This window comes from Meriones unguiculatus, chromosome 1, assembly GCF_030254825.1.
Source record: "Meriones unguiculatus strain TT.TT164.6M chromosome 1, Bangor_MerUng_6.1, whole genome shotgun sequence".
In the NCBI taxonomy this organism is placed as follows: Eukaryota; Metazoa; Chordata; class Mammalia; order Rodentia; family Muridae; genus Meriones; species Meriones unguiculatus.
Window position 1 is genome coordinate 163364239 of NC_083349.1, and position 72089 is coordinate 163436327.

Sequence of the window (72089 nt, forward strand, 5' to 3'; positions counted from 1 at the left end):
TTTCTTCTGTATACTTTCTTTAGGGCCTGGGACTACAGCTGTGCACCTTTGCCTGCCTTCCTCCTGCCCCCATAGTTAGAATTGGTTTAAACTTTTGGAGGTAAACTTAATTATTTTTTGTCATTGTGTAAAACTATGTAATATACATATATGCTAAAATCCAAAGATTGAGTTTAAAACCATATGGGAAAGACCAAATGTTTATCTATGATATTTAAAGTTATTGGTGTAACCTTTACGTCTTGGTAACCTTCTGTTTTTTCTTACTGCAATAACAAAGGGAGAAATAGAATATGTATGTATGGCAAGAAAACAATTCTCCAAGATTTTTAATTATCTGGTAGAGCTTATTTAAAATATCTTGTTTTTTTAAGTATTTTTGATTTCTAGAAACCATTAAATTCAACACAGAGCTATACAGTATATTTTATTTCCTTCAATCAGCAAACTAGTTTGCTTTCTCTCAAATAAGAAATTTGATATAGAAATTGTATCTATTAACTAAAATATTCTGTAAATACAAGCCATTGTAAGAGATCAGTGCTGCTTTTTATGTAACTAGCTTGAAATCAGTGGGTACCTTTATGACCCAAGATTATTTTAGTGGGAGTCTAGGTGAAACCATACATTTGTTTATATTTTCTTTTCATTTTACAATTTTTAATTTTTTAATTTATTCCAATTTATTCACTTTGTATCCCAGTTGTAGCCCCCTCCCTTGGCCCCTCCCAATCCTGCCCTCCCTCCCTCTTCTCCTCCCATGTGCCTTCCCCAGTCCACTGATAAGGGAGGTCTTCTTCCCTTCCATCTCACCCTAGCCCATCAGGTCTCATTAGGGCTGTCTGCATTGTCTTCCTCTGTGGCCTGGCAGGGCTGCCCCCACCTCAGGGGGTAGGTGCTCAAAGATCTAGCCACTGAGTTCATGTCAGAGAACTCAGAGAACTCAGAGAACTCTTGGGAACCCACTTGGACACTGAGCTGCCATGGGCTATATCTGTGTAGGGGTTCTAGGTTATCTTATCTCCATGAATGGTCCTTGTTTGGAGTATCAATCTCAGAAAAGACCCCTGTGTCCAGATTTTTTGGTTCTTTTGCTCTCCTTGTGGAGCTCCAGTACCCTAAAGGTCTTTCTATTTTTTATGTTTTCATAATTCTAAATGTCATAATTACATCACTCATACATAGAAATAAAGTTTCCATACCCAGAGATTATTCTTCATTCTGTGACTATTTTATTTGTTCAGGAAATGAATTAGTGGGTGGTTAAGACTTTCAGAGTTAGAGACTATAGGTTGTTTTTTAAAATTCAGGGTGAGGAAAGATTCTTAGGAAATAAAAGTGTATCTCCCTTGATTAACAGTTATATTGCTAGTATATTTGGTGCCAGGTTAGCTCCAGACTTTAGGTTTTGTATTTTCTAGGATGCTTGCATGCAAATTCTGGGAAAATTTATTTGGCTACAGTAGTTACTCCATCCTTTCAGTCATTTCCGTTTTCCTCCTGTGGTTCTGATGGAGCTTTCTCAGCTGTGTCAACCTAATGTTTTATAGTGTTCTAGAGCTTTGCCTTGGAACCTCTTGATGATGATGATGGTGATGCTGATTATCATCATAATAATCATTATTATCTATAGTTTCTCTTTGGGATTAAAATTGCTTTCCAGTATTATTCATATACAGATAACTTATTTTCAGTATGAGTTAACCCTGAAATTTTTGTAGTCATATGCTTAAAGTTGTCTACTGGACACCTCTTCTCAAACTTAACATGTTAATAAAGATGTTGATTTTCGGCTTTCCCAACCCAGTTTTCGTCTTTCAGTGCATAGTGTATTCATCAAGTTGCTCAAGTCAAAGCCAATAGTTATCCTTGGTTTCTTCTTTTTAACCGATGTTGTCTAATTTATTACCATATTTCAAATCCTTAAAATTTCTCATTGCTTCCTAGTAGTAGCTTACTTTAATCTTCTTTCTTGGATTATAGCAGTAGTCTTACTCCACTTCATTTAGCAGTGAAGCTGTCTTTTTTTTTAACTTTTATTAATTACACTTTAGTCACTTTGTGTCCCCCCATTAACCACCTCTCCTCCCCTCCCTATCCCACCTTCCCTCCCCCTTTTTCAGTGAAGCTATCTTTAAATGCTAATCAGGTCACTTGCCTGTGCAAAACCCTCCAGTGGTTTGTCCTTAGGTCTAAAATAATATTCAAGTTTTTTACTTTGGATGAGCCCCACATGATCTGGTTCCTGTCTGCCTTCCTGACCTCATTTCCTACCCTTTTGTCTCTTCCGTTGTTATAGATCACATTTCTTCTCTCTTGTTCCTGAAAGTATCAGATTTATTCCTAGTTTAGGGTCCTTCCTGTTGGTCTGGAATACTCCCTACCTTTTCTTAATTCAACCCTAAAACAGTATTGATAAAAGAATAAGACATAGGTACATATGCTGATATGCTTTATGCCTTCTGTCTGGTGGGTTCCTTAAAATGGCAAAAGAAAAGGCTAGTTGCTGAAGATTTTTTAACTCTCCACGTCCTTCCTCGGCAGGTGTGTGAGCATGCATGTGACAGTTCTTGAAATTTTGCTTTTACTTTTTAATTACTTTTAAGTATAAAGTTAAGAATACTAACCTTAACCAGCTCAAATTGTTTGAAGTAGGTTGTGCAAGTGTAAACTTGTGTTTTTTCACAGGAAAATTATCCTAATGTTATGTTTTCTTCTCTATGCTCCCTAAGTTGGTACTCAGTTTTCACAGCATACCTACAGTTTATCTAATTCCACGTATGTTAAGGCATATCATCTTTAGCTACAATCTACATGTCTTTTAAGTCTGGATTCACAGAATTTGAAATGCAGCAATGTATGAAAAGATTTTAATGAAAATGTTTGTGTTTGGGATAAATTAGGATATTGACTGACAAAAGTCTGAAATTCGTAGTATACTTTCCTGAAACTTTATATGTCTACATTTTCCCCAGCATTTCTTGTAAGATTTCAGCTATACAATATAATAATATTTGTTACAAGATAAGAAAGCTTTTTATATTTTAGAGGGAAATAAAAGCTACTGAAAATACAAGAATATTACTTTGACATGCATAGGAAAGAATCTATCTTTAATTTGTTGAGTTACATGTAAGTAACTTGTATTTTTCTGTATTTTTCTGTGTTCCAATGGATCCGCTACTCCTGTTTGGACTGAATGTGCTATTACAATTTGTGGAATTCCTCACTCATTGTCTTCTATGAATTTGTTCTGTTGGAATCTGGAATACTGGAATGATGGAAATGTTTCCGTTAAATAAAAAGTAGCTGTGAGTATACTACGTAATTTATACAAAACCTTGTTTAAGTTAAGTCTGAGTTAAGTTAAATTTAACTTGTAATTAGATGAAATATGACCTTTAAGGAAATTTAAATTTGAAACAGTTTTAGCTATACTCATAATAGGCTTTCAGATACTTAGCTTTAAAATATTATATTTGGGTCAGCCTCCTAATTATGGTCAAAATTAGCTTTTAATTTAATTGGCAAGCTTGGCTTACCAACATTTTGGTTTAGAGTTTAGTTTATAATAATGGGAAAGGATGTAAGTTGTGGTGTAGCTATAAATGATAACAGTGAAGAGTGCAGACTGTTTAAATCCAGATGTATTGGAGTAATGTTTTGATTTTACAAGTTGTTTCACCATTAGAATTTAAATGTGTCAGAAATTTAGAAGATGTGTTTGCCTCTTGAGAGTATTTTGCCACTATATTTAAGTATGAGTAAGACTATTTCTAAAGTAAAATTAGCCAGTAAGTCTATATTCCCTCAGATAATGTAACAATGAACAGTAATTTTTACCAGTGGGTCAATTAAGAATCAGACTCACATTATCAATTTTAGAATTTAATTTTCAAAAACTACTCATGAAATGATGGTTCAGGTCATCAAAGAACGAAAATTCCATGCAGCTGACATAATTACAGTTTACTTTAAATCCTGGGTAACTTTCTTTACATGAAGATGGAAGTAGCAAGGTCATGGGTAACCTTGAAGTGACACAAGTGGTCCTGAGATTACAGCTTGAAAGACATGTGCCTATTGACCTTGATTATGGAAATCTTCAGGATTTATGAAAAAGAGTTGCTTCAAGCACAAATTTTAATTTTATTTCATGAGTTGTAAGATCAATTTAAGGAAACCCCTAGTGTAGAAATTAGTCAGTGTGAACAAAGGTTTTTAGTATACACTTAAGTTTCATAGTTGAAACTGGTGTTATTTTATTGCTTTATTTGGTTGGTTAGTTCTTGTTACTAATTTACTCTCAAATGAAATCTTTGCTCTGAAACAGGCTTCATTAATTCCTCATTCTTGGATTTTAATAATTAATCATTTTATTTTTAATTCCTGTTCACATTTATTCTGTACTTTCTGCAATTAATGCTTTTATTGGTGATAATGTAAACTATTTGATTTGCTATGAATAATAGTTTGTATAATTAAAAAAAAGGTTAATGAGGGGATTTGTAATGTTATAGAATATCATTGATATATGAGTTACATGATTCTTCTTACCTTCCTCAGCAACCGAAGAACCTTGAGGGCTATGTGGGATTTGCCAACCTTCCAAATCAAGTGTACAGAAAATCGGTGAAAAGAGGATTTGAATTCACACTTATGGTAGTAGGTAAGATGATTTCTTACTAATGTGGAGTTTTGGTCTTTTTAATCAACTTTGGATAAATTTAAGAAGTAATACCTTAAGTAACTTTAGTGAATTATATTGTATTTTATCTTATGTGGAAACATTTAAAAAATTAGCTTATTGTGTAGGGTTTGGATCTCCTCTGTCTCCTTTCTTTACCCTAACCCCTTTGGTAGAACCTGAAAATTGAGAAATCATGGGCAGTAGAGGTAGAGTAGAATAACAACAATGATCTTTCCAAGTGATATTGCTAAGAAAGGAAAAGCCACCAAGTGGCTACTTACTATTGGAGGATATGCTTGTTCTCTGGCTAATCACCTACAGTGAAGTTGTGTCACATGAGCCTTTAAGTTCACAAGTATTTACTTTGAATTTTGAAAAGAAAGGGGCATTAAAAGCTAATAGTGCAAATGATTACCTTTAGAATTGTGTTCATTGTAGGTGGATGTCAAGGAAATGTTATTCTCCTTGCTTTCTAACTTGGTCTGTGAACACTTTGCTCTGCTCTATAATCCATTTGAAAATACTGTTAAGGGTTATTTTGAGTATAGGTTGGTTAATGTCATCATTATATATAAAGAAACAGGCTATACTTTTACCCTGGGTAAAATTAGTAATCTTCAATGATTTTCTTATGCTTAAGTGGTTATTTTTACTGGCTACAGGCTGATTTAAAACCCTAAAATCACAAGTATAAAGGAACTTTGTTATATTTTTCTACTATTTGTTTTAAGAAGGTGAAAGCAGAATAATGGATGAACAAGTCTTGTCAAAGTTGAGTTCATGCTGGACGTATGCAGTGTATATTGTTTTGCTAATCATGTTTCTTACACAGTTTTTATTTTGATATTAAGTTAATAGAATTAACTCATACTTTTTATTGAGGTGAACAGTGTTTTCTCTCTTGGTTACATTTTTTTCCCTATTGGCTAATTTTTTTTCTTTTTGGAAGTTGCATTCATTATAACAGTTCATGTGGTTAAAACACTACAATTTTATACTCAATACTGTTGGTGTAATAAATTTGAGTGAAAATGTCCCTCATATCTGAACATTTGATTCCCATTTGGTGATATGTCACTGTTTGGGGGAGATTTTGGAGTTATGGCTTTACTGGAGGAAGAATTTGCAGGCTTTGAGAAGTTTACAGCTTTATATTACTCCCAGTTTGCTCTGTAAGCTTCATACATGTGGTTAAGGATGTGAGCTCCCAGTTTCCTGTTTTAGTTGCCCTTCCTCCCTGCCATCGTGGGTTCTTATCCCTCAGGAACTGTGAGCCCAAATAAACTCTTTATTCTGAAAGTTGCCTTGGTCATATGGTTTTAGTACAGCAACAGAACAGTAACTAAGACAGTTGGTTAATTTGATTGATTCTGGTTGGATAGAAGTGTAGACACAGCACTTGAGCATAGGTGAGCCTAGATACGTGGGTAGAGTCAAGTCTACCTTTTCTTTTGTAGGTTGGCAACCTGGTAATTAAATATGAAGAAACACTGCATCTTTTTAGAGATGTCAGTAATCTTAAATGATAAACTACAGACAATGGGGTCACTAAGTGTGGTGGCTTGAATAGGTCTGGTCTACATAGGCTCATGTGTTTGAATGCTTGGCCCATAGGGACTTGCACTATTAGGAGGTGTGGAGTCATTGTAGGAAGTATGTCACTATGGGGGTAGGCGGTGAAGTCTCCGATATCCTGTCAAGCTCTGTCCAGAGTGGAACACAGCTCTTTTCCGCTGCGTTTGCAGCACTTTCTCTAGCACCATGTTTGCCTGCATGCTGTCATGCTTCCAACCATGATAATAATGGACTGAACCCCTGAAACTATAAGCCAGCCCCAATTAAATGTTTTCCATTATGAGAATTACCATGGTCATGGTGTCTTTTCACAGCAATAAAACCTTAACTAAGACACTAACGGAACTTTTGTATTAGAATTTTAGTTTAAAGAGCTTTTGAACGTGTTCTTTATAGAATAATGTCTGGTCATTTGAATAAAATGTCCCTCAGTCTCAGGCATTTGGTCTCTACTTTGTGTTGCTGTTTGAGGAAGTCAGTTACCGGTGTGGCTCTGCTGGAGAAAGTATGTAATGGGTGGCAGGCTTTGAGAGCTTAAGGTCTCACCCTACGCCCACCCAGTTGGTTCTCAATTTCATGTTTGCAGTTCAAAATGTGAGCTCTCAGCTTGCTATTCCAGCCAAGCTTGCTGCCTTGTTTTCCCTGCTGTCATAAGACTCAGCTTGCTTTTTTTTTTTTTTTTTTTTCTTTTTTTTAAGGGTGGGGGAACAACCCAACCCAGAACTACTTTCCCAGAAGTGGCACTGTTCACGGTGGGCTGGGGCCTCCCACATCAATCATTAATCAAGAAAGTGCTCCACGGACTTGATGGCTTTTTCTCAGTTGAAGTTCCCTTTTCTCAGATGACACCACTCTGCCTCTCCATCCCACCTAACCAGCACAATATCAAGGCCATATGGTTGACATAAAATTTGTAATTTTTCCAGTTTTTTTTTTTTTTTTAATTTTGTTAGTTTGTTTCTTTTTGGTTTTTTTGTTGGGAGTTGTTTAGGAATAGGGTCTGGGGTCTGAGGAGGCTAAATCATCTGATACTGCTTATTATTTTTTTTGTTAGAGGAAATACTAATTCTGTTAATGCATCTTATTTATGAGCTTTACTGATGAATCTTTTAATGAAATGCAGCTTGTTGGGTGTTCTTGCCACAGGGTCTCTAGTATCTGAGGCTGGCCATGAACTCACTCTGTAGCTGTTCTAGTTTACTTTTTTGTTGAGATAAACACCATGGTCAACCCCCCTCCCCCAATAAAACACAAAACCCTAAACAAACAAAAACTTGGAGGAAAGGGTTTATTTCATTTAACAGCTTATCCTCGTGAAAGGAAGTCAGGGCAGGAACTGAAGCAGATAGAGGCTATGAAGGAGTACTATTGGCTTGCTCCCCATGGCTTGTTTAGATTATTTTCTTATACAGCTAAGGTCCACCTGCCAGGGTTAGTACAGTGGACCGTATCCTCCTACATCAATCATTAATGAAGAAACTGCTTCACAGACTGGCCTGTGGGACAGCCTGATGGAGACATTTTCTCAATTGAAATTCTCTCTTACCCATGACCCTAGCTTGTGTCAAGTTGACAAAAACTGATGAGGACAGTAGCAGAGTCTGGTGTTGAATTGGCCCTTCTACTTATGCCTGTTCAATCCTTGGATTAGAATTGTGCCCAGCTAAAATATGATTTTTTGTTACTCTTTATCATAAGGTCTTAACTGAGGATAAAGAAAAACAGGTTTAATATCTTGTTTTCCACTGCGCCTTGAATGTTGTTTCAATTATATTTGTATAGGTCTCTGCGTAGGGACTAAAGCTTTTTCATCTATATAGGTGCTGTGCCTAACTACCTCAAAATAAATATCTAATGCTGTTGAGGCTAACAGCCTTTTTTTTTTGTAAGTCTTAGAAACAGCATTATGTTTTTAAGTCATAGAAAGCTGAAACTCTCCTTAATTTAATAATCTCTTAAAAATTACAAGATGTTTCTAATGAGTTAGGTCCTTATTTTTGAGATCTAAAACCAGAACCATTTTACTGCTAAACAATTCTTGGATAGATATAAAATGAGAACTTTCTTTACAAAATATTTTTAGTTTTTTGGGGGAAAAAACTTGATTCAATAACCTTTTTAGAAGTGCTTTGTTCAGCCTTTCACTTGAATATCTTTATGTCACAGGCATGGCATGCATTTTGTGGTTTCTCTTTAAAAGTATATTATAATTATAATGATAAGATAATATACTAAAATATGTGCACCTAAAGAAGATAAAAAAGAGGACCTGAGGTAAGATGATCAATCCTCACTTAGAAAGACATGGGATGGACATGGGAAGTAGGAGAAAAAAAGAAACAGGACAGGAACCTACCGCAGAGGGCTTCTTGAAAGACTCTACCTAGCAGCGTATCAAAGCAGATGCTGAGACTCATAACCAAGCCTTCGGTAGAATGCAGGGAATCATATGATAAAAGGGGGAGTTAGTATGACCTGGAGAGGACAGGAGCTCCACAAGGACAAAATATATCAGGGCACGGAGGCTCTATGAGACTGTTTCTCCAACCAAGGACCATGTATGGATATAACCTAGAACCCCTGCTCTGTTGTAGCCCATGGTAGGTCAGTATCCAAGTGGGTTTTCCTAGTAAGGGGAACAGGAACTATTTCTGACATGAACTCAATGACTGGCTCCTTCACCTCCTCCCGCCCCCCAAGGGAGGAACAGCTTTGCTAGGTTACAGAGGAGGACATTACAGCCAGTCCTGAAGATACGTGATAAGCTAGGGTCAGATGGAAGGGGAGGAGGACCTCCCCTATCAGTAGACTTGGAAAGGGACAGGGAGGAGATGAGGGAGGGAGGGTAGGATTGCGAGGGAATGAAGGAGGGGGCTACGGCTGGGATACAAAGTAAATAACCTGTGATTAATATTAAAAAAAATAAAAATTAATAAAAAAATAAACCACAAAAAGATAAAATGAACATAAAAAGATACGGTGTTTCCAGGTAACAAGAGAAGTATAGTAAGGAGTATAATAAGAATCATATAGAAATTTAAAAGTTTAAAGCTACCTTTTTGGGTAAAATGTGCAGAATTTTGAGAATAGAATTGAAGTAGGGAGTGAAGGGGTAGTTCAACTGGAAAAAGCCAGTTGTAATAGTCAGAGATCTCTAGAGGAACAGACTACTGCAACAATATACATTACAAGAGGATTTACTAGATTTGCTTAGCTGGGTTGTTCAACAATAGCTTTATGCATGCTGAATAGGCAGAGAACCTGGTAATTGATCTATCTAAAAAGCTGGATGCTTCAGCAATCCTAGTCTGGTGCTGAATGCCTGCTGTTCTAGTGACAGTGAAGGATTGCAGCTACCTCATGGTAGAAGCATGATAACTAAGCATGATTACCAGCAGATAACTAAGGAGTGCAGGCAAAAGCATTTTCTCCAGACTTCTTTCTATCTGGGCTATTCCAGAGAAGTACTGCTCACCCTGGAGCACCTCATGTCTTCCACCTTGGTTAATCCTTCTGGGAATTACTCTCACTTGCCCAGAGCCCTATGTCTTCCTTGACTTCAGATCCAATCAAATTGACAATCAAGGTTAACAATCATACTACTTTTAAAAATCATTTATGTGTCAGGCACATACTTATTATGCATGTTAAGTCACAATTTTTTAGTAACCACAGGAATTCGTTTCACAGAGGAAATTGAGGTATTATATTAACTTACTGCTCATGCTTGCAAATTTAGTCTGCTTCTGTTATTAACATCCATACAGAGGCTCTTGTAAGAGTAATGAGTATATGTTAATACTCAGTTGAGTACATTGAAACCAGTAAGTATACCTAGAGAATTTTTTTTTCTTCAGAAATAAAAGGTTTATTTTCTCTCAGGTTTCAAAAATTTTAATCAGTCTTGCTCAGAAAAGCATGGGGAACATTTGGTATAAAATTGTCTTTGTAGCACTAGATAGTAAGCACAGAGCTAGACTAATATCAAATGTCAGGTAAACCCTTAAAAGAAATGACATAATTCATTTGGTCAGGTCATGCTGCCCTTTTTTTCTTTTTTCTTTTTTATTCACTTTGCATCCTTGTTGTAGCCCCATCCCCATCCTCCCTTTCCAACCCCACCCTTGCTCCCTCCCTCTTCCCCTTTTCCTCAGAAAAGGGAAACTTCCTTTCCTGTCCACCCTAGCTCATCAAGTTGCATCAGGACTGAGCATGTCTTCTTCCCCTGTGGCCTGGCAAAGCAGTTCTACCAGGGGAAAGTGAACAAAGAGCTGGCAAGTGAGTCCATGTTCATTATAGTTCTTTCTTCCCTTACTAGAAGACCCACATGAGGCCTAACCTACCTATCTGCTACATCTTTGTAGGGGCCCTAGGTTTAGTTCCTACATGGTCCTTGGTTGCTGCTTCAGTCTCAGCAAACTCTTCTGGACCCTGGTTATTTGTCTCTGTAGGTCTTCTTGTAGAGCTCCTGTTACTTCTAGGTCCTTTTCTTGTTCTTCCTACTTTTCTACAAGAGTCCCTACTCATAGCCCAGTGTTTGGCTCTGAGTCTTATCATTTGTTTTGAGGCGCTGCTGGATAGCACCTCTCAGAGGACAACTCTGTCAGGCTCCTGTTTGCAAGTTTAGCAGAGCATCAGGGGTTGGTACTCTGCGATAGGGTGGGTCTTTTTGGTTGGGCATTTCAGTCTCTGCTTTATGTGCTCTACTAGAGAATTCTTGATTGTAAATCTTTGCTTAAAAATTAATATCAGGTTGGATGTGGTGATGCAGCTGGGAGGAAAAGGCAGGCAGATTTCTGAGTTTGAGGCTAGCCCAGGCTACACAGTGAGTTACTGTAACAAATAAGCAAAGCAAAAGCAAAACACCACCACTAACAAGAACCAATGTCAGGTTAGTCACATAATGAAGCGATGTGTTTGGTGAGAAGTGCCTCATTCTTGATGGCTGTGGGGTCAAACAAGGTGCTGGGTGTTAAGGCTTCCACTATGCTGAGTTCTTTGCCTCACTAAATCATGGTCCCCTGAACAAGGTGCTGGGTGTTAAGGCTTCCACTATGCTGAGTTCTTTGCCTCACTAAATCATGGTGAATCGCATATCTGGTTGCCTCCTAAAAAAGGTCCTGAAAATAAATATATATCTCACCTGTTTATCAGATACATTCCTTGTGTAATACCTATGTATTATGAAATATATGTATATATATTATTACATATATATGTTATGTAAAGAATGTATCTGATAAAGCTATTAATTGCATGTCAGTCTTAAGTCTTTTTTATTAGTATATTTTCATGACTTAGTTTTAAGATCCAGAACTAGGGATGAAAAAGAAGGGAAGGGAAGAAAAATATCAGGGATGATAGAGAATGATAGGGCAACTAATAGGTTAAATGATTAATTAATCTTTAGTTTGGACCTTAGTTGAATTTCTTTAAATATAGACATTGGGGAAATGCATATTATACCCCTGTTCTGCACTGAAGTATAGATTTCTGGGCAGAGTCGGTCAGATTTAGTTAATTTGAAAGATGGTTCATTATTTGCTCAGAAACAGAATTTAGCTATCTAACTTGAGTTAACTAGTAGTTTTGATGTCTTCATTAGGATCCATTCCCATTGGCTATTTTCACATGTTGGCATAATCTGACATAGTGTCTACTATATACTAGAATTTCTTTTTAAAAAATTATATTGTGTGTATGCAAATGGTGTGTGTATAGAGATAGGAGGACAACTCTGTAGAATCAGTTCTGTCCACCTTTGCATGGGTTCTGGAGATTGAATTCAAATCGCTTAATTGTTCTTAAGAAAAAAAACTTTATAGTATACAAGAACCTATTTTGTTAAATTGTCATATGTTTTCATTATTATAAATAACCAAAGTAACAAAAAAGCTACTCAAAACAGATGAAATTATAGAGAAAAATTAATTTTCTGTTATCTAAAACCTGAAGGATCTGTCATTTTTTTCCTCTGTGATATTTAAACACTTTCACCATAAACAAAAGTCCCAAGATCACAGTAACTCAAAATGGTCCTACATAGCTGAAGAATTCATAAGCACTATAAAGTTTATTTTTAAAGAAATCACAGAACTGTCCTCCAAAGTGACTATACTTTTATGTATTCCCACAAGCAATGAATAACAGTTTCTATCAGTTCCTATTACTCTATATATTTTTCAGCATTTGATTTTGTCTGTGTTCTTAATTTGAAACATATAATAGTCGAGCTGTATCTTAATGTTTTCATTTCCATTTCCTTAATGACAAATAAAATAGTCTGCCTTAATATGCTTCCTTGCTACTTGCATGTCTTATTTGGTAATGAATCTGTTAAAGTATTAGATCCATTTTAAAATCATCCCCCCACTCATTTTTAAAATGTCTTTATATATTTCTGGATAATAATGTTTCAGTCCTTTATCAGGTAGGAGTTCGTGTGTGTGTGTGTGTGTGTGTGTGTGTGTGTGTGTGTGTTGTTTTTCATTCTGTTGACATTGTATTTCACAGAACTGAAATGTTTGACTTTAACAAATTCTACCTTATCAGTGATTTCTTTTCACAAGCTCTACCTTTCATATTCTATTTAAGAAGTCTTTGCTGTATCTGAAATATCTATGTTTACTCCTAAATTTTCTCCTTATGAGTTTCTAGTTTTCAAATAGGACTATGATCCATTTGCAGTTAATGTCTTTTCATGAAAGCTGTGATACATGTGGAGATTCACTTTTTACATCGTGAATAGTCAGATGTAATACATGCAGTTATTTTAGTACCATTTGTGGAAATAACTTTTTTTTACTTTGAAATATGCCTTTATTCCTATGTAAGATTGCCTGACTGTCTTAGTCTTTCTGGGTTCTCTGTTCTGCATTAATCTGTTTTACCTGTGTATGAGCATATGTGCACATAGATATAAGGTATGTACATAAAAATACATAATTGAACACATTGTTCCTACTATTTTGAGCAAAATATTGATCTGTTAGGTCTATTAGTAATAAGGAAAAAAATAAGGATAAGAAAACTAAAACTAACTAAAGATAACTAAAACTAAAAGTTGCTGGGCATAATGGTGCATTTAGGAGTTTGAGACTAGCCTGTTCTACAGAGTGAGTTCCTGAACAGCAAAAGCTATATAATGATACCTTATCTCAAAAACAAACAAACAGCCCCCAAAAAACAAATAACAAAAAGAAAAACTAAAGTTCATTTGTTTATTTTTTCTTTAGCTTCTCCTTTTATGTTCATATTCCAAGTTTCTGATCTGCCTCATACAGTGTAATATTTTCCAGCTCCATGTAATTTCATTTCATAGGCATTTGTAGTTTTAAGAGGATTAAACTAGAATGCACATGTCCTTCAGGAGTGGGCATGTTGTCACAATTGAGGTATTACTTCTCTCTTAAGGCTGAACATTATTTCACTTTGTATGTGCCACGGTTTCTTTAAATATATGCTGATTGGCTGTTGTGAATAATGCTCCAGTGAACACGAGAGTACAGATACCTCTTCTGATGTTGGGTTACTGGTTACGTAGTCATTTTAATTTTAATTTTCTTTTTTGCATCTGTGTATGTGTCTGATGGTTTTCTTGTATGTGTGGTTTCATGCTCTGCCTCAGGGCCACTGGTGCCACCTGGTTCTTCTCTTTGGTCTGTTGAGTATCCTACTTTTCATAATTGGTTGGCAAGTAATTTATTCACTGAGCCATTTCTCCAACGCCTTATTTTTAAATTTTTAAGGAGTTCTTTACTTTTTTTTTAAACAATGTCTATACCACTTTATACTCACATCAATGCAGAATAGTTTCCTTTTTCCAATTCCTGGCCAACACTTGTTACCTCTTATCTTTTTGAGTAACAGGTATGATTTGATTGTGCTTTTAATTTGTGTTTCCCTGTTGGTTAGTGAGACTGAGTGTGTTAGTCAGGGCTTTCTAGAGGAATAGAACTATATAGATTGGCCTACACAGTATTGTCTGGGTAGCCTAACAATGGTTGTGTCCACACCAGAGAGGCTGAGAACTTGCCTTCTGCTCAGTTTATGAGACAGAAATGTTGAAGGCTTGTAGGATTACTGGAGAACCACTTGTCTGCAAGGTCTTGGAATCTCCCAAGAAGCTGGGTTCTTTTATTAGTTAAGAAATGTAGCAGCAGTAGGCTAGATGTACTTGCCAACAGGGTAAATGAACTCACCAATGAGATCTGTAGGGAGTGAAGCATGAAACATTTTCTCTTGTCCTTTTATCTATCACAGAAAAATCCTACCCACATTTATAGTGTGTCTGCCAACTTTAATTAGCCTGATCAAGAAGATCATTTGTATGTGTGTGAGAGAGTGCTTTATCTAGTCACCGAATCCAAGCCCAGGGCAAATTGAAAACTAAGATTAGCCATCACACTGAGCACTCCTCACATATGTCACATATGTGGCCATTTGTAAGTCTTATGTTTTAAGACAGGGCTCCACCATGTAACCCAGGATGGCCCGGAACTCTGTTTAGTTCAGGATGGTCTTGAACTTATCATCCTGCTTGTGCTTCCTGAGTGCTGAGAGTACAAGTGTCCGTGTGGATTGTATTTTTTTCTTTGAGAAATTTTTGTTATATCCTTCGCCCAATTTTAATTGCTGGTTGTTATTTTGTTGTTGAGTGTTGAGAGTCCCTCACCTGTTCTGCATGGCAACCCCCTTGCACATGGTTTCCACATATTTTGTCCTATTTTGATCCCCCATGCAATGTTGCTCTCCTTGTGGGGTTCCTGTCCTCTCCTGCTTTTACTATTTCCCACTTCTTTCATAAGATTCGATGCACTCTGCCCAACAGTTGGCCATAAGTCTCAGCGCCTACTTTGATAGTCTGCAGGGCAGAGCTTTTCAGAGGCCCTCTGTGGCAGGTTCCTAGGTTGTTTCCTGTTTTCTTCTTCTGATGTCCATCCTCTTTGCCTTTCAGGATTGGGATTGAGTGTTTTAATCAGGGTCCTCTCTCTTGATTAGTTTCTTTAGATGTACAGATTTTAGTAGGTTTATCCTATGTTGTATGTCTATATGAGTGAGTATATACCATGTGTGTCTTTCTGCTTCTGGGACAACTCACTCAGAATGATCCTTTCTACGTCCCACCATTTACCTGCAAATTTCATGATTTCCTATTTTTCATTGCAGAGTAATACTCCATTGCGTAGATGTACCACAATTTCTGCATCCATTCTTCAGTTGAGGGGCATCTGGGTTGTTTCCAGCTTCTGGCTATTACGAATAAAGCTGCTACAAACATGGTTGAGCAAATGTCCTTATTGTGTACTTGAGCCTCTTTTGGATATATGCCTAGGAGTGGTATGGCTGGATCTTGAGGAATTGCTATTCCTAGTTGTGTGAGAAAGCCAGATTGCTTTCCAGAGTGGTTGTACAAGTTTACATTCCCATTATTCTTACAGTTTCCCGTTTGACTTTTGGTTGCATGAGAATATGTTGATTAATTTCTAAATATGTGTCAATTTTTTGGTTCATTTTTAGTTTATGTGTTTGTTCATGTGTTCGTGTGTGTATGCATGTGGAGGCCAGAAGTTGATACTAGGTGTCTTCCTCAGTGGGTTTGCCTCCTTGTTATTTTAGACAGGATCTCACTGAACCTAGAGCTCACTAATAGAGCTAGAGCTCACCTAGAGCTAGACTGACTGGTGAGCCCCAGGGATTCTCATGTCTCTGCCTACCCAGTGTTAGGGTTACAGGTTAGGACAGATACATCCTGCTTTTAAATGAATACTGGAGTTTGATCCCAGTATTGCAAAGCGCTTTACTCACTGAGCTGTCTCTATGCACTAGTTTTATTTCATTATGATTTTTTTAAATTATTTATTAATTATGTAAACAGTGTTCTGCCTGCCAGAAGAGGGCACCAGATCTTATAATAGATTGTTGTGAGTCACCACGTGGTTGCTCAGGAACTCTGGAAGAGCAGCCAGTGCTCTTAACCTCTGAGCCATCTCTCTAGCCTGAGAAAATTTGTTTTTATTTCAGCCTTTTTTTTTTTAATGTCTGAGATTTATTATTACTCTTGAAGACTTATTTTTGACTGGACTTAGACTTAAAAGTAGAAGCTCTCAATGAGGACAGCTTACATCTTTTGGCATTCTGTTCCTGGAGTTTTTCTTTGGCTTCCTTCAGTCTGTTGGTCAAAAGTTTATCATATTCTGCAGCTTCCTTGTTTTTATTAGTGTGTTTATTCAGAGCAGTTTGCTGACATTTATGTTGCCTTCTCTAGAGGGATTGGGTTTTCAGATCCTGCTAGCCTTTTTAGTCCCCAACTGATGCGGAACAGTAGTATCTGTCAGGCTAGGGATATGCCTCTTTCTCTCTCTCTTAACAACAACCAAGCTAAGAACTCTTAGATTGGAAAACTTAAATTGGAGTCCATAAAGCATTTACAAACAGACTTGTGCTTCCTCTTTTAGTTCTCCTTGGTCTATAACAAGAATGCCCCTTACTCATCAGCAGGTGCACTCTGCTGTGGATCAAGATGCCTTCATTCATGAGAAAACTTGTTTCCACCACTGATTCAGACCAACATAACCCTTCCACTCTTCACCTAGAGCATCAGTAGCTACTTCTGTACATGTGCTTCTCATAGAATATATGGAGCTTGCATTCATAAAGACATATGAAGATTTTTAGTCATTCCTGGAAAATATTTTACTTTATGCTTGAGATGAATGTGTTATTATTCTACAGAGTTCAGTGTATTATCTACATTGTTAGGTCTACTTTGTTCATGATACAGTTCAGATCTTAATGTTTCCTTAGTGGTATCTGTTTATTTATAAGTGTTATATCTTTGTAAATTGATACTTTTATCAGCATACAAAATTCTTTTTTATTGTCCTGACAGTTTTTGACTTAATAGCATGACTATTCTACCTCTTTTGGGTGGAGTGTGTTTCAACCTGTTTGTAGTCTTAGGTCTAAAGTGACCCCTTTTATAGGTACCATGCAATTAATTGTACAATGCTCTTTATCCACTTGACTCTAGAAAATTCACATGTAAGTATTAGTGAAGAACTTGCGCCATTCTGCTATTTTTCTTCTCTGGATATCTTATAATTCTAAAGATCTTAGCTCTTTTTTGAGCTATTATGAACAGAACCCAGCCTACTTATATAAATGTTATTTATTTAAAACTTGCCTGTTATTTTATATTAAGTAGTAAAAGTAAATGCATTAATTGATATATTAATCATCATGTTTCGTAATCTATTTTAACCTTGTATGATGCTTAACTTAAAGGTGTTTATGTTATGGTAAAAATGAACTGTATGTTTGGTACTATGTATTAGACGTAAATAACTTGAAGAATATGTGACCATAGTAGAAATCATGCCATAGTGTCTCTCTGTTTTTGGGCATGTGCATGGAAGTATAGGTGCCCATTGAGGCTAGAGGCATTGGATCCCCAGGAGCAGGAGATATAGGCAGTTGTGAGCTGCCAAATTAGGTGCAGGGAACCTAATTTGGCTCCTTTGCAAAAGCAATATGTGTTCTTAACCATTATCATTCATTATTGTCCATAATAAGAATTAGGGGTTTTACTTTTTATTTCACTGAAGTGGTAATATGTAAGGTGGCTGATATATTGATATAATTTTTTTCCCATAATGTGACTGCCTTTGGCCACTAAAATACGTTTCTGTTAAAATTGTCAGTTACGATATTAAATATGGTACTTTTATTTTTGGTTGTGAGTCTAGCCTTTAATGGCTGAGCCCCAGATATATTCCTTTTAAAGAAGATGGGTGGTAAATTATTACACATTTATCTTAAAGCCTTTTGACAGTGTGCATCTTATTTGGTCAGAATCTTACTTTTCCTGAGTCTGTGAAGATAAAAACAACATAAGAAGGGTTCGTTTTGGTTCATAACCTTTTGTAGCAGGGAAGGGCTGGTATCAGAAGCTTGAGGCAGCTGGTCACATTGCACCCAGTTCAAAAAGCTGAGAAAGTTGATTTCTTGCTCTCAGCTAGCTTGTTTTTATATAATCCTCGGGAGTAATGTCTTTCTTCTCCCCCTATTCAGACCATTTGAGGTGGTTGTTTCCATCTCTGTTACCCAAATCAAAATAATTTCTTACATGCATGCCCAGCGGCTAACCTAATCTAAAGAAGCTGCAAGTTTGTCTAGGTAATTCCAGATTCTATCAAGCTGAATGCCCTAGTCATCACTCAGTATAAAACTGAGAACAAAAATATTTTTTCTGAGGCCTGCTTTTTTCTGAAGAGAAATGGGGGAGCAGTAGATCTGGGAGAGAGGGGAGACAGGGAACTTGGAGTAGTGGAGGGAAGGGAGGCTGTGATTGGGATGTACTATATGAGAGAAGAATAAATAAAAGGAAAAGAATTAAAAGAGTTTTTCCTAATAAGGAGTCTTAATGTTTTTAATTGTGAACTTGTCCTTTGACTCTTGGACCTTTTCTTTACCCATAATGTGGAGTCTTTATAGTATATTTTCAAATGTCACTAACTAGTGAAGTACCACATTATTATATTCATTATATAAAACAGCTAAGTTTGACCTTTTTTTTTTTTTCTTTCTTCTTCTTCTATCTCTTTTAGGTGAATCTGGACTGGGAAAGTCAACATTAATCAATTCATTGTTCCTCACAGACTTGTATTCTCCAGAGTATCCAGGGCCTTCTCATAGAATCAAAAAGACTGTACAGGTATATATGTTACTGTTAATTAATAATAAACTAGAATTATATTGGCATACAACAGTTTGGGTATAATTGCTATTTGGTGTCTAGAAATAGATTCATATTTGACTATAAGTGGAAAGTGGTGAGCATGACTTCATTAAAATAATATATCTGATCAGGGGAATTATCTTGACTAGATCCTTCCATAATCCCTTTTGACCCTCCTAGAAATTTCATTATGATGTAGTAGTAGCCTTAGAGTTGTGTTGTCTGTCATGATACTCACTTTGCACATATGGCCAAGCTTGAACCAGTAAAACTAAATTAAACTTAGAAAGCAATTTCTCAGTTCCATCAGACACATCACAAGTGCTTCATTGTCACAAGTGCTGTTTCCTACAGTCATACAACATTTCCACTATTGCAGTGAGTTAATACTGTATGCTAACTAAATGGCAGTAGTAATTATATAAGACTACCAAGATATGTGTGGTTCAATTTGTCTCCTCTTAATAGGTGTGTGGATGAGCTGAGATCTTAATAAATATAGTTTGTGGTAGTACTGGTTTCTGCATTTCTAACAGGATCCCAAGAGGTAGAACACTTACTTTATAAACAAAGCCTAGACCCTCCAATCCTTTAATACAGTTCCTCATCTTGTGGTTACCCCAACCATAAAATTATTTCATTGCTACTTCATAACTGTAATTTTGCTACTGGTATGAATTGTCATATAAATAACTGATATGTAGGCTATCTGATATGGGATTCCCAAAGGGGTCACAACTCATAGTTTGAGAATGTCTGCTCTATACTAGATCTGTCCTATGCAACACAATAACCTGTAGCTACATGTCGTTCCTGAACTTTTGCAATATATGTAGTCTAAATTGAAATATTTGCAAGTGTAAAATGTGCTCAATATTTCAAACAGTCAGCATGGAAAAAGAATGTAACTGTTGTCATTGTTTTTCTATCAACTGTATTTAAAGTGGCTACTTTAAATTAAAGTGCTCATGTGGATCACTGTATTTTTGTGTGGTAGCACTACTTCAGTTATTAGTTGAAATCTTATTGGTGGGCTAATGACGTAATTACATAGCACATTGCTGAGGCATGTGGACTTAGAGCTAGATTTGAAATAGTAGTGATTATACCAGTGTATCACACTGCCAGATGTAGTTTAGTCATTTGATTAAGGAGTGGTTTTGTGAAGAAAATATTTTATTTCTCGTTTAACTTTGTTTGATTTAGAGAGGGAATAAAATGTAACCTTAACATTACCTGCAGAAAGGTGTTTCTAAGACTGTGAGTTTACATAGCTTATTGGGATTAATATTGAAGATTTTAATCTTAATAAAGAAAGCTTGTCTCTTTTAATGTAGATCTTAATGTTCAAGATCATCAAACTTGGAAATTTTTAACAAACTCTACAGAATAGACCCCTAAATCCAGATGTATTTGGTGTAAAATAGTCTGCTAGATAGTTTCATGGACCTATAAAAACTATTTTTGGTTAGGTAGTTTTGAGTTCTCATTATTGTCTTAACCTAGAGGTAACTAATTTCCGACCTCCACTAGTAATAAAATCTAACACTTACTGAGTCACTCACTGTTACTGCCTTCCAGATACTACTATAAATGCTGTGAATGTTTATTAATTTACTTGATTCTTAGTCTTATAACTTTATGTGGCAGATGGTAGAAATATCTTATTTTACAGATTTGATATTTGAGACAGAGGCTGTGCTGTGCCCTGAGATTATTTAATAAGTAAATGGAAGAATCAAGTTTCAAATCCAAATTGGTCAAATTACACCTCCTATACACACGTGTACACAAACACTCATGCTGTAGGACCAATACAGGTATACTGTCTGAAGTTTTGAAAGACAAATGTCCATGACTTTTGTGACCTGAAGGGTTTTTGGAACATTTCCAGTTGTCAGAAAACGAAAGAAAAGAAAAATATTCTCCTTTATTACGGCCGGAGTGAAACATTAATAAATAGTACCACAATATTATAGTCTCTTTCCTGAATGTTGTTATTTATAGGAGACTTGTGTTTTCAGGGAGAGATTTGTTGACATAGTCTTGGGTGATTACTAAGTATTTAAACTTAGAAAGCTGATTGTGAGATTACTGTTTCTCAGTGGTTCTAAGTGAAGGTCTCACTTGAGCACCAAGATTAATTCTTAACCTCCTGGCCTAAGGATTGCTGTTGAGCATTTCCAGATGTGAGCAGATACCAGACATGGTTTTCCCTATATTAGTGGTTCTCAACGTGAGTGTGCTTCATATGGAGACAAGGCCCAATTAATTTGCATCTCTTGTAAATTCTCAGGTTACTGTAGTCACAAAGTTAATATATTTAGTTTTGCCTTGTGATGTTCCTGGACTGTTGTAAACTGCTTTCATCTTATCTCAGTGAGAAAGTAGGAGAGGGAAGTGTTTCTCCTTACCTCTTTGAACAATATTTCAAATTGATTGCAATGGTGCTATATTACTTTTGTCTTGGTTTATGTATTTTTTCCAAATAGATTACTAAAAATTAAATGATGGGGAAAGTAGACAGTTTGTTCTTCATGTTCTTATTTCAAATATAGATCCCAAGATTGGAGAAAATTTTAACAAATCATATACAATAGTATATGTATGCAATAATTACCCTGTCTGGCTGTCTGCCTGTCTATCTATCTACTATCTATCTGTCTGTCTGTCTGTCTGTCTGTCTGTCTGTCTGTCTGTCTATGTATCTATCTATGTGTCTATCTATCTATGTGTGTGTCTGTCTGTCTATCTAGACCTTTACTTGAATCAGAACCACTGAGGAATAGTGATCTCAGAATCAACTCTCTGTTAGTTTAAACACACACACACACACACACACACACACACACACATATTTGTATGTGCACACATAAATTGGTTTTTTGAGACAGGGTTTCTCTATGTAATAGCCCTGGCTGTCCTGTACTTGCTTTGTAGACCAGGCTGACCTCAGACTCACAGAGATTCACCTGCCTCTGCCTCTCAAGTGCTGGGATTAAAGGTGTGTGCTACCAGGCCTGGAAATTTTAAGTTCTTGATTGGCAATTTATCTTGATTTACTGTAAAATGTTTTCTTGGTGTGTGAAGTAAGTCACTTTAGTAGCATTTTATAGTGATACAGATTAGGTAGCTTGAAGTTTCAATGGGTTATACTCTTAGACTAAAATGTTTCATATTTAGTGAAAACTTTTCATACAGCTAAATGTTTCTATAGATAATCTTTTTTTTTAATTTTTGAACCAGTCAATTGTATAAACATTTGAGTGCTTTACATACTAGATTTGAGTCTTCAGTAATGATGGGCACAACATTTTCAAGGGTCTGTAGTGGAAACACAGAAAATATGACATAACAAAGATGTGCTGTAAGTAAGGTGCTCTTGAGATAGATTTTAGGATTTAGTGAAGTGGTATGATGGCAAGAGGCAGTAAGGTTGAGTGGTAAATCAGGCCCTGAAGATCAGTGATAGCTATGCAGGAAAAGACAAGAGTAAATACTATTATGGGACTATAAAGGAAGCATTTATTCCCAAGAGACCCATGCTTGCTTGTAATGTACCTCCTGGGTGCTCAGATTACAGGGTTATGCCATCATGCCACCACTCTTTCACTCTTTACATTTTCCAAAGAAACCTTCGAGGTATTAGGAGTGTTTTCTGTCTTTGAGTCAGGTAAATGTATGAGGTTCTCCTCAGAGTTTTGGCGTTCCTGCCACTTCTTGAGGAAGTATGGGTGAAGGTGTAAACCCTTGACAGAAAATTTTAACCGCTTTTTCAATATTTTATGCACTTAACTAATAACACATTTTGTTTATTTTAACAAATACCTTGTAAACATTAGGTTAAAAAGTTTAATGTACTCAGTACTTCTTTTGGTTATAAAGCTGAATAACAGTCATGGAAGACTTGATGTGCCCTTAGTCTAAAAAGCAACAATATTAAAATAGAAGAATCTTTGATTTGTTGGATGTAGGGAGTCAAGATACCTTAATAAGTAAACAATATGAGATTTAGTTTTACTTGGTTTCTAGAGAAAAACAGAGTAGAAAATGTTCTTTTTTCATTCCTTTGTATCACTTCATTCCTTTGGCATTAAGTTACGCATTTAATCCTAGAGAACTTTGGGTGATGCTTTAAAAATATGCGTATGTGACCTGAATAAGAAGAGTGCATGGGAAAGGGACCTTTTGGAGCAGATTGTAAGAAAAGTTTGAGATTCTTGGGCTTAAATTAATTTGTTTTCCATGGTTCCCATGAGGGTACTTGCAAAACCAGATAATATGATAGATTTGGATCCTGTGAATGGCACTAATTTACAAGTGGTTTTTGGATTTTTCCTGTTTGTTACTGATTTCTTTGTATTTGATCATGTATGGATACTCAGATTTTCATAAGCCAGAGATGGAAAATATGTGTATAAACAGTTTCATCAAAGTACACAAATACTTTCTTATCAAGTCAATAAATAAGTTGAACTTTTTTTTTAATGATATTGCAGGTTGAACTTGGAGCCTTGAAAGTGCTAAATAATCACTTTGCCACTTACAGCCCCGGTGCCTAATCTTTTTTAATACCAAAAATGTCTTAAAATTTAAGCTGTCATATTAAGCTTTGTGGTTAATATATACTATTGTTAAAGGAGAAAGGAGAAATAGAATTTGTTAATAAGAAAAGCAGACACTGTTTGAAGTAGATTTATTTTATTACATCTATGTGATGCATATGTATACCATGTGCATGTTCAGAGGTTTAGAAGAGGGTACCAGGTGTCCTGGACCTGGAGTACAGTTAGTTGTAAAGCCACCATGTGGCTGCTAGTAACCAAACCTGGTTTCTTGTCAACACGTACTCTTAATTGCTGAGCCATCCATTGCTCCAGTCTCTCCTTGTTTCTTTTTAGTGACACAAACCTTTAATGCTTATGAAAGAACGGGGAATGAAGTCAAGATAATTACAGTCATAGATTTGACCAGATTATCCTTTGACCAAAGAACCACAAGAAAATTAAAGTTTGAGCTTCTTAGGTTTTTTTTGATAATATAACAATGATGAATAGTTATTGATATTGATAACCTCTTTATTGATATTTAGTTTTTAATCTATGTAGAGTTTATACTTACTAATATTTAATTGATACTTTCAAATATTCAGAGTACCAGTAGATTGATGTTCATAATTGGGATACTAAAATTTCACTGATAACATAAGTCAAGATCAAAGCAGTTTGAGGAATATTGATCTAAAGATAAGTCCCAGGCTTATCTAAAACATAGGAAACCTTCCTTTCATAGACATTATTTCTAAATTGCTGGCTTTCTTTTCCCCAATTTCAACAACTTCCTGATAATAAACTACTTTTATCAAAAACCTATTGCTTGCAGTAAACATACAGTGTTCAGTTTGGTAGCTCCATGTGAGCTATTTTAAGTTTATCCACATGAAATAAAACTAACTATTCAGTTCCTCCATTGCAGCCATTAATATTCCAAGAGTTAAGTAACCACAAAACCAAGAATTGCTCTATTGGACAGTACAGGTGAAAACCAATTTTGTCATCTCAGAAGAGCTATTAGATGTTGTTGCAAATGATTCTCTTGCCCAAACACCTTAGCTTCAGTGTCATAGTCTCTTTATTTATTAGCAAATATCTGTTAAAAAATGTCACAGGGAAGTGGAAAGGATCCTCATTTTCATAATTTTTGAAAGTATATCAAACTTTCTCTACCCAGTGATTATTCAACACAAATTGCTAAAGCTGCTTTTCATATGCCTGTGATCACATTTTCTCCTTAAATCTGTTAGTCTTAATGCCATTTTAGGCATTTGATGCTCAAAGGTTGAGTACAAGTCTTGACTTCCTTAAGTTACCTTACCAATACATCTAGTGCCTCTGCCCTTGAAACAGTGTTTGCTTTCTCTCAGACTCCTGAAAGGTAGTTATTATAAAATATGCTCTGGACAGATGATATATGCCTTTGGCCACACAGCTGGTGCCTGCAGAAAACCTATAAATTTTTCCAGATCTAGAGCTATAGTTTTTCCTACTTTAGTGCTTCTAAAGACACTTAAAAGGATGAGTTTGTCAAGAATTTGGCATACCATTTACATGTGTGGTGTTTTTTGTTTTTTGGTTTTTTTTTCAAATAATGACCACATTATTTTCCAGAAAGTGTTAGTATTGTGCTATTCTTTTTGTATACTATATGAAGGTGTCTCTGTATTATTCAGTTGTTAATTCTGTACCAGCTGAGTACTGTTTGGATTTTGTTATTGTTATTCTTATGGCTCATTATCTGCCTCAGTATTTTATAAACATAGATGTTCCTCACTCACTGATGTTTATTTAAAACATCTGATGACCAGAAGCTAGGCAGGAGAGGAAAGGTGGAACTTCTGGGCTGAGAGAGGGTCTCTAGAGTCAATGATGCAGGGACTCACCAGGGTGACATGAGAGGAACAGGTGCAGGGACTGAATGAGAGAAGTAATGGGCCACTTGGTGGGTTGTATATTAGAGTAGTTGGGTTAATTAAGTTAGTTGAGCTAGCTTGTAGGTAGCCCAAGCTAAGGCCTAGCTATTTTAAAAATTATTAAATTTCTGTGTCTTTATTCTAACCACTGGCAAGTTGAGAAAGTACAGCTATATGTTAGAGGATAGAAAGATGGCTCAGTTGTTAAAAGTGCTTTCAGTGCTAGCATGAGAACTGGAGTTGTGATCTGGATCCAAAATCTTTGTAAAGACCTAGTGGATATGACAGAGACAGGATGCACTGAGCAAAATGACTAGCCAGACTAGTGATGTCAGTGAGCTCTAGGTTCAATTGAGAGACCGTACCTCAGTGCATAAGATAGTGATGGAAGGACTCCCAGATCAACCTTGGGCCTCCATAACCATTCACACACAGGTGCAACTGCACACATGTGAACATTTATGCATACACCGTGCACATTTGACTCTACACACACAAAACATGTAGGTGGTTAGATTTAATTTGCAAACAGCTTCTGGATTGGTCTTGAGAAACTTGAGTGTCCTTGCCTCTTGTTATAGGAAATGACTCACGTAGTACATAGTTAACATATATACCAATGAATCTTACAGGTGGAGCAATCCAAAGTTTTAATCAAAGAAGGTGGTGTTCAGTTGCTGCTGACGATAGTTGATACCCCAGGATTTGGAGATGCAGTGGATAATAGTAATTGGTAAGAAATGTTTGTCCCCATTGTTTTCTAGTATATTTAGGCCTTTACCTTTTCACATCTTAAAAATTAGCCAGGCATGGTGGCACATGTCTTCAATCAATCACTTGGAAGGCAGAGGTGGATAGATAACTGAGATCAAGGGTAGCCTGGCCTATATAGCAAGTTCCAGGCTAGTCAGAACTACACAGTGAGACCATGTATTATAAAAAAAAAACAAAACAAAAAAAACAAAAATAGAGAACAACAAAAAACCTTAACAGTGAGAATCATTAAGTTTTAAGTGATTCAGACTTGGTTCATATACCAACTTTGCTGTATCTCTTACTTGAAGATATTGCTTCTTAGAGTTTCTGTGTCTTTTTGGTGTTTTGAGACATGATCTCTTTTGGTTCCAAGATAGTTTAGAATGTAAATCCTCCGGCCTCAGCCTCTGATTTCTCCTTCTGTACACTAGAATAATAACTCTTATACACACATATACACAATATATATAAACACCTCTATACTAATACATAATTATAATAAATTTAAGCCCTTTTACTGTAGTTGTGTTTGTTATATAAGTTCTGTCACATCCTAACTTACCTAATTTTTGAGACTTTCAGTTTTTCAGTAGATTATAGATGAAGTAAACACTCATGAAACTACAAATTGGTTGTGTATTAGCATTTAGTATTTATTAGTTTCACTTTGAAGTTGAATTGTTTTCTCGACTCTTAAAATACCCAGTAAATTAATTATGATGTTTTTGTATTGTTTAATCTTTGTTGAAAACTTAAAACTGTCTGATTGCTTTCATATTATAAAGTATTTAGCATTGGAATGTTATTAATGTAATCTAGTAATTATCAATGCTTTGTTTTGACACAGAATAATTAATATTTTAAATTTGAGAGTTAAAATTAATGAGTCAGGGGATACTTTGTAGTTTTTATTTTTTTCTTTCTGTGTGTTTTCATGATGTTAATGTATTATATGATGCATATACATTGAAATGTAGAGTTTGTAGGTATAGGGTAGTGTCTCCTTGCTGCTCTCCAGATCTCCACTATTGATTGATTGATTGATTGAGACCGGGTTTCTCTGTATAACTGCCTAGAATTTGCTTTGTAGAGCAGACCTCCCAACTAAAAAAATCTGCCTGCCTCTGCTTCTCAAGTGCTGGGATTAATTAAAGGTGCCACCATGTGCAGCTCCAACTTCAATTTTTGAGACAGGGTAATGCTATTCAGTTTAGCTAGACTGGCTGGTCAGTGAGATTCAGGGATCCATCTGTCTCTAACCCACACTCCTTCAAGCTTGGGGTTACAGGCATGTGCCAGTATGCCTGGCTTTTTACACGGGTTCTAAGAATTGGAATACAGGTCCTATTGCTTTACTGGTTGAGCCATCTTCCCACCCCTAATTTATACCTACTTTTGAATCAGTATATAGAAAAGTTTGAGATGTTTTCTACTGCTAAGTTTTTTTTTTTAATCAAAACTATCCTTTAATTGTCAAACAGGTCGTTTCTTTGTAGTATTACAACTTAATTGTTCTTGTTTATCTGCATTATACAGCTGGCAGCCTGTTATCGACTACATTGATAGTAAATTTGAGGATTACTTAAATGCGGAATCTCGAGTGAACAGACGTCAGATGCCCGATAACAGGGTGCAGTGTTGTTTATACTTCATTGCTCCTTCAGGACATGGGTCAGTACCTTGATTCTTTGCTACGCCATTCTTTTAGTTGTGTATAATTATTCATTTGTGTGCATATTTTAGAATAATTGCTTCTGTGGAGTACATGAAACTAGATTGTTTATGGAAGAACCCACTCACATGTAAAAGTGGCTTGTAACAACTTGTTTAAGTTCTAGGTAATCGTTTTACTCTGTAATTCCTCACACATAGACATTTCATCTGCTTCACAAAAAGAAGTATTTCCAGTCTTAAAACATTTTTGAAGTTTTTGTTTTAACCACACTTTTGTGACAGAATTACTAAATTAAAAAGACAGCCATAGCATTTGAGTTTATAAAGAGTCTAAGAAATCCCAAGGTAACAAGCTATAAACAAAGTAACTTGCCATGAATCTAATAGAAAAGGTGATAATAAAAATAATAAAAAGGAAGCTTAAGTTCCAATGCTTTCTTGTATTATTTCTTTCTTTAGTAAATGGTTTCTTACATCTTAACTGTGAAGACTACCTTATTTAGGTCAGCTTTACCCTCAGTTTTATTAAGACTAAAGACATTCATCTGATACTTTCTACTTGACAGTAGCTAACCTGTTCTTTAAAAACAGAACAGAACTCTGTACTCTTCTGCTATTTTGATATGTTGTCACTAGCTATTAATATTTTCATCAGCCTTTATTTATTTATTTATTTATTTGGTGAGAGGACAGGAAAGCTAAATCCAGCTCAATTTAACTATCTAAATTTTGTAATTCTATTTTCTCTGCCAAAAGGAACTAAATTATTATATTAATCAAAATTTAGTAGTATTGCCAACCAGTATTCAAATTAGAGTAGTATAAATTCATTCTGTTTTGGGTTTCTCTTTCTTTGTCCTACTGTGATGCCCGTGTTCACTCTAGTAGAACAGGGAATCCTAGTTATCTAATTACTGTCTTCTTTGTTCTTTTAGATGGGAAGATTATAGAGGTTTCTTTTATTAATATTGTGTAATGGTCTTAGAAGTTCACGTACTTATATCGCTAAACCAGGACATCTACTTACAAGACTCAAATTTTTTTGTTTTGTTTTAGAAATGAGACATTCCAGTAGGCTCTGATGGCACATACCTGTAATCCCAATACTCAGAAAGCTGAAACTAGAGATTACAAATTCAAGACTAGCCTAGGCTGTCTTTTTTTGATAGCAAGACCCTATCAAAAGAAAAATAATATTATAAGCAAATAAAAAACCATGGGCTGGTATGTAGCTCAGTTCAGGCCCTGTAGTCATTCCCCAGGACAGCTAATTCTTCGCCCCTGTCCACTTTTTAGAAGCCAAAACAAACCCCCAAACTGTCACACACTTACTATATGTACAACTTCTTATCAGCACTTAGGTAGCTCTTTAATTTATGCTTACTTAAAAAAAAAAATCTGATTTAACCTTTTTTTTTTATTTTTTCTTTTTTTTTTTTATTTTTTCGAGACAGGGTTTCTATGTGTATCTCTGGCTGTCCTGGAACTCACTCTGTAGACCAGCCTGGCCTTGAACTTCTCTGCTTTCTAAGTGCTAGAATTAAAGATGTGCACGACCACCTCCTAGCTTTAGTTTAGCTGTTTATTTGCACAATTTCTAGAAGTCAGCCCAGTAAGATCATCCACAGTTAATGGAGATTAGTGAGGTTTTATAGCAAATCTTTAGGACGTCTTTCCAAATGTTAGTGATTCTCATGAAATTACATTCTTGTCTTTCTTTGTTTTGTTTTGTTTTTTTTTTAATTAATTTTTTTTTTGTTTTTTTACTAATTACTGTTTATTCACTTTGTATCCCAGCTGTAGCCGTCTCCCTCCTCCCCTCCCAATCCCATCCTCAGTCTTTCTTTTCCCATGTCCCAGGGGCATTTTTTTATGTCTTAAAATTACATGGGAAATAAGAATTGTTTGTTTTTTTAAAGAAAAGAAATTGAATCAAATGATATGTATGGCTTTAATCCATTTCTTGATTTTTCCCAAGGGAAAATTTTTATTCCTGGGTTTATTCCTAGTTGCTTAGCTTAACTTTTAGAGCTGGAGCAAAAATTTTCCTATTGATTTATGATACTAACTGAAACAATATGACAGTGAATTTGATATCAGATTACAAATGACTTGCTCTCTGTAGTCTGAAATTGTATACAGTATGGCAAATGAAGAAAGGCTTTTCTGTACTATATAGTCTCAGTTCCTTCTAAAATCAACTACTAGTCTCATTACTAGCTGTTGGCAACTTAAATCTCAGCTTTTATTGCTTCATTTGTCATGTTCACTGTTTAGTAAATGCTATTATTAAAAGCCAGCTTTAAGAGATTAAAATGTTATATTTTTTAGTATTTATTGCTACTTTAAACAAAAATCAGTTTTTTTAAATAGAAATATATGTAATTAATATTTGTTCTTTGGCCTGCAATCATGATACAGGCTTTGATGTAAAATAACCTTTTCCTGTAATGTGGGCTTATTTTCTAATATATATATAGGTATTTTGTTGTTTAAAAACTAGTTTGTGCAGCTGAACATCTCAGTGCATGCATGTAATCCCACCTTCAGGGTTGGCTACATAGTTCAAAATTAGCATGGCCTATATAAGACCTTAACTTAGTAAAAGAAAACAGCCTTTCCCCACTAAATGTAAACTTAGAAAACTAGATAGGTAGAGGGAAAATTTCAACCACCATATAATCAATATCTTGAATTAATGTTTTTTGCTATTAATTGCTTTGAAAACATTTGATTATTTGAATTAAAAATGTAAAAGAGTTTTATTGACGTTTTTACCTCTTTCTTTTAATTTAATTTTTACTGATTTCAGTGGTCTTTGTTTCTGGTTTTATTTATTATTTATCATACTTCAACTGTAGAAACCAGTCTGTCCTGGAGCTCCCACTTTCCTCTGTCTCTCTCGTGCTCCTGATATTGGCACATACTCTCATCGCTGTTGGAGCTCTGAGTTTATACTTAAGACATTGACTTTCCTGAGCCATACCATAGCTATTATAAGTACCTTCCTTTTTAAAAGTTGGGATACTATGCTAAAAATGTAGTTTTGGGTAATAGAATTAAAGCAGAACTTGTGTGTTGCTTTTAAATATAAAATCCTTGTGTAAGTAAAAAAATTGATGACATTTTGTACTGTTTACTAATAAGAGTCACTGAAGTTTTTAGCTGAATTTTGCCTTTATCACTGTTTAAATAGGAGTATTTGTTTACAAATGTGGGATGCTTAATGAAGTGATCATTTATATTTTTTCATGAGCATAAACTGGAAAATGGGCCATAAATATTTGTTTATTCGAGATTGAATAGACCACCTCTGTTGTAGATAATGATTGGTGAGAAGCAAACTCAATTTTGATAGTTTGTGCTGACTGTGGTGAGGCAGGTACAGATAGCGTAGATGGCGGAGGTTGTTCTTTTTTTTTTTTCTATTGTGCTTTATGTTCTTTGAATGCCAGAAAATTCCATAGTTTAAGATAAAGAGAATCAAAGTAGGAAGTAAACCCCAATTCTCTGCATCTGTTTCCTTACCTCATGCTTCACCTGTGCTGGAGGTATTAAGTTGGCCTTACTACCATAGAAGAGAATACTTACTGCACTGAGCCTCATACCTCTTGATTTTAATAATTTTTTAAAGTACTACTTACTAAGTTTGTACCAGCCAATAAAATTATAACAAAATTCAGCCTTCCATTTTTCTCATTGTTTTTTTATACAGTTAAGAAATGTTCCTTAGAATTACATTTCCGTTATCTTGACATATTACTGTAGAACATTAATTTTAGTTCCTGGAACATTGTAGGTATGCAGACTCAGTCTCCATTCTGGTTTCTAAAGGACATGAGAAAATAATATTTTACTTCTTTGGTCAACAAATATTTGGGAATCTTTAGCACCTTTGCTAGGTGCTAAAACACACACATACACACAGGTGACTGAGAGAAAAGCACTCATTTAAAAGGACTTTTTAGTGTTAGAATGGAAAAACAAACGCAGGGCAGATGTTTTCTAACACAGCACCTAAAGTGCTGTGACTACTTAGATGAGGACCCTCTTTATCTAGAAAAGGATCTTCAGGGATATTGGAGTGTCAGTCATGTCCAAAAGTACTAGGTAAGAAATACTAGTACTAGGTAAGAAAAATAGCCAAGTAGACACTGAAGGGTATTCCAGGCAGGGATGGCTACCTATGACACTTTTCAAGTAAAGCATTTTTAAGGAATTGTGAGAAGTTAAAAACATCCTCGCGCACTGGAAGTAGAAGGTAGTTAAGCAGAGAATGTTTGTCTTTACAATCTTAGTGAGCCACAGCAACTAAAGAATATGGCTTTTAGTAAGACTGTCAGTCAGAAAATGAATGATTCTGTGGGTGTGGATGGTGTGATGGGAAACCATAAAGGCTTATGTGGAGGTCCTGGTGGTCTGAGCTGAAGTGTTGAAAATGGTTATCCGTGTCTGTGTTAGTGTAAATGTGTCTTTCATAGAGATCTTAGTAAATCTCAGGAAGTGAAAGGTAGAAGAACAAGCAATCCTGGGTTTTTAAAAATTAAGTGTTTGGGTATATTGCACTACCATGCACTGAGAAAGAAAACACAGAAGAGAAGAGAAAAATGGAGATTCAGATTGAGATCTTGATTCTGAGGAACATGGCATATACCAGGAACATAACTACTGGGTTAGACACTGTCTTGAACATCTGAGAGAAGTTTTGACTGGGTATAGATTTGGGAATTGTTGGCCCTAAATGATTGTATTAATGTTAGTAATACAGAACGTAGGGTTAACAAATGAAGATAACTTAGCAGAGTTCTGAGGCGTGTACATTTTAAAATTCTGGCTTACAGTGGGAATCCTAAGGATCCTAGAAGAGTTGTGAGGGAATAATAATGTTAGATGCTGCATACTGAACAAATTAGTGATGGTAAGTTCCACAGTGGAAGTATTGGGTCTTAAAAGTATAAGTTCCAAAGAATAGCAGCTAGATTATAATAGGCAGAGAGGCATGTTGAAAGTTGACTTTAGCATTTTGTCTGAGAAAGATAATTATTAGCAAGAATTGCATATTACCAAAAGAGGAGTACATTTTTTTAATGGAAACAAAATCCACCCATCTTGTAACCTTAGTAAATATAAAGCTGATTCTAGGAAATTCTATTAGGAGCCTTTCTGGTTTTTCCAATTCCTCTTTAGGGCCAAACCCCAATGACCAGGGTGTTTCAAAGGCAGGAGTCAAAAAGCCTTCTTAACCACTTCATTCTTCTTAAAGTCCTGTTCTGCCTGTTGGCTGACCCAGTACATCTTCAGAGTATTTCTGATAAGTAAGTAAAGTAGCTTATTGTATTTAATTAATTGTGGAAGATGTGCAGAATCTGTTCTTTCGAACAGAAGGATTCACTCATATTAAATACTATATATTTCAGACTTAAACCATTGGATATTGAGTTTATGAAACGTTTGCATGAAAAAGTGAATATCATCCCATTAATTGCCAAAGCAGACACACTCACACCAGAGGAATGCCAACAGTTTAAAAAGCAGGTAAGCAAGAATGAATTAACTTTTGTATTTTCCAACTATTCTTGTAAGTAATAGGTTTTATCTTTTAGTATGGTTTATTTATCTTTTAGCTTTAGTTTGCTTATCCTCGCAAGCATATGCCTTTTCTATTTTATCTTGAATCTTAATTTTGTTTGTATTACTTAATGGATAAAAATATTTAGAAGATAATACATATTGATGTACATATATACACATACATATATGCATTTAAGCTTCCTCCCCTAAATTCATGTCCTGTTCTTTTAATAATGTTCTTAGTGATACATTTTTCTCCTTTATTGTATTTGTTTTGTTACATATGGCATTAATGAAATCTAAAGTAAATTTCTGAAAGTGTTTATTCTAATAGTATTTTTTATTTTAGACCAATATTTTAAAAACAACAGCAATTTTGTATTATATTCAAAATAGACTCTAGGGTTTTGTTCTCAGTAAGCCTTCTTTATAACAAAATACCTTTTAAAAATGAATTTTAGAATACATTGAAATTTGTTACATAAAGAAAAAACCTTTGCCCTGAAGTGGTGTTAAATTCGTACAAATTGTGCCATCTTAAACATAGTTTTTTGCTACTAATATTTTCATTACATGAGTATTTTCTCGATTCTTTTTGCCTCTTCCATTCTTTTTCCTCCTTCCCTTTTCCTTCTTTGAACCCTCTTCCTTTTCCTCCTTTCCTCATTTTCTTTTTGCCCCTTCTCTTCCTCCTTTTTCTCTTATTTTTTATTGTTGTTATTTAAGATTGATGCTGTTTAACCTGTACTGGACTCAGCATCATGACAGTCCACCTATCTTTGCCTCTTATGTTTCTACCTTGAAGAGTCTGTATCTCTGTATAGATTTATTCTGAGAAGTTAGAGGTGAAAGGATGGATTAGTAATGATGTCTACTTTCAGATTGGCTACATGCCTACTGGTTTACTTCCTTCCTCTTTTCTTTGTCCTCACATTGAACCCAAGGCCTTTGGTGCATATACTTTACCTTTGTGTTGTTTTTCTAGGCTCAAAAATTATTGTTTTGTATGCTTAGAGCCATGTTTCTTACCCAAGGAATCATTTGGAGGTTTTTCAAAATAATTGCTGGGCATTATCTGTACTAATTAGTTGTGTGAGGAAGGTGGAGCCTTAGCATTTATTTTGAAAATGCTCCCTACATAATTTGAGTGTGTAACCTCTGACCAAGGATCACTGCTGTTAAAGCTAGGCTGCCTTATTTGTTTCTTGTAAGGCAGGGTCTCTCTATGTAGTTCTGACTGTATAGACCAGACTCTATGGAACTTGCTTTGTAGATCAGGCTGCCCTCCAACTAACAAAGATTTGCCAACCTCTGCTGGCTGAGTGCTGGGATTAAAAGCATGACCTGTTATGCCAGGCATCATTTATTTTCATTCTTTTTTCTGAGACAGGCTCTCACTGTGTAAATCTGGTTGTCCAGGAACTCACTATTTAGAACAGGATGGCCTCAAACTCACAGAGCTCCATTAGCCTTCTGAGTTCTGAGATTAATGGCATGTGTCACCCAGCCATTGTTTAGTTTTTTTAAGTGGATATATGTCTAGTGGTGAAGGCATGGTCCTATTGATGGCCATTGATAATTTAACTTATTTATTTTTGAGATGGGCTCTTTCTCTACAGCCTAGACTAGCAAGGAACTCTTAGTCCTTTTGTTTCAGCTTCCCAGGTCCTAGTATAAGCAGGACTTACTTCTGTTTCTGTTCAGTAGACTAATCATATAACTCATTTTGTTTAAAGCTCCTTTAATGTTAGGGGCTCTTGCTGTGAGAGCAGCAGTGTAATAAAAAGTAGAGCCAGGGATGGTTATTCTAGGACTGTTAGGAGTTTGAATTGTATGGGTAGATGACAGTTACTTAGATGTTTGAATTCCTTTCACTTTGAAATCCTCTTGGATAAGATAATTAAATTTGATTAGGTAATTTCTAATATTATTAAGTCTTCAGACTCTTCATTTCTAGTGTGTTTTCTCTATACTTGCTTATCTAGCCTTTGATTTATGTATGTGCACTTGTTCATATAATGACTCTTTCTGTTAAAGAGGAAACCTTTTTCCTGAGACTGTTGTGTTTTTTACTTGCTCTTAAGAGCTACACTTTTTAGGTGACTTTATGCTCTGTTGCTTCAGCTCTTACAATAAGTTATATCAAGAGAAATCATCTCATTCACTTAAAATAAATGATTAAAAGCCATTATAGTAGAGACCAGATGAATATTGTCATTATTAGAATTTATTTTATGATAATTAATCATATGATTGACACTTCTGAAATAATTTAATTAAAAATAATTTAAATTTCATTTTGATACTTACTGTGTTTAAGGTAGGGAGGAAGGTGCACATGTCTTGAAATACTTGTGGAAGTTGGAGGATAATTTTGTGGGGTTGTTTCTCTATTTCTGCTTTTCTCCTACCTTTATAAATCTCCTAGGCTTGCATGGCAACCACCTTTACTTTCTGTCCCTGTTCTCTAGCAGTGGGTTTTGGTATTTAAATATGAACAAGAAAGCAGCAGTAACTGAGGTGTCATAAAAATCCAAGAAATATTTAGTAAAAATACTGCTAATGTCGTAAGTATATGTGTTGCTCTTTTTCTCCTTCTGTTTTAGATAATGAAAGAAATCCAAGAACATAAAATTAAGATATATGAATTTCCAGAAACAGATGATGAAGAAGAGAATAAGTTGGTTAAAAAGATAAAGGTAGGTCATTTCTCTGTACAGTAAAGTGTTTAAGCCTCCAGTTATCCTCTGAAACGTCACCAAAAAATATCACTTCTAAAATAGTTGGCTTACAAAAACAAATGTGGCTACTACTTAATGTTTATCAATTTTATACTTACTGTCTGTTAGCAACACATAGAACAGGGCATTCCATGGAGTACGGGGTTGAATACCATCCCAAATAGTTTTTAATTCATTGGTATCATATTTAAATAATTTTTTTTTCCTTAAGAAACAAACATGAGCAGGAAGGATATTAATTTTTGTGTGTTTTGATCTTTTAAGAGCCTGATAAAACTTGCTTATTTAATCTTTTTATAAAAGTCAACAAGAACTCCACATCATTTTAATTTTTTGAGGCTTTTTGTATATTTGTTTTGTTTTGTTGTTTTTCTTCTCGAGATAGGATTTCTTTGTGTAGCATGGCCGTCTTGGAACTTGCTTTGTAGACCAAGATGGCTTCAAAACTCAGCAATTCACCTGCTTCTACACCACCACACCTGGCTATTAATATGTGTTTTAATTTATAATTGTTCTGAGTATCTAGAGCTAAAGTGGTTTAGTGAATACTGGTCTTATATACATGCATAATTAACTACTGTACAATTGATAGAGTATTTATGTATGACCAATGAAGAATTTTAGACGTTTTATAAAATAGCTTTTTCTATATTTTTGGGAGCTACAAAAAAAATATTGAGAAGTTATACTTTGCACTAAAATAATGAATACATATTTTACAAGTGAATATGAGGTTCTGAAGTTAGAGTTTACAAAATAGAATATTTTCTGTATCTCATATTGTTAAGGTTAATAATCAGATAAATTCATGGTCTTTTTGTTTTTGTTTTCTTTTCTAAATATCAGTGTATTTTTTATTCTGTATCTTCTCATGGGATGATTTTCAGAGTAATTTTTGGCAAATAATTTGACCAATACTATATTTTTATTAAATTTTCAACAAAAAGGCAGTTTTATTAATGATTTGCTTTGCTAATACCATTTGAATGGCAGTTTCCTGAATAATTATTGCTTGGCTGATAAGAGTGAATTTAGATAAGAGTGAATTTAGTAAATATTCAAGTAATTTTTTGTTAATATGTTGAATATTACAAATTATTTGTTATTGAATCATGTACTATAGAGATGTGTTTACAGTAACACTTTGTTTTATAGGACCGTTTACCTCTTGCTGTGGTAGGTAGCAATACTATCATTGAAGTTAATGGCAAAAGAGTCAGAGGAAGGCAGTATCCTTGGGGTGTGGCTGAAGGTAAGGTTCTTTTCAGTGGATAACTTAATGTAAGGTCTCATAGAGGTACTAAAGTGCTGAAAATCACTTAAAGTAAGTAATATAAAATACACAGTGCTAAAAGTACTAAAAATTACTTTAATATGAAATACACGATGTGTGATACATTCTAGGCTTTCAAGGATAGTTTAACACTGTTTCATTTTTTTTAAAGTAATTTATTTAATTTTATTTTATGTTTGAAGGTGTCAGATCCCTTGGAATTGGTGGTATAGACAGTTGTGAGCTGCCATGTGGGTACTGGGAATTGAATCCAGGTTTTTTTTGAAGAGCAGACAGTGCTCATAACCACTGAGTCATCTCTCCAGCCCCTTGTTTCATTTTTTGTAGTGTTTGTTTTTCTGAAGTATAATTCTGTTTCTCAGATGTATTAGGTAAGTCAGGGAAGTAGATATGAAATCTTCAAGTTGTAATACTTCTCCGTTAGTTGTCATTGCCCCACTCATTTGTGCCTGTACAACCATCAAACCATTTTCTTTGTCTTGTTTGAAAGCATGCTTTGTAGTTGAGTGGTTTTTTCCATTGGTCTAAGGTTATTTCCTAGGATCTAATAAATCTTTGGAAATGGAGCAGTTTGGAGAGAGCCAGCCACAATCATGACCTTTTCTTTCCTTAAGGAAAATGTCACCTGTTTTCAGTATCTTTACTAGTGTTGGCATTCAATGACAGTAAACTCTGAGTGATGACATGAAACCTCAGAAATCCTATTAGCAATAGAAATATTTTCGTAATTGTGTATTTATTAATTTACTAAATATTCAGTGTTTTATTGTACTAAGTTGGAGTCACTGTTTGATATATGTGTTGATGTTTTAAATAATTGTGTAATTTTTATAAAATCATGCCAAGTTACTGTCCTTATTTGTGATTTTTGCTCAAAGACCCTCAACTTTGTTCCTGCAATTACTGACTTAATACGTTAGAACTTTTATGTCCCTTAGAAGTATGCTCTGAAACGATTGCTTTATTTATGTAATTATTTTTTCCTATTCCATTACTATCTCCTGACACTAACATTTTGTGTTCCTTTTGACGATACCGTTTTTTTAAAAATAAAGAATATTAAAGCTCTTGACTAGCTTTTTCATTTTGATTATGTCAAGGAGGTTATTGTATTTTTTCCCTCAACCACAACACTAAGGTTTTTTAATATATCACATAATAAATATATTTTATACTGATAAGGAGAAAGTGCATGTTTCTTTCAAATTGTCACTGTTTGTTTTCAGAGAGCTCATTTATTACATGTCTATCACTGAGGATTAACCTACACCAAGAACGGCCAAGGATAAAAATGCTTGTTGTGAAAGTATGAGGACAGCAGTTCTGATGAGAAAGTTTGAAAGGCATGACATTCCACCTGTATGTAATCTTAGTACTCTGCTGGTGGAGACATAGGATCCCCAAGGAAGCCAGCTATCTGAATGAACACGCTGCAGGTTCATCAACAGACCCTCTGTAAATAAAGTTGAGAGTGATGGAGGAAACAGTTGATATCAGCCTTTCCTTTACAGATACATGCACTTTTGCCTACAGGCACACACATGCGCACAAAGAAAAAATGGAATAGAAAAGTAATGTTTTTAACATGTTAGTTTAATAATAGGGTACATTTGCCTATTGTTTCTTGAAGTTCTGTTTTAGTATTAACCCTTAATAAAAATTGGATCTAGGCATTTTACATATTCTCTCCTTGGTTTTATTTCCATATTCCTGTGAAAAGATAAGCATTACCAAAATTAACATCGGTGGTGTATTTTCTTTTATTTCTTTTTTTACAGTTGAAAATGGTGAACATTGTGATTTTACGATTCTAAGAAATATGTTGATAAGGTAAGTATGAACAATAAGGAAAACAGCAAAAGGTTTTTAGCATCCTAAAAAAAGTTAGTTTGGAAGACTTACTTTGTGCTTCTGTAATTGAAGCTACTTTATATTGGCATCATCACTCTCCTATTGAAGTTTAAATAATGCATGAGAATAATTTTGATTGTTTATATAAGATTTTAGTCATTAGAAAGAAAAAACAGGAAATAAGGTGAGGCATACAAAGGAAAATCAGTTTTATACTTTAATCACTATACTCTGTGTTGAGGTTTAATTTCTGGAATAGCTTTCGGAAATAGGATAGAAAAGACAAAAGCTGGCCTTCAGTGTTGAGGGTATACAAGTTAGTTGCTGGTAAATGGAACATTTTAACGTGCTGGAACATTGTAAGCAGCCACTCTTCCAACCATCTTCTTAAACTACATTTCCAGATACTGAAGGAGAAGCAACCTTGTGAGAGTAGGACATTGAGAATATTTTGATTATAGAAATCCAAGGACTTAAATTAAAAAAAATAACACTAGAGAAGAAACTGAAAAATTGTAGTGGAGCTAGAGAAAATAGGAATAGAGGCCATCAAAATGACCTGGAGTGTTTCCATGTTGATCTATATTATGTTCCTTTCTTTTCCTTCTGTTCCTATTTTTCCTTTTTCATTTTGTTTTCCTCAGAACCTTGCCATATACCTTCTTCAAGTCTTGGTTTGGGATGTATATCTTAAGTTGATACATTTATTTTCACACTACTGTTCACTTTCTCAGTACACTGGAATTTCATTTTATCTGTAGAATTTGGAATACATATTTTATAATTGGAATTATCATGGAATATCAAAGTCATTCTCATAATGAAGGGGATGATTTACAAAACTCAAACTGTACTCTCAGAAGGTATACAATCAATGAAAGTTTGACATCAATTCAGCATCTTTTTCAAGGGAACAGGAAGTAGATGATAAAATGGAGATAATGAGTGGGGTTACTAGGTTTCACATTAAGAACATAATCAAGTGTGTGAAAGGGAACTTTCTAACAGTTTGAGAATAGGTGCTTTAGGTTCTATTAAAACAATTGTTCTCATTCATTTGGTTCTTATGGAACAACTTAAAAAAATGCCTCAGTAGGGCATGGTAGTATACACCTTTAATCTCAGTGCTGGCTAGGCAGAGGCACATAGACATCAGTGAGTTAGAGGACAGCCTAGTATACATATTGAGTTTCAAACCATCCAAGGCTACATATTGAGATCCTGTCTCAAAACTAGCAGACAAACACAATGTCTCATGACAGCCTTTTTGTGAGGACTGTTTAGTTAAATAAATCATTGTATTCCATCTGTGTTGTGGTAAATATTAAAGGTATGGCCTAATAAATAATTATTATTAAGCTATATTAAGCTATTATTAAGTACTATCTAACTCACTATCAGTCAAATAAAGACATAGACATCTCTTGTATTTTATAAAATAGCCTTTATCAGGGGCATTGCAGATATTAACCCTTTAACTATTTCCCAGGCCTACCTCCCATCCTTGGTCCCAAAATATTTACTAGTGTTCTCCATCTCCTCCATCCACGTTGATACCGGCCATGTGCTCCTTTCCCATATTAACCCATGGCGCTGGTTTGTTTACTTCTCCTCCAATCCTGTCTTTTTTCTTCTTCCTCGTGGTTCCTCCTAGCCTGTTAACCCCAAAATCTAACCCCCTTTTTTCTGCCCAACCAGTCAGCTTTAAATTAGGTGGAACAGTGTTTACACAATAAGGACAGGTGTACATGAGAATGTGCTCATCTGGGCAGGGACAAGATCTTGGGGGCCATAATTAACATTAAAATACATAGCACCAGGCCAACCCACAACACATCTGGATTTAAAATCTACAGTGTTTGATACCATTGTATTAAATCACTTTTTCTTGTGTATTGCAAAGTATGTAATCAGTAGCTACCTACATATCTAAAACAGTGTAGAGGGGCCTAGAAGCTACTCGAATGTGCATAGCTCAGAGGTGGTAGGCAAGGACAACTCCCTAGTGTAAGTATTGCAAAACAAAGTGACCATGCTTGCAAGATTTAATAAGCACATCAGCAAGACATTTTATCTGTATATGAAAATATAAATACTACTATTAAGCAGGAGAAATGGCTCAATGATTAAGATCACTGGCTGTTTTTGCAAAGGACCTGAGTTCATTTCCTATCCACATGGTAACTCACAACTCCCTAACTCCTGCGAATCCAATGCACTCTTCAGCTGTCATAGTAAAAGGCACACAAGTGGTGCATAGACATACATGTGGACAAAACACCATACACATAAAAATTGTTATTACCGGTTGCCTGTTTCTATAAATCTGTCTTAAGTAATTGAAATCTTAGAGGCTAAAATTAACAATCATAATTGCTTCTAAGAGAGAAGTGTTATTTTGCTAAGTAAGAACTGGCTGCTATAGGCAAACCAAGGAAAGCAGTTCAAAAAGAAAGATGAAACACTGTTTTGAGGATGAAGGCATAGATGGCGCAGAAATCACACAGAGAATGTACATAAGGAGCTAAGAGAACATTGATACCCACAATGGAAACTTAGAAATACAAATTTCCTGAAACTAGAGAAAACTTTTACTGGTTATCCAGGTGAAGAAGTGGATTGAAAAAAAAAAATTAAACACAAACAGATGAAAATGTTTTTTATATTCATCCTCTAAATGTCAGAATTAGACAGTGACAGACAATATTTTAGTGACAAAGATAACTATGCTAAATGACACTAATACAAGGAGTTCAATAATATCTTATTTTTATTTATAAATTTATTTTGTTTCTTAATGATATAATGATTAAATGGGATTTAAATTACAAAAAATGCTGCATTGGTTTTGTTTTTCTTTTCTTTTTAATTTTAATGAATGCAGTTTTAGATAATGTCACATGCTGCCCAGCCTGGCCTTGAAATTCGTATGTAGCTAAGGTGGCCTTGTATAACCAGTCCTGCTGTCTCAGCTTCCCAAAGGTTCGGGTTACAGCTGTGCACTAACACACCCTGCTAAAAATATTGTTTCATGTTAGCATCATAAAATTATCCTTATTTTCCATCTGGAGAATGGAGAAACTCACACAGTGACATGTTACTGTTTCTTATGTTACATTTTTTAAAAGTTCCTACTCTATATTTATCTGTAGCAAGAATACAAAAGAAATATATCTTTATGTTAAAGAAGGGCTCACAATATAGTTAAAGACACAATTTGGTATCATTATGACTGATGCCAGTCCACAAGATTTAACAAATTAGCATGAGCTGTTCCATTTCACCTGTCAGGTGCTCTAGGAATTGGGAACTGCCCATCTGACTACAATAGAAGCACTAGAGGCTTAGGTGTAACTACATAGTGCACTGATAGACAGAATTTAAAAGGTTTCCAGTAAACAGGACTGGAAAACCAAACAATAATAGGACAAGTAAATTTTGAGAACTGCATGGGAATGTCAGGTAGCAGAAGATGAACCAGATAATTGAGTTTATGATGTGGAATAAGGTACTGCATATTAAATGGGATTTGGATATAAGGAAGGAAAAAACACTACATCTTTATTTTTGTCTACCAAAGGCAATTGTGGTAAAATGGTAGATACAAGAAATTCAAAGTGTAATGGGGAATGAGAAAATGGAGGATTATTACTCAGTCTTTATTCTTTCAGATCATTAAAGAATCATGTCATTATTTCCTATAAATTGTCTGCTTTATCGCCTATATCACAGCGTATTCACTGGACAGCTTTGATAAACAGAAAGTTAACTCTAAATTAGGATTCCATAGTTGGTGAACAACCTGATCCGTTATTTTAAGGGTCTATAAACTAAGCCGGTGAAACTCAGTATTACCTTGGTAATGTTGCATCAAGGAAAACAGTTTCTGTTAGATTATGAGCTTCATTTTGTAATCCCCTGTTCCTTCTTAATTAAAATTAAACTACCAGAAACAACTATTTCTTTGGTAGAAAGTTTATTATTCATTAGTTTCTTTGAGTGATTCATGCTCTTGAAAGCTCATTTGGAATCTAAATTTCTGTTTTGATCTGCTTTGTATGTAAATGATGACATCTTAAGATAAATGAATGTTCCTTAGTATTTTAAGGCTGAAATTGTGTCTTGGTGAAATTTTTATGTGTCAAAGCCTTTAACATAAGCAAACTCTTGCTGTTTGTGACAGAACACACATGCAGGACTTGAAAGATGTTACCAATAATGTACACTATGAGAACTACAGAAGCAGAAAACTAGCAGCAGTTACTTACAATGGAGTGGATAACAACAAGAATAAAGGGCAGCTTACTAAGTATGTATAAAATGATGTTTACATAGTAAATAATTCATTTCCTTCTTGAAATTCTTGTTGCTCATTAGAATATTTGGACAGTATTGTTATTTATTATAGCAGAAAATTGTGCTGCTAAGTTTTGTCTTGGTAATTTTATCATGTCTTACCATTAATTGTTGGAATGATTATTATTTGTAAAGAACTGTATGTTTTTTGTCATATTTTTGTCGTGTGTTTATGTGTTTATAAACATACAGCATGAAACCAAACAGATAAATAAATAGTTTTGAAGAGAAAATATGAGCAATTTCTTAGGCTGACAAGATAGCTCACCTGGGAGTGCATTTTGGTCTGGTGAAGTTTTTGTTATTATAGCTCAGAGGGTTCATAGTTGGGTTTGATTGCTGACTTTTCTCCTGGTAGGCATATCACTGTAGTAGGGATTCAAGTTTCCAGATGAATACCAGCTAGCTTTTCCTTGTTGGGAATTACGCTGTTTTAGTGAAGTGGTTGTAATTTCTTTTCTAAGGTTCATGACTTCACGAACCCTGGGTTGTTTGCTAGATTTCCACTACTAGGCATGGTTTTTCTATTTGCTAAGTAGGTGGTACATTCAGTAAGCTAGCTGCTGATTACCACCAAGGCATGCATGCCACTACAACACTCTTAGGATTATCATGTTATGTTGGTTGTTGTTTTGATTCATAGGCTTCATAGCTGGGTGAACTGTTGGTTGCTTTGCTTTTTGAAAGCTTGTATAGCACCTGATACTATAAAAGCTTGTCCTCAGGGAGTAGGCATTCAGGTCAATTCTAGCTCAGGAACCTCTGGCTTCTGTACCTTAAATATGTCTTTAACAATAGAGACTTGGCTTCCACCTCTGCAGGGCCACCAAGAGCAAGAGCAATAGGTTTTGTCAACATGAAAAACTTAAAAGAGATTTGAGTTATGCAGCTGACATTTGAATCCATTTAGGGTCCATAGAATGAACTAGTTTTTTATTTAATTGTTTAATGTCTAGCATTTCAGAAATATTTCATGTTTAATTCACTGAACATGTTTAAACTTAAGACACTAAAATATTTAAGTGAGTGGATTTTCATCAGCATTAAAGCATTTATAAAGAGCCTAGAAGTAGTCTGCCTAACCTAAGTGGTCTTTTAGGAAAGGGATGTTAGTTATATTCAGTATTTCAATTGAGTTATGTAAATAAATGTAGTTGTGACACCAGTAGTTATCTTAGAGGAGTTTATAATATTTGAAATTTTAGTAAAACTAATATGTTCTCTATATACTGATTTTATTAGCTACATTTTTTTTTCCTGGTTGAAAATTTTTCTCTAAAGAAAATAAATCACATGACTTGTCTTTTTCTATGAATAGTTCTTTTTGGTTTTTCTTCTCCAGTTTCTTTCAAATGTAACATTGTCTTAGCTCAGGTTTCTATTGCTGTGATAAAACACCACGAGCAAAAGCAACTTGGGGGACAACAGGGTTTATGCTTTCATATTATAGTTCATCATTGAAGAAAATCAGGGTAGGCACTTAAATAGGATGGGAACCGTGAGGTAAGAGCTAATGCAGAGGCAAGGGAGGGGTGCTGCTTACTGGCTTGCTTCTTATGGTTTGCTCAACTTGCTGTCTGACAGAACCCAGGACCACCAGTCCAGGGGGGTCACTGCCCTCTGGGCTGAGCTTCCCCATAAAACAGTAATTAAGAAAATGACCTACAGGCTTGCCTACAGCATGCTCTTATGAAGGCATTTTCTCAATTAAGGTTTCTTCCTCACAAGCTACCTCTAGCTTGTGTCAAGTCACATAAAAACTAGCCAAAAGAATCCTTTCGAACTGAGGTACACAAGATTTAGAGAAACAACTTGCTAACAGCTTTATTTTTAGGCTTTGTTTTATAGTAATCATTTGTACAGATTGAGAATTAGATAAAATACTAATAGAGAAGATGTAAACTTCTGTGGTTATGAGCATGGTTATACATTTTACAATTTCCGAAGGATTCTTTACCTATATTATATAAGACCTGTAATTTGTGTTTAAAATGATGTAAATATTTTTATGCTTCCAAATGATAATGACCTCTATATCATCTCATTGTTTTCATCAGCTCATTCAGAGTTTAGTATTGCAGTTTTGATTTATGGACCTTAATGGTTATTCTTCAATGTTGGTGGCAGGAGCCCTCTGGCACAGATGGAAGAAGAACGAAGGGAACATGTAGCCAAGATGAAGAAGATGGAGATGGAGATGGAACAGGTGTTTGAGATGAAGGTCAAAGAGAAAGTTCAAAAACTGAAGGACTCTGAAGCAGAGGTAATCAGTTTAAGTAGCAGCTTTGTCAGTATTCCTTTTAATAGTATTTTCACTACATTTTAAATTATATCTTTATACATTTCCAGAAATAATTTAATATAGTAATATAAAATAAGGAATAAAAGTAACCCCCTCCCCCCCAAGATAGATTTTCTGTGTGTAGCCTTAGCTGTCCTGGACTCACCTTGTAGACCAGGCTAGCCTAGAACTCACAGAGATCCACCTGTCTCTGCCTCCCCTAGTGCTGGGATTACAGATGTGTGCCTCCACACCTGGCTGTAACCATTTTTCTTACAAAAATATATTTCGGTTTGTACTGGCTTCTAAGTGGGAAGACAAAATACAAAATAGTCAAAATGCCCAAAATTAATTATTAGTTATAATGAACAATGAAATACAAAATTAGAAGTCACTTGCCAGTAAATGCCAATAGTAGTACCTTCTGAGGGACTTGTGAAGAAATCTGGGCCAAGTTCCCTTTCCACAAATGCCTGCCTGTTTATTAAATTTGTCCATTCCTGTTACTTCATAGAACCCTACTCCAGTATGCTTAAAACATCCCTGGGATAAAGTCTGTGCATCTTTATATTTGTACATGTAAATATATTTTAATATATGCAAGTAAATTATATAAGTATAATTTATTCTTGAATCCATTTTGCTGGAAATACTTGGTATGTAACTGCTAATACTTAGCAGTATAGTATGTCATGAGCAGTACAGAGTTTCTGATGTACTTTATCACTTAGTCCATGCTATGGACATATAAGATAGGTATTACTGCCTGTCTTCACTACAGATAACAGGAAGGATAAAATATGTTATCACTGAAGATGCATGAGCCAGCATAAAGATTGTGTGTGTGTGTGTGTGTGTGTGTGTGTGTGTGTTTTGATTATTGTTGCTACCCTCGATAACTCAGGAGGTGTATTTTAAACAATTTATATTCTTTTGTAAGATTTTCTTATTATTTGTGTGGGGTAAAACACGTGTCATGTCATGGAAGGTAACTTGTGGGAGCTAGTTCTCTCCTACCACGTATGTCCTGGGTATTAAACTTGGCATGATTAGGCCTGGTAGGCAGCCACCTTTACCAGCTGAGCGTCTATCTGTCTTTCAGGCCTGTTCCTTTTTTAATACTTGAAAATTTTTCAACTTCCTAATTTATCAGAATCAAAGATTCTTGGAAATAACTGATTGTGACCTATACTTTTACTTAGGAAATCATTTGTTTGTAAATTATGAATGTTACTTACTTGTAAAGAATATACAGCTGTGAGCCTGCTTCATAGCATGAAAAAAATTAACTATGAATTCATTTCATTTCTATGTGTTCTTTCCTTTATATGACATCTTTCCCAGAGGAAATTTCTGTTCTGAATTGTGTGTTTGTGATTGCTTTGTATTCGTTTATGCCAATTCTTTGCTACAAAATTTGCATTCTCTTATGTTCCATTTTTCCTAGTAAATTGCTGTCATGAAGGTTTCACCTCAGATTTGACTTACCTTGGAAGTGATTTCCTTTTATAGGAATTAAATGAAATCTTTGCAATAGAAATAAACTTTTTTGTGGGTGTACTAAAGAACATTTTATGAAAAATCATACTAAGATTTAAGCCCCAAGTATTAATTTGCCAATAAATCTTTAATGCGTATAATTCCTGGGTAACTGAATTATTTCGACTAAGTCATTGAGCATTTAGTATAGTGCGACTTAATGTGGCTTGTTTGGTTTTTTTTAATTGTTGATTGTTTTTTTCAGAAACAGATTGGCTAGTGCTGCAATGAAGTTATTTTTCTGAGCATCTATTGATGTAAGCTTTTTGATTCTGTAGTTAACCAGCTGTCAGCCAGCAGTTTTTTTACAGCATTAGTTCTCAGCCTTGGAAGGACCACCAGCATTAGAATAACTGGGATCTACCTGTTGAAAATCCGATTTCTACATATAGTACTTGAAGGTTCTATCCACTGTATCTAGAGTAAGGTTGAGGAATTTGTATAAAGAGTAATGTTGAAGAATCACTTTTTTACAGGAATTGGAGGACGTTATCCACTACCAGGATCCATTTGGACATAGGTCCTTCACTACTTTCTGTAGCCGCTGGCTCAGGTTTCTGAACCTGGAATTAGGAGACTTGGGATTAAGTTTTTTATATTGTCACCCTTTCGTCTGTAATTCACAGCCGTTTTTGTTTTTGTTTTAAGTAAAGGAATAATGTTTTTTCTCTTCAACCTCCATCATACTTGTGAACAGCTGTCTATTATAAAATATAGACAAATATAAGTTTGTTATTTATAAACATGCTTATTTTATGTATTTTTAAGGTAATTTCTTTGAAGTCATTGGCTTTTAGGGTGGCAGTTTCCCCAGTTGGAGTAATCTCAAGCAGTGCTTTTCAGGTGGCACACTGGCATTATGACATAGGCACACATTCTTGACACTAGAGTATCTACCCTAAAAAGTTTTTTATCTATGATTCTGATTTAGCTTCAGCGGCGCCATGAGCAAATGAAAAAGAATTTAGAAGCACAGCACAAAGAATTAGAGGAAAAACGTCGTCAGTTTGAAGAAGAGAAGGCAAACTGGGAAGCTCAACAACGTATTTTAGAGCAACAGAACTCTTCAAGGTAACTAATATCAGGATGCCCAAGAAATACATCTATTGACATTTTAAAGCACTTACCCAAAAAAATTTAAAATCTGTAGTCTATTAGGTATTTTTATATTAGTTTCTTTTCTATTGCTGTAATAGGACATCATGACCAACTTTTGGAAGAATTTATTTAGGACTTAAATTTTTGAGGACTCCTTAGAGTTTGTCCATGACCATTGTGGCAGGAGCATGATGGCAGCAGGCAGACTTGGCACTAGAGCAGCAGCTGAGAGCTTACGTCATGATCCACAAACAAGAGCTAGAGAGACCTAACTGGGAATGACATGAACCTTTGAAACTTCAAAGCCTGTGACATACCTCTTTTTAATAAGGCCACATCACCTAATCCTTCCCAAATAGTTAGACCAACTGGTGCTAAGTATTCAAATAAGAATATGGGGCGGAGGCATTTTCATTAAAACCATCACAGTCCCCAAGCACAGCTGTTTTCATGGGTAAATGTTTTTATATGAATAGATGCATTTGGTGTACTGTCATAGTGTTTTTCTCAGTCCAGATGTTTTCCATGCTGAATTTTTAAAATTGTGATTTAGCAGCATCATAACAGTCTCTGCAGTTAACCTATAGGAATTGATTTCTTACCTCCTCACCTCAGGTGTTGGATATAATGATGGTTTGGGGGTGCTTGGATTGAACCTGAGGCACAAAGTAGGCACAACTCCTGCCTTGCACAAACTAGGCAGGAGCTATGCTCCGCAGCCCTTAGGAGGTTCTTTAATTATATCTTTAGAATAAATACCCTACTGATAAATAAGAGATCTCTGGTTTGTAATACAGTTAATCATTTCCCCCTCTTCATTTACGTAAAACTCAGTAGTGTTTGTACATTGGTTTTCTTTTTTTGATAATTAGTGCGTTTAAAATGGAAATGGAATATCCCTTGGAGGAGTCTCTTTAACACGTTCTCCTACCGAGGCACTCACACATAGCTGTTTCTGCAGTACCTTATCTTCCTCTGAGCTTTCTGCCTAAAGAAGAAACTACATTTGTCAAAGATAGATCTAACAATGCAATGGCAGGAGAAAGGGCACTAGAGTGACCTTTTACATTTTCTATAATTTAATTTTAGGGGGAAAATGTCTAGTAAATGAAAATGAATAAAATGGAGCGTCACTGTGTCCTTTACTGCTTGTTTTGGAATTTTGTCAGACGATACTTGATTGTCTTAAGAATATACTTTTATAGATAAATATTGGTTCACTGTTTACTTCTAAATAATTTAGTTTTTTTCTTTTCAATGAAAATATATTGTTTAATATTACAGTATAGTTGTATTTGGGTAAGCTATTGCTTTCATTTGTTTTTAACATTTACAGTGTCACTCACCTTCATTATTTTCTTTTAATCATATAGAACCTTGGAAAAGAACAAGAAGAAAGGCAAGATCTTTTAAACTCTTGACCACCAGTTATGTATTAGTTGCCAATATGCCAGCTTGGACATCAGTGTTTGTTGGATCCGTTTGACCAATTTGCACCAATTTTATCCATAATGATGGATTTAACAGCATGACAAAAATTATTTTTTTGTTGTTCTCGAAGGAGATTAAGATGCCTTGAATTGTCTAGGATATTATGTACTTAGAAATTAACAGCTCTAAGTACCTTTCCACATTTTTTCTTTTTTCTTTTTTTTAAATTAAAAAGATGTCTTCAGTTTAATGCAAGAAAACATTTTACTGTTGTACAATCATGTTCTGGTGGTTTGATTGTTTACAGAATATTCTAAAATAAAAGGACTCTGGAAGGTTTTCATTGAGGATAAATTGCCATAATATGATGCAAACTATGCTTCTCTATGATAATTATAATACAGAGGTTCCATTCGATGCAGCCTATACAATAATGTATTTAGTCTAACACAGTGGACCCTATTTTTGACACTTCCATTGTTTAAAAGTACACATGGAAAAAAACCTATATGCTTACAGTGCACCTAGAGCTTTTTATAACAGCCTTTTTTGTTGTTGTTGTTTGTTTTTGGATTCTTTAAATATATATATATATATATTATTCTCATTTAGTGCCCCTTTAGCCAGAATCTCATTACTGCTTCGTGTTTTTTTTTTTGTAATAACATTTAATTTAGATATTTTCCACATATTGGCCCTGCTAAAATAGAATATAGCATCTTTCGTATGATAGGAAGCAATGAGGAAACTTTCCTTTAACTCCCTTTTTACACTCTGGTAAGTAGCAGGAGGAGAAATGCATTTGTAGATCATTTCTAGGCAAATTGTGAAGCTAACAACCAACCTGTTTCTACTATACTCAGTCTTTTGTTTGACTAGAAATGGGGAATCATGGCCTCTTGAAGAAAAAAAAGTCACCATTCTTCATTTAGCTGTATCCATATATTGCATACCTGTATTTTTTTGTTTGTATTGTAAAAAAAAAATCACATAATAAACAATGTTGTGACGTAACAAAGTGTAGTGTCTTGCATATTTGTAGTAGATTGACAGGTTGGGAAGAAGCTTGAATGTCCTCTGAAGATCTGCTGAATGTCCATCTTGGTAAGCAGGTGCATGTGCCAGTTCTTAGAGGGCTGCACCTTCAGCTATTACTAGTGCTCATTAATAAGTTACCTCTTTTTTATGTTATATTTTTTCAGTTTTTTAAAAAGTTTATTATCATTTATTACAATTTATATATCTTGGCTGTGGTCCCTTCCCTGGTCTCCTCCTAATCCCACCCTTCCTCCTCTTCTCCCCTTATGCCCCTCCCCTAGTCCACCTGTAGGGGAGGTCCTTCTCCCCTTCTATTTGACCCTAGCCTATCAGGTCTCATCAGGACTGGCTGCATTGTCTTCCTCTGTGGCCTGGGAAGGCTGTACCCCACCAGTGGAAGGTGATCAGAGAGCCTGTCACTGAGTTCATGACAGAGAAACCCCTGTTCCCTTTATTGGGGACCCCACTTAGATACTGAGTCTATAGGCTACATCTGAGCCTCAGTTTTATGTCCTTGGTAGGGTCTCTGCAGGGCCCCAAGGGCTCAGGGTTTTTTGTTTGTTTGTTTGTTTTGTTTTGTTTTGTTTTGGCTCTGTTGGTCTCCTTTTGGAGCTCCTGTTCCCTTCTGGTCTTTTTATCTCCCTCTTCCCTTATAAGACTCCCTGCACTCTGTCCAAAGTTTGGCAATGAGAGTTACATCTAAAAATGTTTTCCACTCATTCTTGGATTATGTGTACCTTGGAAACTTCCTGAAACTGTTGGTTTGGTTTTTTTTGTTTGTTTGTTTTCAAAAGTGTAGTGCAGTTTTTTTTTTTTTTTTTTACTAAAGTCAAAATACTTGATTGTGCTTAGCTTTTTAAATTAATGACTAAAGCAGAAGTAAATGGTCTAATTAGAAGAAGGTCTAATTAGCTAGTAGTTTTTGTTTGTTTAATTTAGAACCTGAAAGACTCAAGTCAGAGCCCTTGAAAGATGTTTATTGCTTTCAGAAATATTTATTTCTGGATTTTAAAACATTAATTAGAAATACTATTCATATTGCAGAATCATTATCTAAAAAATCACACCAAGGTGGCTATTTTAAAAGTAGAAATTGCAAGATATTCAAACATCATTCTAAAAACCCAATAAACATGTACCCTTAAGTGGCCATCGTTAATTTGCAGTTACCTTATGTATTTTGTTTAATATTGAAATACCATCACTTTTGGAAAACATAACATTCTGTGTGTGGCTTTTTGAAAATAAGTGATATGACCAGATAGTGATGTCTGCTCATGGTGGTGCATACCCATATTCCCAGCTTTGAGGAAGCAGAGGCAGAATGACTCCTTCAAGTGTGAGGCTGGCCTGGATTATATGAGTTCCAGGCCAGCCTGGGCTAAATAGTGAGTTTTTGTGTGTCCAAAATAAGTGAATTTAAAAAATTGAAGCGTGTGCTAAGGTAGAATAATTATAAGGGTTTTTGTTGGTAATATGTTTTGTTTGTTTTTTCCTAGTGGGAAATAAACAGTCTTTAGGCCCCCTGCCTCAAGCAGGGGCTGTTGCTTCTGCATGTGGTTGTCATATGTTCTGCGTGTTAGGAAGGTATGGAAGAAGACCCCTTCACTCACCATCTAATAAAAGAACCCCAGAAGTTTTTTTAATCTTGATCATTAACTTTTGAGTTTGATTGCTGTTTGCTGTGTGTGTGTGTGTGTGTGTGTGAGAGAGAGAGAGAGAGAGAGAGAGAGAGAGAGAGAGAGAGATTTTCTTTCTGCTATCAGATAAGGTTGATCAGGCAAGTGCACTTGTAGTACCTGAACATCTGGGAGTAGAATTTTGCTGCCACCTAGTGGAGGTGGGTCTAATTGTTTCTAGTTTCACAGTTAACATGACACGTGGGCATATAACTTCTATAGCTCAGATTACAATTCTGAAAGCTAAAGAGGGGTCGGGGCTTTGCCTCTCAGGCTCATTGGCTAGGTGTCACCCCCTCATCTGTGCACTCAGATTCTGATCCAGGAGTGGAAGTCAGGTTGGAGAAAGGAAAAACAGTACAAAATTACTGTGAACACAGAAGTAAATGAAACATAAGTTTAGCGCTCAGTATGCCACTTGGGAGCCATTGATTTGAGTTGTGTTGATAGTATTTGAGAACACAGTCTTCCTGTTTATTTGAAGTGAAAACGTTTGGCACTCTAAAAGCCTTGCTAAATAAGCAGAAGTGCCTGTACTTCCTCAGTATTTCTTTTGTGGTTGTTTATGAACTGTTTCAGAAAGTAAGCTCAGTTTGTCTGCACAATGTTTGATGGATACTAGAATTGTTTGCAGATCTAAAAACAGTTTGGGAGGTTTTACCTACCTAATAGGTAGTACCTAATGGTGCTGACACTCGTTTGAAAGCAGGACCTATGTGCATGGGTTTCATGATATCACTTGGCCTCACTTGGTCAGGCTTGGTGTCCTCAGTTCTTAGCACAAACTAATGTCACTGGTGCTCTGCAGCTTCAAAACTTAGCTCTGTGGACTTGATACCATTAGTCTTAAAAGGTACTGTTTCTCCTCAGTACAGGAGGTGGTTCTTTTTTCAGTGTTGATGTTTCTATAAACATCTATACCTGCTTGTTTGCACACAGAAGGTAGCTTTTTGATTGTCTTGTATATATTTTGTTTTGCTTTATGTGTGTGTGTCTATGTGTATGCTCCATGTATTTGGGTGCCCTTGGAGGCCAAAAGAGGGCATCAGACCCTCTCAAGTTTGCAGGCAAGAGTCCTTGGCAGTTGTGAGCCACCTGATGTGTGCTGAGAACTAAAATTGGTCCTTGATGAACTGTAGCAAGAACTCTTAACTGCTGATCCATCTGTCCGGCCCAGGAGAGAGAATTTTGTAGTTAATGAATGAAACAGTAGGGTACTATGTAAACATAAGGTAACTATCCCAGAGAGGAAAGATGTTAAGGAGTCAGAAAATGTCATTTTGTGTAATTGGCTAGATGGTTTACTAGCCATCTCTGGCAGGATGCTAACAGTGTTCAGTTTTGCGTGAACAGTTTTCACCAAAAGTGTGGGCTAAGAATTTACTGTGTTCCTTAGACTTGGGGTGCTTCATGGGAGGAATGAGGAATGTTATTGGCCTGAGCAAAGAAGGGTTGTGTTTACTTTGTTTGGCTTGCAGGGTTAGCAGTAAAGTCTGTTGGCCATGCAGAACCATTGGTTTGGTATAGCTCACAGACCTCCTGAAATTTAATACTGCCTGGGCTTTCTGAATGGTGAGAGTAAGGTAGTTGGGACTTCTGTGCACAGGTATGTGAGCATGTTCTGTAAAATTGGGAGTATGATTAGTGAGGACTTCGCTATTGCTAACAGATCTCTCCTTCCAGAATGGGTCCCATTGAGGACCCAGGTGTGACAAAGGCCAGTTTTCATATTTACAAGTAAACGCAACACTGAATTTCTGGAATTGAGGGGTTAACTTAGCTAACTTGAACTTCACCTGTTTCATATGGAGATGAAGTGAAAGCACAAGAAAGTTTCTGTGTGTCTTAATGCCAGTATGAGCAGTTTGGCCAATGTTGAATCATTTGATGAGTACTCTGGTATTCATGTAAGCTTTTGATCTTGCTTTTCCAGAGGTAGGGATTATGGCATTTGAGGTAAGAATAGGAGAAATGACCAAATGATCTTTTGGAAAATGATATTTTCCCAAGGATCAGTGAGGTCAAGCAAATGATGCACAGCTACAGCTCTCGTTCTAAGAGGGAGAAGATGGTTTATTCTGAGTTGGGTATAAACAGCTGTGGTTTGATTCATGAATTCTGACTGCCCCAAATAGCATGCTCCTCTCTGGAATGTCTTCATGAGTTTTGAGACCCATAAGCCAGTATTACATTTACCAAACATCTCTGGGAACATGAAGTAGGTGGCCTACAGGTAAATGGAAGTCGGCTACAGGTTTTCGATTATCTCTAGGACACTCCTAGCCTTTGTGTTGGTAGAAACTAATGAATGGTCGGGTAAGAGTACATTCCAAAGGTTTTGTTGGTCGGAAGTCTGATGCAGAGGTAGATGGTAAGTGGCCAAGAAGAGGCCTAAATATGGCACAAGGTAATTTTGGCTCTTGACCTACAACATCCCAGCCCTTATAATCAAGCTTCAGTTAGTCGGTTTATAGATGTACGATTTTTTTTTAAATATATGTGGGAATAGGGGGTGCGTATGCCACAGCCCACATGTGAAAGCCAGATTTATTGCAGGAGTTGTTTTTGTCCTTCCACCATGTAGTTTCTGAAACTCATCAGTGAGCTTGGTGACAAGTGCTTTAACCCTTTGAACCATCAGTCACTTCAGTAGACCCTTTAACAGAGGTGTGGCTTTTTCAGGGAACTTCAGTCTATGGTTCTTTGTTAGCCAAGCATCGTATTTTGTGTAAGCAGAAGCAGTATATTTTATGTTACATGGTGCTAGGAAGGCACATCCTTAAGTTCTGATAAAATGAGGCCAACTAGGTAGGAGAGTCTTCTTGAGAAAAATTGTTAAAGAATAGTATGAAAGAAGAGGTTCCTAGGTCATGTGATCTGGCTCTGAACTCTACCCTCTCTTATGTAACATTTATATGCAACACAAAACAGTTATATCTGAAGTTAGAAATCCCAAGAGCTCAGTATATCTTAAAGAGATAAATGTATCCAGTGAGGAAAACAGCATCCTCACCAACCAGAAATCTACAGCCCATGTCATCTAGCCGGAGTGACTGTATCTACAGGAAATTTAGTTGGATTTCCACTTGGAGTATTTCAAATTATTCATTAGTCTTCCCATGTTTTTCTTCTAGCTAGTTTGATTCCATCACTACACTCTAGAGTGATTAATTCTAAGAAAGATTGCTCTTCAGTATTTAAACTATCCTGATAATCTGCTTTGACTTGTCATTTTAAAGTTTCATTAGATTGCAGTTTGGAGAATAAATGGTTATTACACTACTTTGCCAAAATAATTATTATACTCTTCAATGCCAAGTATTAGTGGCAGGGATAGAGAGACAAGAGACTTGGCCTATGAGAAATTAGGGTTCCATACATTTTGTGGGTATAACCGAATTGTATTTCTTGTTTTACAGCTAGAAAGGGAAATGGTTTGCAACAGGAGTCATTTCATAATGTCTTCCATTTCTTATTGGCAGAATCTCAGTGTTAGGTGGTGTTTGTTTGTTTTTGTTTTTGTATTTTTTTTTTCAATCCTGTGCTGACTGATGCAAAATACCTTGAAGATCCAGTAAGGGAACTTGGGTCTTAAGGTAATTCCTTAGGTCAGAAGTTTATTTTTATAATAGAATTTGGTTTGTTTTAAAAAGTTTCTGTTTACTTTTTCTAAAATAACTTCTCTCCAATGTCCTATTTATGAAAACAAGCCTTTTCTGTTTGTTTCTCTTTTTTAATTAATTTATCTATTTTACATTATAATGGTAGCTTCCTTCCTCCTCCGGGTCCCATCCTCACTCCCTCTTCTCCTTATTCCCTCTCCCGTCATCCTCAGAAAAGGGGAGCCCCTCCCCCTAACACACTCCAGCACAGCGAGTTACATTAGGACTGAGGGCATCCTCTTCCACTGTTTTGAGACAGGGTTTCTTCTCTGTAGCCCTGGCTGCCCTAGAACTCAATCTGTAGACCAGGCTGTGCTGGACCTCACAGAGATTCACCTGCCTCTGCCTGCCAAGTGCTGGGATTAAAGGTGTGTGCCTTTTCTAAGGAATATTTTTCTTTGTTTTCAGTGAGTTCATCCTGCTCTGTGGTGTTTGTAGAAAGTGCCCTTGGCTCCAGCATTTGACACATTTGAATAAGCTCAAGTCACCATAATGCTGATGCCATTGGAAACTCCCCCCATGCCCTTCCTTTTTTTCAATTTGGATAAAACAACCCCGATTCTTTGGGTATCCTCAGTGAGCCTTAGGAGGGTAGAGATTCCTTTCCAGTAGGCTAAAGTATGCCAGAGAGTGCCTTAGGGCCTGCAGGCCTGATAGTATTTACATCTGAAATTTTGAGCCCACCAAATCTCTTCAAAATGGGATTCATGTTGGTGGCTAGGGTGAGGACTTATACTATGGTACAACTCATATGTACAGGATTGTCGTAATAGGTCACACCAGCAAATTACACAGTGACAGTAGATGGCTCATTTCTAGGAATTCATATGTATCAATATTCCCTATGTCAATTGCAACACAGTATAAATGCCTGGACCCAGTTAGTGTTTTTATTTGCTAGTGGATGGAAGTTCTAATGTTTCGACTCTAGAGGTTTTGGATTTAAAATATTTGTCCCGGAAATATAGTTTCTCCTGGAAGATTTAAAATAGGCCTCTGCCTGTCTAAATTCTAATATTAATCTAGTACTGAAAATTTATTTTCAGAGACAGTGAGTTTTTTAAATATTCTAGCAAAAAAGAGGTTTGGGTAAACCAAAAGTCAAAACAAAAACATTAATGAGGATACATATCCTCACTTGTAGTTTCACTAGCATTATCAAGGTCAGCATTATTCTTCCATTTAAGAACATGTGGGCTTAGTGAAGGGATTCACTACTGAGTCTGAGGACTGAGTTTAATCCTGAGATCCTGCTAGAAGGAAAGAGATGACTCTCAAGTTGACCTCTGAGCTCCACACTGCAGTGTGGCACCCACCACACACAAAAAAATAATAAAAATTACATCAAGACAAATTATAGACACCTCAAGACAGTTTTTTAAAGCTCTCAGTGTAAAATGTAGATGTTTGACATAAGAGCGAGTAGGAATGTTCTCAGTAGGATGTTAAGGTTCATTACTTGGGGATCTCAGTTGAGAGTGAAGAGGGCCATCTCTATTTATTGAGTCTACATCGACTCGCCCTTGCTTGCATATATCATGCATTCAGTCCACAGTTCACTCCCCAAAGCTGCCTCATGGGCATTGGTAAAGAAGTACCTGAAGGCATCCTTTTCTCTTAACACTGACTGGAGACTGCTGGGTCATTTCCCAAGAAACGAAATTACCCAAGTTTAGCTTTTATTCATTCAGTTCATCTCTTATGAACTCGGAGGACTAACCGATTCTGAAGTTTTAATTATTTTTTAAATCCTCTAACAATAGTGTTCACACTATCCTGTCTCATAGGATGCCCAATAGTTACAAGAGGATAAATGCTTTTTCAAAACGGGTAGATAGATCTTAAATTTAGAAGAATGTTTTGAAGGAAGGAAGCCAGAAACTTGGGTAGCTTTTGCCAACTGCTGGTTTTAGAGTGGCATTTGTTTATACAGCCAATCTAGACTGTTAAAACCAGAAGGCACAAGGTCAGTTTTACAAGTAATTTTAAATACTTATCTGTCAAATGAGTCCCATGGTCACTGTTAAGCTCCCCATTCAGGAGCTCTTGTTTCTCACAGGTGACTTCTGACGAGAGATAAGCCAATGGTAAAGCATACAGATTAGCATAAGATGTTTATATCTTGGAGCTGGAGGCATTTGGATAAAACTTAATTATCCAATTCAAATAGCTCATTTTGTGAAGGGCTAAAACAAAATACTTGTTTTAAATGCTATTTTTTTGAAACTGTAAAAACCTCTATAACAGAGAATCTTGTTTCAGTTTGATACTCGTGTGTTGCATTTTGGCCTAAGGCAGTTTTGAGAAGCTGTAATTGTGGTGAACTTAATCATATGTTTCTGTTCTTAGTGTCATGTTTCACAAGGCTTCTTGTCACACACCTTAACCGCTGAGTCTTTCTCATTTATACTTCTCCTCTGGAACAGTCTTTACTTGTAGGACAAACTATCACCCCAAGTCCTTTCTCATCCAAAAGCATTTTCTTTTAACCTTTTTTCACAATGTCCCCCTTTAAACCTATAACTTCTCATAGATGGTTTTACAAGATGACAGGCAGCAATACTGAAAAGCTGGACGCTAATGAGAAGAAACATGGAGCCAAGAAGACTAGTGCCATAAGACTGTTTTAAAAGGGTAACTGGAGCCCTCCCTTGGTTAAGGAATTGACAAACATACCTAAAAAGCTACATATTCTAGGCCCTGTGTATGAGAAAGTACTTTGCAGCCAAATTCAAAGTTGGAAAGGTTCTTGTTACTGTCACAAAGTCAGGAGGGTGTTACAGGGGGCTTAAGCTCAGAGTACCTGTAGATATGCCTGCAGAAGCCGCTGTGTCACAGCAGAGGTCTTCAGTTGGCATGTGAGAAAGTGGCATGCTATTGTCACTCCCAGGACCATGTCAATGAGCCCTGCATTGGGCATGAGCACTGTCAACTTGAGCTTGTGTTTTGGAGAGTACTGTGAAGCAGATGCTAATGACCGTATCTAGGAAAATGGAGCTGGGTTGCTCTGAGTGATATATTCTACCCTGGAAGTGGTCGCAGGAACTTACAGCCATAGAGCAGGATGTTATACACTAGCGCAGGAACTGGGGAGATGGCTTAGTGAATAGTGCACTAGCCAAGCAAGCTTGTTGGCTTGAGCCTTAGAGTGCACACAAAGAGCTGGATGTGCTAGCATGCACCTGTCATTCCAGCGTTTCTTCGGTGAGGTGGAAGGCAGAGATGAGAGAATGCCTTGAAGCTTTTGGGTCAGCTAGCCGAGCACCAACAGAAGAGAGGCCTTGCTTCAGGAAGACAGAAGGCAAGAATTGACTCCCAAAAGATTGTCCTCTGACTTCCACATGTATGCTGGAACATAAATGCACCCCCCACACACACACACATGCACACAAGTAATAAGTAATTTTTTAAACTAATGCAAATGCCAAATGCATTGGTGAGGATGTCAGACAGGCAAGTTTTACAGGATTTACTGGTATCTGATGACATTTTAGCTTTCGCTCTGCTAAGAATACATTCCAAAAGTTTTACCTACTAGTTAAAGGATGTTAAGCCAGAGAAAGGGGAAATAGATGGCCATTGCAAATATTAAAGATATCGTAAGGTAATTTTGGCTTTTGTTCTGTAACATTTCAACTCTACAATCAGATGTTCTAATCAGTCTGTAGACTCTTAACATTAAGTGTGGCTTTTGGGGGAACTTCAGCTCACATAGTCAGTAGCTCTACTTCACTCTTGGCACCAAAATGAGTTTCTTTACTTTGGAGTTGCTGGATGAGAATTAGAATCTGCATCTCTCCACCTGAACCCCACATATCTTTAGTGCTGGATTAGATCATCCTACACAGTCATGTTCCTGGAACTGAAAATTCTCCCGCTGTGTTCTGGCCAGATGGGCCTGATCATCTACTTTATGTCCTGCATAAGACATGGTACTACTTTTCAACTACTGTAAAAACTATCAGACCCATGGGGCAGTTGGGGCAGTGCTAGCACATGTCTTTAATCCCAGAACTTAGGCAGAGACAGGTAGATCTCTGTGTGTTCAAAGCCAGCCTGGTCTATAGAGTGAGTTGAGTGAGTTCCAAGACACCCTGGGCTACACATAGAAACCCTGTCCTAAAACAAAACAAAACAACTAATCAGACCCTCCCCACAAATGTGGACGTTTTAGGTAATACTGGGAGAATACCTATTTACCAAGAAAAAAAGCTTAAAAATGTGAAGAGGAGACTCAGTAATACAGCAATGAGAGTGGAGTGCCTTTCAAATACCATATTCACACTTCTCAGAATCCATGAAAACTCTAGCATAGCCATTCAACCGTTTTGTACACAAAGCCTACTAGTGTTGTGTTGTGTGTCCATGTGGTACTCAGTGTCACTGGTGATAGAAGCCCTTCAACTCTAGCAACAGAACTGTAGCTACAGTAGCACCCTAGTGTGCAGGGCAGGGGACTAATGGGTTGACTAGCTGCTTCTAGCTATGGACTGCTATGAAGTTGTCCACTAAGGCCTCTGGTCAGCTAAGGGCTTGAACGAAGCTGCAGGACTACATGTCATTGGCAAGCTGGTGTCTAGCTGATGTCCTTTGCCACATGAACCTCTCCATAGGATTGCTTTGAATGTCTTGGACATGGCTGTGTATATTCTCTCAGGCAAGTGTTCCAAGGAAGAGCAAGGCACCAGGCACAATGTCTCTTGAACCAGCCTGGGAAGTCATAACAGGCTGTGCAGGAGCTGAACACTAGAGGGCTGCTGCCTCTGTGTCCTATTCATCAGCTGCTTAATAGTTTCTCCTTTATGAATGCTGCTACAGTGAACATCTCCACCAGTCCTTCCCAAACAGACAGGAGTTACTATGGAGGGGTGATATTGGGGGCAAGGGGTAGGTTTCCAGGGTGCACACAGGGCAAGGAATAACATAAGGGCTGAACGGGGATCTGATCCCATACTCTGATTTTCATACTTCAGAACCAATTGTTTAAGAGAGAGATTTTAAAGGCTGGGCGACAGTGGCCTATACCTTTAATCCTAGCACTTGGGAGGCAGAGGCAGGAAGTTTTCTGAGTTCAAGGCCAGCCTGGTCTACAGAGCAAGTTCCAGACAGCCAAGGCTACACAGAGAAACCCTGTCCCAAAACAAAAAAACACACACAAGGAAGAAAGGAAAAAGGGAAGAAAGTGAAATGAAAGAGAGAAGAAAGAACATATAAGCCATCCTGCCAGCAATATGTGCTGGGGCAATGGCTCAGAGATTGTGGGAGTCTAACTTGAGGCCCAAGCCACAGGGAGCTCTTGTCCCTCATGACACTGCCTGCATGGTGAGGATCTGGATGGCTCGGAGTCTTAGGGTAGAACCAAACACAATGTCCATGCCTTCCCACCAAGTCAGTGAAATGATTTCTAATGATATTCTCCTATACTCATAGATTAGTGCCTAGTATAATTGCAGAGAGGCTTCCTCCAGCACCTGATGGGAGCAGATACAGAAAACCACAGCCAGAGCTGTGAGAGAGCTCGGGAACCCTGCCAAAGAGGGAGAGAGGAAGGCTTGCAGGAACCAGAGGGGCAGAGGGCACCAGGAGAACATGGCCCACAGGATCAATTAAGCAGGGTTCATAGGGGCTCACAGAGACTGAAGTGGTAATCATGGATTCTGCATAGGTCTGCCTCGGCCCTCTGCATATGATCCATGGTTCTTTCTCTTGGGTATTTTGTTGGACTCCTAACAAGGGAGAGTGGGGTGTCTCTGATTCTTTCGCCTGCTCATAGAACCCTTTTCCTCTTACTAGGTTGTCTTGTCTAGTCTTTATATGAGGGTTTGTGCCTAGTCTTAATGAATTTTGTTTTCCATGTTTAGTTGATATCACTGGGAGGCCTGCTCTTTTCTAAAGGGAAACAAGAGCAGTAGTGTTGGGGAGAGAAGGTGGGGTGAGGCAGGGGCTGGGAGGAAGAGAGGTTTTGGTCAGGATGTATTGTATGAGAGAAGAATAAAAAACCAGAGGGAAAAAAAAAAGAAATTTTAAAGTGTTACAGAAGAAACAGGCTGGAAACAGAGCATTATGAACAAGTATATAGAATAGTGACTACCTCAAGAGGTTAAATAGAGTACCTTATGAGCCAGTGTTTCTGATATCCTATGTGCATTCCCCGGAGTAGAAACCTGGGGTTTTGGAGCAGGAACTGTGAACATGGTTGACATAGGACCAGTCAGTGGAATGATGTGGTACAAGTGCCCCTCAAAGATGGAACAGCTGAGAAAAATATATTCAGACTTTAAGAAGACTGAGGTTCGTGCAAGCTAAAACATGGGCGAATCTTGAAAAGTTAGTTTTCCTCTAGCTTCGCACTCTTGTGAGACAAAACCAGGAAGGAGTCTGCAGCCTGTACTAGAGGTTTTCTGCAGAGAGGGTGCAAGGACTAGACTGCCCAGTGGAAATGACCAGGTCACACTGGGCCAGGTAGACGTTGGAGACATTGACATGAGGGCAGCAGATAGGTTACTCTGTGTATCACATTTAAAGCTGTAGTCAAAGACAAGGGTCATGGGCACCAGTTCCTCAGTGACTTTGAAGGAGAATCACTGGCTGGGCTTAGAAGTTGAATGCCGGAATTAAGACTCCTGAGATATTGGCTGGGCAATCTTGGTGCACGCCTTTAATCCCAGCATTTATGGGCAGATGCAGGCGGATTTCTTGGAGTTCCAGGTCAGCCTGGGCTACAGAGTGAGTTCCAGGACAGCCAGAGCTACACACGAAAACCCTGTCTCAAAAAATTGAGAGAGAGAGAGAAAGAGAAAGATCTGAGATTTGGGAGAGCACTGCTGCAGAGGATAAAAAGATGTCACTACTGCATAGGGCCAACCTGCTCGCCCTGCCGGAAGGAGGAGAGCTCAGGCCTGCGGTGCTGCACGCAGGCTGTAAACACAATGGTTGTGCCCTGTGAGCCTTGCGGTGGCTGACGCTGTAGACAGGGAGGTGTGTGGTAGCCTGTAGCTTCCACAGAAGCAGCTCATTCCTGAACAGGACTGACCCTTTGCGCACAGGCTGGCACCCGATATAAAGCGGCAGCTGGCAAGAAGGGAGTGCAGCACCGCCCTCAAGTGGCAAGCACAGCAGTCATGCCCTGTGAGCCTTGGGGTGGCTGGCACTGAGGTCAGGGAGGTGGGCAGTGGCCTGGAGCTTGCTCGGATCCTGCCCTCTGGTTGCCCTGCCTAGCAGAAAGATCACCCTGACTCTGGGTATCAGCAGAATGTCAGAAAGGACTCTTGGCAATGATACAGTATTTATGATGCTTCAAAACCAGAAATCTTGAACCAGACCAAGGATTTCTTGCAATTTGTATTTGCATATAAAGCTGTTCGGGCAATCTATAAAAATAGGTGTGTATACATATTCTGTATATATATAATACAGTATATATATGTGTGTATATATATGTATATATGCTGTGACACACTGCAGTTCACAGTGCCACTTTGACAATAGAGAGAGGTGGCACTAGAGATGCAGCAGGGGTGACAGGTGTGAGGAAAGACTGTGGGGGACAGGGGGATAGGGGAGCATGTCATTGCGGTACCTGAAGATTGTGCAGCCTCTGCCCCCAAAATGCTATCCAGAGACATGGTTGCCCTGGCCCTGAGCTACAACAGAGTGGCCCAGATGGAGAATGGTTCATTTTCTGGATTGGAACTCCTCAAAAGCCCCCTAGGGTCCATGCTGCCCTGGTGCTACAGCTGGGGACATGCTGGTGTCTGTGGCCCATGCTGCTTCTCCAGGCCATGTTGACGTCTGTGGTCCATGTTGCCGGCAGGGGCCATGCTCATGTTCCTAGCCCACGCTGCCACTGAGGGCCATGTTAGTATCTGTGGTCCTGCTGCAGCCAGAGGCTGTGGGGATGTCCGTGGATGTCCATGGCTGGTGTTACCGCAGGATGCTATGTTGTTGTCCATGGTCCAGGTTACCTCCAAAGGCTATGTGGATGTCAGTGGTTTGTGCTGCTGCCTGAAATCATGTTAGTGTTTGTTGTTCATGTTACCTCCAAAGGCCATGTGGATGTCCGTGGTCTGCACTGCCATTGGAGACCATGCTGAGCTCTGTGGCCCATGCTGATGCCAAAGATCATGTGTTCATGCTGTCACCAGAAACCATGTGGAAGTCATGCCTCTGCCGACTTTAACGGGCAAGGAAGCTTCTTTTACAGTGGTATTGAGGACTGCAGACTCACGGTTGAGAGTGAAACACATAGAGGGCCTCTGTGACAACCTCTCCCCCCCAGCCCCCCCAAAAGAAACAGCCTAGACAGGGAGCCATTGAAGAGAACTCTTAAAACTTGTGGTAGGGATCCTGAAGTGCACTTCTTTACAGTTGATGGATTCTGGTGGAAGGGGAAGGACTCAGTTTCCTTAAGGGGCTGGCCACTGGGACTTTGACCATGCTCCAGTGAGTCTATGGGCAACACAAATTAGACTTGGGGTTTCTCTCTCTCTCTCTCTCTTTCTTTTTTCTTCTTTTTTCCTCTTTTCTTTGGAAGAGGTCACAAGGGTCAGGGGCTGTACCTGGCAAGACTGGCCAGTGAATGTGATTGGAGCGCATTATGTGAAACTCCCAAATAATCAATAAAAATATTATGTTGGAAAAAAAAAAAAGAATCCCAGTGGTCTTACTCTATGCATGGAGGACAAGGGCCTTTTCAATAAAGTGAAGTCAGCTCGAGTCTGAGAAGCCCTAATGGATAGACTGAAGTGGTAAATGCATACTCTGGGCCCTCACTGCTATGGTTTTGGTTTCAAATGTCTATTGACATTGTCTATAGACAATGTGTGTGTTTATGGGAGTGTAAGTCAGCCAGTGCATCTGTGTTCTGCTCTGAGATGGAGAGTTGAAGCACAGCTGCCTGCAGCCACTAGAGGGCAGTGCTGCCTCAGCACCAGCCTTGCGGAACCATAGGGCTTTGGTCCCTGCCGGGGCCATGAGGGCATACCGCTAAGAACTAAAAGTCCCTTCTGAGAACCATGAACTCGGTTCATGGAAAACCCTGCCCTGGTTCTGTCTTCCCGCTCTCTAACAGGCAAGGTTTTCTCCTCTTCTTGTCTGTTGTTCTGTCTGCTAAAGGGAAGTACTTGTGTGAAAACCAGCAACTGATAGGAAACATTGTTTTGCGTTGGCCCAGCTGCTGTCGCCTCAATAGAAGAAACGTGCTAGCCGCCATGGAGTTTGCAGAGACCATCCTTCAGGAGCAAAGGAAACCTGTCTACGTAGATGGACACGTCCAGCACACGTGTGGGTGTGCCCTGCTCCAGCCGACTAAGCCAGCTAAGGGCTGTGGGTGAGTCAACCTCAACAGGCATTGAGCCCTTTCGTTTAAAGTCAAGCCTGGCCAAGAGAAGTCATCACAGCCCAGGACTCGCTCTTGTGGGTGTGTGAAGGCAGGCCACGGCTCCCCACTGCTGGCTGTCCAATTGCAGAATCCTCCATTTACTAGAAACTTTTTATAGCCAAAGAGGAACAATTCTTTGAAAGGGAGGGAGAGGAATGGTTTCTAGGGAAATGAACTTGGCAACTTTTGTGTAGGTGTGTGTGTGAGAAAGGGAGAGACAGAGACACAGAGAGAGAGAGAGACTCAGGATCTAAAATGTCCCCACTAGGCCTTCTACCATTAAGCAGCTCCCATCGCTCCTTGTTAACCCTTTCTGAGACTACTTGTCTGTGTGCTATCTCACAAGGTAGCATAGCCAGCACAGGTCAGGACAACACCTGAATCAACCTGGGGAGCTTTGGTGGAATCAAGCTTTGAAAGTGTGGGGTCCAGATGGGTGGGGAAGAGGGATAAAGGACACAGAATGCTGGAATAATCCAGGGAGCCCAAGCTCGAATGCACACAGGGTCATTCTTCTATCTCACTGGAAGGCTTAGAAAATTTAGTGCAACTTTTTAGAAAGCAGGAGGTTAAAGGTCAACTAGTGGCTTGGGACATGTCAATCGTATGTCAGGTGAACTAGCCCTGTTTCTGTTGCTTACCCCAAGGCAAGTTTCTTATATTCTTTTGTTTTGTTTTGATTTTTTTGTTTGTTTTGTTTTTTTGGAGACAGGGTTTCTCTGTGTAGCCTTGGCTGTCCTGGAACTCACTCTGTAGACCAAGCTGGTCCTGAACTCACAGAGACCCTCCTGCCTCTGCCTTCCAAGTGCTAGGACTAAAGGCATGCACCACTACCACCTGGCTCTTATATTCTTTATTAGAGATATATTTTAATCATTTATGTGTGTGTGTGTGCATCTGTGCATATGCAAGCCAGTGTCTGTGGAGGTCAGAAGAGGGCAGACAAGCCTCTGAAGCTAGAGTTGTGAGCTGCTGATGTGGGCTGCAGTCCTCTGCAGTCCTCTGAGGGAGTACAAGTGCTCTTAATGGCTGAGCCATCTCTCCAGAACCTGATCAAGTTTCTTGACATTATTGTTAAGTCTCGTGTTTCTCCCTTAGAGAATGAAGACTTACCTGTATCCCAAGGCATCTCTGTGTAAATGAAATTCACTTATATCTTGTTCTCTGCTTTGTAGGGCATCTAGAATGTACTATGTGCTCAGTATCCGTACAACAGCATGAGCAACAGAGACCATGGCTGCTTGGATTTGTGGCTGTCCCAGGTAAGTTCTGTTCGTGCCTGTGAGGTGGGTAGGATGGTTAAGACTCACTAAGAAGCAATGACAGGAGTCCTTCCTCCCCAAAAGAAAACTAGACATAGCTGTTTCCAAGATCTTGACTCCCTCCCACCTGCCTGTGGCCTGAAGCATACGGGCACCTTTGTGGTTTTAAGGCTCATGACCTGTGGTGACACTAAAGAGCAGAGGGAATGTGCTATGATTTGGTGGCTGGAACAGGGTCTGTCTCTTGAGGACAGGAGCCCTGGGAGGGACAGCTGCTGAGGAAAGGTGGCTACGGGGCAAGGGTATGGAGGGATGTGTAGTAGAGGCTTTTGGTAGAAGCTTTTTGGTAGGGCTTGTGTTGACCCCTCAGGAGGCTGTGGAGCTGCACTGGAGCCCCTTCTTGGCAGGGAGGGCCCTGGCAGGCAGAGAGGTGAGGCCCTCGGACCCGGGACGTGGGGTGATGTATGCTACAGTCCTCCCCATGGAGGAGGAACTGCTCAGTCCTAAGAACTCCTGGTCTGTATACCCAGAGGACACCCCTCCTGGGGGCCCTTCCATCCTCACTCCCACCCAGAAGACCCCCTCAGGGCCCTTCCATCCTCATTCCCAGGCAGAGATTTTCGTATAAAAGGGAGGAACGCTCAAATACTAATTTCTCAGTATCTTTCAGTTTTACTGTCCAATAAGTCAAAGCAGTTCGGAATTTTGGAATACATCAGAGGAAACTGCTTGGCATTCCTTTTGCCTTGAGAGGGCCTTAAGTGAAATGCAGAGACAACACTTAAACTGTTCGCAAGGGCTTGGGATCCAGCAGGCTAGTCCCAGGGAAATCTGGTCATGTGCTTTTCTTCTGGGGGTTTTGGTTTTCTTGATATCAAACTGGCAGGTATAAAAAGTGCCTAAAAGCTCCCCATCTGGTAGCCAGAGGGAAGGAAAGCTGTACCCAAGCCAGTTCTTAAATTCAAATACACATGGGCACACACACATTAATGTCTGTGTATTTGGTCATGCTTAGAATACTGAAGAGTGTTTATAAGCTAAGAATGATGGTGCACACCTGAAATCTCAGCCCTTGGGAGGCAGGAGGATGGAGAGGTAAAGGCTAGCCTGGAACACATAGGATTACCACCTTATTCCTGTGGTGGTACTCTGCCACTGAAGAGAGATCTCAGCTGTTAAAAAAGGATGCTGGGCCCAGGGACAAATGCAAATTCCTAAATGCAGAATCAGGGATGGGATTGGGATGACACCAGCTGGGCACAGGCAGTGCTGGTTCCTAAGATGAGGCATATAGCTAGTCTGTGCTGATGTCCTCAAAGGTCTCTCTAGTCAGAAATGATGGACAGTAACCTCCAAGGGTTCTCAGTATCACAGACAGCAGGGAGCTGTTGGGTCTAGAAATCTTTTTGTACCTTCCTGTACTTATGTTTCCTGAGCAACAGCATCTGAGTGGATTTACAGTCCTTTAAACACAGGAATCCTCTGTTGGCAGGATTTGCTCATTGGCTCCTCTCAGGGTTGACATTAAAGGTGAATTAGTTGTTCTCCTTAGAGCATTGGATCCTGTACTCCCCATAGGGAAATTCTATCTGCAGCCCAAACCTAACCTGGCAGGGTGAGTTTTAGGGAACCAGAGCTGAGGGCTGAGCCACACTTGGAGAGTCCTGGCCAGACCTGGATGGGACCCTTAAGCAGAGGGCCTGTCTGTTGTTGAAAGAATGGAACATACTGTAGTTCTGGTCATCAATGCTGGAGATACAGTCTTATTCACAAAGATGTATTAAGCTGTTTTCTCCAACAGACTCCTTTTAAGGGAAGTAAGCCAGTTAAGAAATAGGCAGAAAGTGTATTTTTACACCAGTGACAATCCTGTTTTGAAGCAATCCTCTTCACATGGGAACATGCTAATACTGTCTCATTTATGTAATTGTGTTTTGAATGAGAATGGTCCCCATAGGCTTGTATATTTGAATACTTGCTTCCCAGCTGGTGAAGCTGTTTGGAAAAAATTAGGTGGTGCATCACTGGGGACAGGACTTAATATTTCAAAAGTTCACACAGTTGCCAACTAGCTCTCTCTGTCTTGTGCTTGTAGATAAAAATATGAGCTCTCAGCTACTACTGTTCTAGTGCCACACCTGCCTGCTGGCTACCACACTCCCCACCATGATAGTCAGAGACTCTAACTCTCTGAAACTGTAAGCCCTAAAGAACACTTTCTTTTCTAAGTTGCCTTGATCATGATGTCTCCTCACAGCAGTAGAACAGTAACTGAGAAAGTTGCCTTTGCTTAGGCTACAAATAGATTACAGAGTGAGTAGAGCAGAAGCAGAAAGAAGCCATGGGAAATACTCTAAGGTCAGGTTTTTCAGCCCGTGTGAGTAGAGGGGACCAGGCCAGTATCATGGAGAACAAGAGCCCAACAAGGCAAACCCCAGTGTCTTCAGTTTTCATCCAGGCCACGAGCAGAAGCCATGTGTCACCTACTTTCTCTAATGTCCTCTTTGAAGCAGTCTCTGGGTTTTCTTCCATAGATCAAAGAGGGCCAGGAAAAATGTGTGGAAAGAGACATTTGCTTGAGAAGAGCCCAAGAAATTAAAGAAGCCAGTAGATCTCTCATTTTCAGTCCATGAAAGGGACTGTCCCCTCCTTAGGGGTAGAAGAGCATCAGGAAGTTTGGGGGGCATGATGCCATCTTCAGTGGCCAAGGAACAATGAGTAGGAATCCTTGTCAGACCCTCCACCAGACCCTATGCCAGGACACTCTCACTCCACATACATCTCATTACTGTTACTAGTATTATGTTTTGATACAGGGTCTCCCTATGTAACACAGCTGGCCTTAATCTCTAGTTCCTACTATGTCAGGTAGGTTCCTACTCATAGGTGCTGAGATTACAGACATGTGTCACCATACTTGGTTCCCACAGCTGTGGTAAAAAGATAAGAAGAATGGCAACAACATGAACATGGCATGGCTGTGTATAAACTCCTGAGATCAGGATTGTAAATTATCCATACCCCATGAGTCTAGTTATATATACTTTAAAGCAACCATGCATACAATTACAATAAAAACTTATAAGGAAATGAGCTGCGTTTCTTATACTCTGGGCCCACATGCCCAGAGTTGTACCATGGGCTGGACCCTCTTACACCAATTAGCAATCAAGAAAATGCCACACAGGCCAATCCAAGGAGGCAATTCCTCAACTGAAGCTTCCTATCCCTGCATGCTTCACACTGATAGCTGAGGGTAATTATGACACCAAAGTAGATAAACGACACTGAAAAGCAAGAATAAAGTAAGACCAGCAAATCTGAAAATAAGACAGTGTAGTACTGACCGATGGACACCTTAGCAGCTCAGAGCTGGGAATCCAGACATTGGTTCTCACATTTATAACCAACCAATTTTCACAAAGGACGATTCATGAGTCACTAACATCAGACTGCATATAAGCAGAGGGGGAGCTTTTATCAGGTGTTAATGGATGGGAGACAGAAAATAATTGACTGCCAAAGTAGAAACTTACTACTTAGAGGTTAGTTGGAAATTGCAGGATGGCAAATTCTGTGGCCATGTGATCCTGAAGTTCAGGTACCCATGGAGGCCAGAAGACGGTACTGGATCCTCTGGAGCTGGAGTTATAGGTGATTGTGGGCCCCTGACATGGCTGCGGCAAACTGAACTCCTATCCTCTGCAAGAACACAGCCATCCCTTTTGAAGTGAACTGAGTCACCTCAGTTATTTTAATCACATTGATTGAGATGTACTCAAGAGAACTGTAGACACGTCCATAGCAAGTGTGCTTGGGAGAGTTCAGATAAGCCAAGGAGTGAAACATCCTAAAATCTGTCAACTGAGATGTAGCACAGCCGCCCAGTGAAAAGCTGCTTGGCATGGGAAAGAACAAGATGCTGGTCGGTGTTCTATGTTATCACACAATGAACATTAAGCTATAGGAAAGAGGCCCTTGAAAATACCAATGATGAAAAATGTTCTAATATTGGACTGAGGATGTAGTTAAGTAACAGAGCATTTGCTTCATGTGAGCAAGAGCCTGTCGGTTTGATTCCCAGAACTGTGGGAGAAAGAGGGAGAAAATGGTCTAAAACGTCCACACAATTCTGAATATGCTGACAATTGTTGACCTAACATGCCTTAAGTGGGTAAATACAAGACAGTATGTCAAAGTTGTTATCACATTAATTATAAAAATCTAGTGATCACTTTTAAGGTGTGATTATGCAGGCTGGGAGAATGGTCACCAGTACAGTGCTTGTAGCATAGGCCTGGGGATCTAAATCAGATAGGGCAGAGTCTACGTCAGTGTGATGGCGCAGTGGTGTGTGCCTGTAATTCCAGCACTAGGGATGTGGAGACAAGAGGATTCCTGAGTCTTGCTAGCCAATCAGTCCAGCTGAATCAGCAAACCTGAGGTTCAGTGAGAGACCCTTTCTCAAAATATGGTGGAGAGCGATAGAGGAAGCCATTATCTCAACTTCTGGCCTCCGTAGTCATGCACACACATGCATGATCATCTGTGTGCACATATGTGAATATATTCATCGTCACATACAAGCTTCTTAGTTTAACCTCATCCACATGTGGATCCCCTTAACAATTAAAACTTAATAGATAAATTTAAAAATATGACTTAATTTCCATATATGTAAAAAGTGAATTGCTCCACAAAGTGTGAACTAATTTTACTTACCCTTTTGTCTAGGGAGGAAAAACATTAATTCTTTAATTCAGTCACTGCCTCTTGTGAAACAATGAAACAAGTTACTTCCCAAAGGCGGTCTTCCAAGAAGAATGATACAGGTGAAAGGAAATGACTGTCTATCAAGTATTTATAAAAGTAGATGTATAGTGTGTTTGTCAAATTAGACCTACAATGGGCATGTAAAAGTAGACCTATAATGAGCTCCTAGACCTATAATGCAGTTCCTCCAGCAGGAGCTCTGCTTTAGGTAAGAGAATCTTCCTCCTGCTC

At 37.6% G+C, this 72089-nt stretch overlaps 1 protein-coding gene and 1 long non-coding RNA gene across 2 annotated transcripts in view; both read left to right on the plus strand.

Moving 5' to 3' along the window:
* Nucleotides 1–4523: 4523 nt before the first annotated feature.
* On the plus strand, nucleotides 4524–51083 carry Septin7 (septin 7). The gene is made up of 12 exons (XM_021644998.2): nucleotides 4524–4669; nucleotides 18874–18980; nucleotides 26106–26206; nucleotides 27766–27900; nucleotides 33321–33438; nucleotides 36081–36173; nucleotides 37371–37467; nucleotides 39288–39339; nucleotides 43544–43669; nucleotides 45844–45979; nucleotides 48468–48607; nucleotides 50008–51083. The coding sequence occupies exons 1-12, from the start codon at nucleotides 4660–4662 to the stop codon at nucleotides 50045–50047; spliced, it is 1155 nt and encodes a 384-aa protein (XP_021500673.2). The 5' UTR covers nucleotides 4524–4659; the 3' UTR covers nucleotides 50048–51083.
* Nucleotides 51084–65414: 14331 nt separating this feature from the next.
* The window catches only part of LOC132652264 (uncharacterized), a 16608-nt gene continuing 9933 nt past the window's right edge, over nucleotides 65415–72089 (plus strand). Inside the window, exons 1-2 of the long non-coding RNA XR_009589735.1 lie at nucleotides 65415–65772; nucleotides 66999–67085. This is a non-coding gene — a long non-coding RNA (uncharacterized LOC132652264). The remainder of the gene's footprint in view (nucleotides 65773–66998; nucleotides 67086–72089) is intronic.

Coding starts and splice junctions, on each gene's coding strand:
- Septin7 (XM_021644998.2), top strand. Junction 26,207..27,765: donor GCAGTGGATAATAGTAATTG/GTAAGAAATGTT, acceptor TGCATTATACAG/CTGGCAGCCTGTTATCGACT. Junction 48,608..50,007: donor GAGCAACAGAACTCTTCAAG/GTAACTAATATC, acceptor TTAATCATATAG/AACCTTGGAAAAGAACAAGA.